We start from the raw sequence: 72,089 nt of genomic DNA on the forward strand, positions 1-72,089 counted from the left end.
TAAATTAACTTCGATAACATCAACACCACTCCATGTAGCCTGATACATCTCAGTTGTCAAGAACAACCTAATAAGTCCCCAACCGGGAGTTTTGTTATCTCGGTACAATTTCACCAGTCTTGTTATCAGCCAAGCTGCGACACAAACCTTTTCCCCAGATTTCCCTCAAGACCACCACAATCACAGAGTGAAATCTGTCCTGATTGTAGCAATCCTTCTATTGGAATACTGTAAAGTAGCAACTCTGTGTACAGTTGATACTCGTCAGTAAAATTGAGGTTTTGAAGAATATATAGTTTGAAAATAAATGAAAACCTTAATCAGTGTTATGCATTAAACAGTTATGAACCTACTGAAATGGTTTTATTTAACTAAAAATAAAACTACACTAGCCGACCTGTTCGAAGCATTCGCACTGAATCCTTCTCTAATCCCACTTATTGAGGTACACAACATAGTTAATTCAGCGTAGTATGTGCATCGTTGATTAAAGCATTGGGTTCTTACTTCAGGAATAGATGTGGGCTTACATTTGTGATAATAACGGACCATTGCCTAGCATGATAGTTTCAGCCAACATCTTTTTGATAAGGTAGGTGCCCAAGTAATCTACTGTACAACCCAATCTTGGACCATGCTTATGTTTCTCATCAATATGATAATAGAGTTCTTTTTAGCATGGGTTTATGAGCTTACGAACCTAAAGGCCCTAATGAATTGAAAAAAAAAAAAACTCGAATGGATACAACAGAGCATTCTACGTCCCTTGGTAAAGAACCGAATCAAAACTGAAATGAAGGCTTCATCGTAAATAAACAAATATAAAAGCTACAAAATACATGTGGTACTTACTTTTGAGTTGTTCTTTTTTAGACTTCTTTAAAGTTAATAATTTTATTAACGGGGTTACCAATTTATCGTAGAGAGCACAGACTAAGTATGTTGGTCGTCATGGATGAAGTTAAAACAAAACATATGGATTTGAGAAATAAGTTTTCTTTTGATTAATTTAATTCACATGTTTCAGCTGATCGAATAACGCAATTAAACATTTCAAGTTTAAATTACTTGCAGAATGATAAATGGATAGTTTTTACGATAAACTACTGAAAAATAAGTGATTTGTATACTATTATCGTGCAGTGGGTAATGACATCTTTAAATGATACCTCATTTGTCAAGAACTTAGGAACTATGGTCTACCGACGAAAAACACTTTAGAAATTATAATATACCTATACAGATTGTCAAGAATAGATTTACAGACTATTCTTGTTCTACAGGCTTCTTCTATTTTATTGTTAAGAATTATATTAGGCCTATTAATTATGTACAGAAATCGATCTTTTTTACGAGTTCCATAACAATTTCAAATGAAAAATCCCAAGTGGGATTTAATTAATCCGCAAATAATAATTTTCTATAACGGATAAAATAAATTAATCATTTACATTTGTTTACTGTACCGGTAATCTGTCTAGATTTATTATGTCACGTTAATAGCTTCTTCACTGTAGGGGAATTCTCTAAAACCGAGTGGTAAAAGAGATTGTCAACACATAGAAAGATCAAATAAATTCCTACCCTGATTGTACCCTTGGCTATGTTAGTCCATAGACTTTCCTATCATTGCATTTCCTATCGCCTATTTCATAGATGAAACATAATTTTATGTTACTGGTAGTTAGTCTATGGTTTACGCTTGTACTTAGTGCTTAAGATGAATAAACATTTTTTAATCTTAATACAAGTAAATAATAAATATAAATCATAGACTAACCAAGTGTAATAGAAATGAAAGTAATTACCTGAACAGAACAAGGATTAAACACCCCACAACAAGGAACAAGGATTTAACAAGGATTAAAGTAAATTAAAGTATTAAATTGTACTAATTAAAATTTACTAAAGTAATGTCTTTGAACATGTTAGGAATTGTGTACAAACAGTTATTTAACAAAAACATAAATAACATATGATTTAACAATTTAAACATAAGTAAAGAAGGAAAGGCAGAGTATTAAATATTACAACATTCTCCCCTCCTTAGGAATGAAAGTAGTCCTTCAAATAGACAGGAAGCTTCCGAGGTCTATTGCTTCTTCTAATGGGCTCATTGTTATTTTTTAAACTATTGTCTCTACTACTGGATTCGGGTAGTTGGACATTAGGGCCAAAATCTTGTGAAATAGGAGCATCAGTAGTAGTTTCGTCAATCTCGTCCACAGTAGATCTTTATTTTCAATGTCTTTCTCATGAGCTTCACTCACCTCGCCGAAAGGAGCTAAATGGCGTGTTGAAACAGTAGTTTCTCTTCCATCTGGATATCTGATATGGGCGTATTCGGGATTTCCTTCTAGAGTGTCACTTCTTCTACTAAAGTGTCAAATTTTGAAGACCGGTTGAATTTACGTAGAAGAACGGTGCCTGGTGTTAAAAGCCAAGATGGAGTTGATAGGCCATTAGCAGAACGTCTTGAAAAACCAAACATTCTTTCGTGAGGGGTGGTATTTGTAGCCGTACACAACAGTGAACGAATAGAGTGTAGAGCATTCGTTAAGACTTCTTCCCATCGAGTAATGGGTAAACCAAGATCTTTGAGAGCTAGTTGAACAGTTTTCCAAATAGTACCATTATAGCGTTCAACTTGTCCATTTCCTCTAGGATTGTATGGTGTCGTCCTGCTGGTTGCAATGCCCAAGGTCATGAGCCACGTTTTCAATTCTTGTGACATGAATCCTGAGCCTCTATCAGAATGAATGAACGATGGAGCACCGAAAACACCAAACAGTTGTTGAAGGCATGAAATAACTGAAGATGATGAAGTATCACGACAAGGAAAAACAAACGGGAAACGTGAATACTCATCTATCAAAGTCAGCATATACTTATTTTGAGAACGAGATGGAAGTGGTCCCTTGAAATCAATATTAAGCCGCTCAAAAGGGGCTGAGGCTTTGATGAGAGTGCCATGGTGTTATGGAAGTTTGGCTTGACTTCAGCACAGGTACGACATGTAGATGTTATTCGACGCACGTCTTCTACGGAGTAAGGAAGATTCTTGGTACGTTTCCAGTGGCTAAGTCTTGAAACTCCAGGGTGACAAACATCATCCAGCCCTCCTTCTCTCCATCGCCTCAACATCACTAGCCTCGCCGTCTTCTTCTTCCTCTACCTCTTCCAAATTCTCTCAATACCTTTTCCACCCTCTTGCGTGGATGTCTCTGATACTCTTTCTGTATACTTCCACTCCAATGGTCCACTTTCTTCGCTCTCCGAGGCTGTGACGCTTTTCCACTAACAACAAGTTGCTAAAAGGAGTTTTGCATACTTACGTGTTTTAAAGTAAGCTACAATTGCGAATCCGATGACGATAACTATAATGATGAACATTTTAAAATCTTATCTGATTTTCGCAAATGTAATCGATGTTTCTTTAGTTACCCAGCCGATTATTAATGTTTTAGACAACACTATATATTATAATGTTAAGCTAAGATTTTGATTTTTGTTGTATACATATAAGGTCCAGAGTAAAAAATACCCCCACCGCAGCAATCCTGCCAACTAATCGAATTTCCATTTGCCTGAATTATTGATTTTCAATTAAATATATTTAAATATAACAATTTTTAACGAGTGCCTAGGTTTGTTGCTACAGGAGAGCCAATAAAGACTAGTAACTTATGGAGAGAGATAAGTTTTGCATCAGTGGAAGTTACAGTAGAAGATACAGAACTGACTCTAGATAGAGCATCAGCTGCATGATTGTCTTTTCCCGGACGATACACTATGTTATATGAATAGCACGATAGATCTAGTCTCCACCTTGTAATCTTCTCATTCTTGATCTTACTCCTATCTTTTAAATCAAACATGAATGCAACAGATCGTTGGTCAGTGATGAGTCGAAAGTGTCTGCCTAACAAGAAGTGTTTCCAATGTCTCACAGCCTCAACTATTAGCCCAGTCAATAAAGGGATTGTGTCGGAAGTAATTAGTGAAAGGCAGATTTTTGGCCCATCGACTATTACCATTTAGACAAGTGTTCAGCCAAAAGTCCCCGCCCCTACCCCTCTTGCTTCCCCCCCTGTGCCCCCCTAAACATATTAAGTGTAAGGGTTTCATAAATCACGTTTTTCTCGATTGTTAAACGACATATTGAATTGCAATTAGTTTTAGTGTCTTTCTTATAAAATTTCCTACAATAATGTTCAGTTAACTTTCGTCGTAGCTGTTACCTTTTGTTCATTATTTGTATACAAAAGTAAAAATTTATATATTTTTGAACATATAATTTTATTTTTGTTCCCTTAACTTTTTCCGCTGACGTTTTATGGAAATATGCTTAAAACAAAAGTTGTAGCTGCTTTCATTAGCTTTAAAATGATGTATAATAGTACTTACTTTAATAAAAATCCTGCAAGGTTCAGCCGGTGTAATGGAGTATGCGTACTCAATCAGTGAGCCAAGTTGGGCTGGCGTGGCGTTGCAATACTATCATTGTTGTAATATGGAGAGTGTTTTTTTTTTTTTTTTTTTTACTTAAGGTATACTAATGCATTATCTCCATTCCCTACCGCAGCAAACCTGCGACTAAGCAAATTTTCATTTACCTGGCTGGATATTTACTCAAACATTCCCTTAAAATCGTCAGAATTATTTCCTGATCAGATTATTTTCATGAATACTGTACTTAGGTTTGCTGCTACAGCCAAGGTATTGAAGAGTGTTCTTTTATCGATATGTTGATAGCTTTTTATGAAATAAATAAATCTAATTAAATATATCTATAAACAAGCAGACGACAACAGTTTTTTTATCGTCCAAAAGAATAAAATGGGAATTTTAAAACTTAATTTTTACGAATTATCTCCGTAATCGTTAGGCGTTTAACGTTGCTCCAATATACAAAATTATTTATTTTTTTAAGCTCTACAAAATGGTTTGGAAAGAAATTGTAATATTTTGTGGTTTTAGGGGGGAAATGGGAATAACCCCATGAAAACCTTTATAAAACCCTATTCCCATAGTCTGATCATGCTGGTTCACAAACTCGTTCGAATGAACGTAAATTGATATATTTGTACCAAATTTCATCAAATCAGATCATTTTTGTTTGAGTTATCACGCTAACTGACTCGTGTGTATATATATATAAGTGATTTTATATATATATATGGATATATGATTTTAAGTTTTAAATTTTAATTATGAATTTTAACGGCGGAGGGTGTTTTCGGCCTCTGAGGACTTCAAAATGGAAAACTAAATTGGGGCCGGGTCTTGGTCTTACCATGAGACCTACGGTAATAGTTTATTCCCTATGATGAATTTGCTAAAAGAACAACCGAAACAAAACCCATGTACAGTTAATAGAATTTATTTCTATCCTTTGTAATTTAAAAGCATAAAATCATTTTATATGTACGTAATAATTTTATAGGATGTTATTTTTGAACAAAATATTTGCATTATCATGATTTGAAGTTAAGAATTACTCATACATCGAATTCAAAATTTCCCCTTAAAACTTCTTTCCCCCCATATCTTATATTTTCAACACTGGGGTAAGACGACTCCTCATACACTCAGTTTTTAATTTCTTGTCTTATCAAAGCCGCAGCTGTAGAAACAATTCTCTTATAATCTTATCACCGTTATGCCTTTTTTTAAAGAGTACCAAGTTTCAGAGAAAATATTGTCCACCCTATCTCTTAAACAAACTATGGAGGATTTATTTTTATGTTTGTAGTCTAATAAGAAGTCTTTCACCAAGTGATTAAGTAATAATGTTTTGAAGTACTTCGTTTCATAAACCTGGTCTCTGCCTGATATATTTTTCATCAATTGCAAAAGGTTAGGAATACTATGCTGGCAATCATCATTTTCCTCAATGAAATCGCAAACTTTCACCTACACACGTATCGGTGTGAATGTGTTGTTTCAAAAACCTAGCATAACAAGGTAAACAAATCCTTCAAGCCTAGACCTAACCTAATCAGCCCAATCATTTTTCTTATTTTCAATACATTTACTTATAGTTTGTTTAGTAGTTAAATTACAGTATGAACTCAATCGACTGCTTTCCTATTGTTTTTTGTGTCTTAAAATTAAAAAAAAAATCGAGAGAATACAATAATTGGTAGAAACGTCTTGCACGAGTGCGGTAACGGATCAGCTATGGAGCGCCACATAAAAATAGTACGTACACGGTCCCTTCACGGTTAATATCTGGTATTACATAACCATAAAGTACACGTTTCAATATATCATTTTAAAGCTGATAGCAGTTACAATTTTGTTTGAAAAATGCTTTCATAAAATGACGGTGTTAAAAGTTTTGCAAAAAAATAAAATTACGATTAAATAAATATTTATCTTTACATTATTCTACGGATAACAAACAAACGGTAACAGTTACGACGAGATTTAACTGGGCATGATTGTAGGAAATGTTATTACAAAGGGAATAAAACAATTGCAATTCGATGTAAGTTACATTTTTAATTTCCAGATTTTTGTTTAAAGATAACATCTTTTAAAAATACTACATACCTAAAAAAATAACTACATGTTTTTTAAAATGATAAACTAAATAAAATTTTTAAATGAATAAAAAATAACTTTAAATGTTATTAACTTTACATGGGGGTTTCGATTGTTTTTTTCTAGGATAATACAATAGTGTATCTTAATTTAAAAACAAATTCTCCACATTATAACAATGATAGTATTTCGCGCCAGCCCCACCTAGACCAAACCCACTGATTGAGTACACATACTGCATTACACTGGCAGAATCTTGCAGAATTTTCATTAAAGTAAGTAGTGTTATACTTATACATAATATTGATGCTAATGAAAGCAGCTACAACTTTGTCTACAGCATATTTTCATGAAACGTCAGCGAAAAAAGTTAAGGTGACAAAAGTTAAATTATATGTTCAAAATATATAAATCTTTACATTTTTATAAAAATAACGAACAAAAGGTAACAGCTACAACGACAGTTAACTGAACAGGATTGTAGAAAATTTTATAACAAAGACAATAAAACTAATTGCAATTCAATATGTCGTTTAACAATCGAAAAAAACGTGATTTACGTAACCGTTACACTTTATATGTTTAGGAGGGCACAGGGGGGGAAGCAAGGGGGGTAGGGGCGGGGACTTTTGTCTAAACTCTTGTCTAAATGGTAGTAGTCGATGGGCAAAAAATCAGCTTTTTACTAATTTCCCCTCCCTAAAAACACAGGTTGACTTGACTAACTATACTCGCGGATCCGCGCCGCGAGCGCTCTTGCGCCCGACGCCGCCTCCCGTTTTCGGACTGATTCTGTCAACTGGCTGCAATTAAAATACGTAAAACCTATATCACTTTAAAGATTGAGAAAAACGCTAACTTTTTATATAAAACACTTTTCTCTATCTCGTCTCATTCCAATACAAATCAACTTAACACACGAAGGTTGAAATTTAAAATTGAAAAAATTTACATTCAAACTTAAATTACAAGAAAACTACTGAATATATCGATTACACTCTTATAACGTTTTTTGTAGAGAATATTTCAAGGATTAAAATGGCGAAACAAAATTTATTCTATTGCTGTTTGTTTCTGAGATATTGATAAATTGATAAAAGATTACACAAATAGACTTAAAAGGGTGTAGGGGGGAAAGCAAGAGGGGGAGGGGCGGGGACTTTTTAGAAAATGTTCCTTATATGATCTACTAACATCCATGAAGAAATCAGCCTTTCAATAATTACTTCCGACAAAGCACTATTTTGACCCTTTATTGACTGGGCTATATGGCATAAGCCTCCTTTTCGACAGAGGAATGGCGTTTCTCTGAGTCTGACAGAGTTCGGGAGAAGAATTCTACCGGTCGATTTTGTTGACTAAGAGTGGCGGCTATTGTAGTATCTGAGGCATCTGTCTCCACGCAAAATGGAACTTCATTATCAATACAGTCCAGAGATGTTTTCTCTGTATCATGTTTGAGATTCTGGAACGATGAAAGTGCTTCTTCAGATAACGGAAAAGAACCTAGTTTTAGGAGCTTAATCTTTTCGGAAAAGCAGGGTATGAACTTGGAGTAGTGAGAGGACATGCCTAAGGCTCTCTTTAAAGAAGCAGTATCAGTGGGTGGGGGAAACTCTATAAGTGACTGAAATCTCTTCGGATCAGGTCTAATAACAAAATCACTGATGGAGTGACCTAGTAGGGTGATATTGCGTAGAGAAAATGAGCTTTTCTCATGGTTCATAGTTAAGTTGTATTTAGAAACTGTTTGCATAAATCTTTTTAGGTTTTCATCATGTTCAGTTTGAGTGCGACCACAAATTGTTATGTCGTCTAGGTAAGCAAATGTATCTTTCAATTTTTCTTTTCTTATAATGTGATCCAAGGTTCTTTGAAAAGCAGCAACACCGATAGTTGTACCAAAAGGGATTCTGGTAAACTGGTAGAGTTCCCCAGCAGCCTCAAAAGCAGTGTATAGTCGGTCTTTTTCAGGAATAGGGACTTGATGATAGGCACTTCTCAAATTTATCGTACTAAAGTCTTTGTAACGAGCAACTTTAGAGATTATTTCATTAATGGAAGGGATTGGGTAGGCATCCAATTCTGTGAAGCGGTTTATTGTTCTAGAATAATCAATGACCATCCTTTTCTTGTGATTTTGTGAAAAAGTAACGAGCACTTGGGCACGCCATCGTGAATTGCTCTTTTCAATGATTCCATCATTTAACAGCTTATTCACTTCTGCTTCAATGAACTGAGAATCGTTGAGTGAATGGCGAATGGATTTGACAGCTATAGGTTTACAATCAGAAGTCAGGTTGGTAAATAGATTAGCAGGTTCAACATTTGCAGCAGTAAGAGCGCTTACAACTAAATTGTAATAGAAATGAAAGTAATTACCTGAACAGAACAAGGCTTTAATTTACTAAAGATTGACACTACTTTGAACATGTTAGGAGTTGTGTACAAACAGTCATTTAGCAAAAACATAAATAACATATGATTTAACAATTTAAACATAAGTAAAGAAGGAAAGGCAGAGTATTAAATATTACAACAGTTGCACCGCGTGCGTCTCAGCATATGCCTGGCCTGATAGTTGGATAGTTATTTACTTCTGATTAAAACAGTTATGATTATAAAGTTTAAAAAGTCTTGAATTTGAAGGAGTTTTATAGAATAAATCTCTTATTTCTATAGTGTTTTTAGGAGATTTAGAAAACTCATCAATGGAAGCAGCCTTAAAAAGAGTTCAAACTTTATAAACATTTAATAAAAATTATACGAATGAATAATTTTTGTTCGGCCGCTTAGAGAACGACCTGCGCGCTAATGCTAAACCAATGGTGGAGGAGGTCGCTTTCTAAACGGCCGAACTTTTTTTATAGTATTTGGTTCAAATGATCGATACAAATGATTAACCATGAAACAAATGGATAAATCTTAAACTGCATATTTCATTGTTAAATCTACATCGTGGTTACATATTCCCAGCCAGGGAATTACGTGAAAACAAACAAGTAAATTAAACAAACCCCAAAGAAGTTGGGCGGAGATAGCGGTGGCGCCAAGGTTTACTACTCAAAGGTCAGACTTTTGTTTTAGTCGCCGGAATTGATTGATTTCCCATCTTTAATACAGCGACTGTAAAGTGTGCTCTAATTTATCAGTTCAAAACCCCTAGATTATATGTTCATAATGTAATATATCTAAAAAGTGCCTGGTTGTGTAATAATTGTATATTTTGTGTGCGATTATCCATAAAATTTAAAAATATATGTATAACACTCATTAGTTGACCATTCATTAAAACATAACTTTTATTCGGTTTAACCAAGACAAAATTGACTACATTTTTTGATTTTTGTAATTCTTGTAAAACAATTGTTCGTTCCATGTTTAATTCATATCTCGGAAAAAAAACTACTTAGTTCAAATGATTATATTAAGAAGATGCTTTGATTTATTCTGAGAAAGATATTGCACAAGTACAAAAAAACAGAAAATTTTATATTAACATTACATTGAATTTTAAAAATATTATGAAATAAGTCTAAACCATCCTACTTCTTTAATCAATGAAATATTCTATATAATGAGGAAAATCTGACGAAAATTATAAAATGATCAAATGAACAGATCAAGCAGTAATCAGTTCATTAGGGAAGTAAATTTACCGGAGATTTCACTTCATTTACGTTGTGTGAAAGGAAACTTGCCCTGTCAAGTGTATCCACTGGAAATAATTATATCTTGTTAATTATCAAGTAAGGATAATTCTTTTATAACTCTACTTTACAAAACGGATTCCTGACAAAAACTCATATAACTTAAAATAAAACATTTCATGTAGTTTAAATACTAAACAAAAAATCACTGAAAAGAAACGAGGTCAGGAAACAAATTTTTGATGTGAATTACGTAAATATTTTATGACATTTAAAAGACAAAGAGAAAAAAATCATGGTAAAATTTAAAATATTTATGAATTCGGAAGGTGAAGAAATAATCAGGGTACGTTAACAAAAAGTTAAATTCTATTAGTTTTCCTATAGAAAAGGGGTTACTCATGTGGAATTATATTTTTCACTGCAAAGTTATTTTTGACTTTAAAACCTCTAATAATTAACAACAATTAAAAAGGAAAATTTGCTATAAATGTTTTTTGAGCGTACCTATCCTTTTTTCTTTGAAAAAATAAAATTAATTACCTTCATTTTACTTACAAATCCAAAGAATATTTTATCATCAAGTCAACCACGCATCTTAAGGGAGAAGATATGAAAACGTGGCAGGAAATTGAGTTCTGACTCGACGAAAAGGAATATTTACGTGATATCTTTAGTTCAACACCTCATTTGACTCACAAATAACAAACCTTTTCATTTCGGCTTTATTTAAAATATACCTTGTATATTTACTATGACTGAATGTGAAAATCAAGATTGTATTAAGATGTATAACCTTTTTAACTGTGTCACTGCTACATTTATTTATACTAAAGATAAGCAAAATTAAAGTAAATACAAATCTTTCAAGTGATTTTTTTAGACCATTACGTTATAAAATGAATTAAAATAGTTTGAAGAATTGTTTTGGTAAAAATAGTTTTCAGCAATCGTCTTGTAAGGATTCGAAAACTTGACTAAAATGAAATAATTACACTTAGTCGTACTCGACCATTTGTAGTGATTTATTTCTGAATGGCGGTTAAAAACAAAAACTGACTTTTGACTAACTATTTTGAAGGGAAAGTTTGTACAGATTTATTATAAAATAATGTCAATGTCAAAGAGGATTTCCACTTCATTAAATTGGATGGACAACGTAATTTCCGGTCCTGCTTGTAATCTTCAATAATCAAATACCACTAATGCACCGTTGATGATGAGGGCTACAGTTGGCTCTCGCACATGCATTGGAAACTTAATACTGTTAATCTTAGGCCGAACAATCATGTAGTGCAGTTTGCTGTTAAATAGATAACATGACAAATATTTTATATTTTACCAACCTATTGTTCTGAATTACTCAATAATCCACTAAATATTTCTAATTACGTAAAATTATAAATCTTAGTTGTTTCCGTTGTATCCAAGAAAAATTTAACTTCAATATCTATTATACTAATTCCGTAAGGAATTTCTTGTGCACAGCAAAACTCTTTTATTTATGAACCGATTTTTATGATTAAGGTGTCAAATTAAAGGGAATTCTCTGTAGAAGTCATTGAATAACCTTTGTCACGCTCAGTTCAATGTGCTTTGCCTCATTGGACTTTAAAGTTTTCATGTATTTTAAATGTACAAGTCAAAATTTGTTAAGATTGCCTAACATATGATTGATTTATTTCTTAAAAGTAAACATCTGTCTTCATAAAAATAGCCTGTTTCCCTTAAGTCATTTTAATATTTACTTTTTCTGTTTACCTATCAGTTTACTTTCAAATACAATGATAACTTATGAGATGGGATAGTTTATTTATGCAGTTTCATTCATAGGGAGTAAAAACCAGTCTATTTCATTATGTGATAGTTTTTTATTTTCAGATAAAGGCGTGTTTAACGTTTTCATATATATTTTTATGTGTTGTGTTTTCCAATTTTTAATTTTGATTATCATAAAAATTCTACCTAGAAGAAACCATCCCGTGTTTGCGATTAGGCGACGTATTAACAACAGAGATGGTATGATAATAAATTGTGAAAAGTTATCTATGCTGGTTTTTGAAGTTCAAAGAAATGTTATGTGACCGCTTGATTTTTTTTTAATATTGCACAGACAGATGCTGTCACAAAACAGACTATTTTGACTTAGGAGATCTTAGCGTACAGTACAAAACAGATTTATATTGCCAATAAAATTAAATGAGCCAAGTCTCAGTCAGGAATAAAATCCAATAGTAACGAAGCTAAATATTTGTAAAATAATATTATGGGATGAAGCTTCTATGTCCAATGCTTTATCGTCAGTAGAATGATTACTGCGAGATATCGCCAGAAGAGAAGGCCAAGCAAAGCCTTTTGGTGGAAAGGTTTTGGAGGTAATTTCCGGCAATGAGCTACCATAGTCTCTTGTGCGAGTCGCTGTGAAATGGTAGAAAATTCAATAATCATATCACCTTTATGGTCAATGTTAAAAGATATTTCACTTGCTAAAAACATAAGAGCAAATCCAATGGAATCAATATTTGCTGAATATCTTTTACGAATAAGGAATGGCCAAGAGATATACCTCAATGGTCTTTGTGAGACATTGATAAGTCTTCCACCACAATGTATTGCGGAGAAAAATATCAATGACGAAATCTTCAGTGAAGGATTCTGTGAAAATGCTTAAAAAAAGACAAAATTCATGCAATAATTTAACCAAAGAATGAACATGGTGACCAAATTAATAATAAAATAGCTAAGCAACTAAATAATGACAGTAACGTTTACTACTGAGTGGACACTTTGATTCAAGAAGAGGAAGACCGGTTACATGTCCTTGATGAATTTCTCCACACTTTAGCACCAAGTGGGTATGTCTCACAAAAAAGTTATGTTTATAAAACGGTGAAATTGTAATTTTACCAAGAAATTTAAATCTATAAAAAAGGACAGGTTAATGGAACCAGAATAATGGTGAAAGAGAATCATGACAAAGTCTTAAATATGAAAATGATTACTGGAAGTTCGGCTGGAAACGAGTATTATTATTCCAATTAAGTTTAGAATCGTCAGAGGGAAATTTTTTTCTGAAATTCAAACATCTGCAGTTCCAATGCCGAATTGCTTTTGCCATGACCATCACAAAAATTCAAGGACAGACACTTGAAAAAGTTGGTCTTATCTGCCATAGCCCTGCTTTGGGCATTGTACGTACCACGCTTTCGATTAGGTAACTAAAAATAATGGTGAAAAAACAACGAAACCAAGATCTTCTGGTTAAAGACGTTATTAGAGTGTTTGCAAAAAAATCTTATGGAAAGAGTCACCTTCAACATGTCAAAAGTAAGATGTAAATTTTAACTGTTCTGTCAGGCAGTATTGTGTACTCTGTTAAAACCTTTATTTAAACAGTAGCCTATTTTGATCTATTATTTAGTGACAAGATAAAATTGTATTTAAATTATTAAAATGACATTGAATTGTTTTTAATATTATTAACTGGAAACAACTAGTTAGTGTATAATACTGGTAAGTAGAAAATAGTGACAAAATATTTTATTTGAAGATTATTACGTGCCCATATCACTAATACAAAATCACATTGTGACCACAAATTATATAAAATAACGTACCGTCTCTGGGGACATAAAAATTCGTTCCTCAGGCTATAAATATTAAGAACGGTTCTTTCAAGAGGCAGCAGCTGTTCCACAGGTAAGCGATTTTCAAGGAGCTTTTCTCGATGGATGGAAAGTATATATTTTCTTTGAAACTGTTCAATGAGCTGTACATTTTCTTACATTTAGTGTACAGTTACCGCAAAATAAAAATAACATTTATCTACAATAAGAAAGAAAATTCATTTTAAAAAGGTAAAAATATATTTATTTACAAAAATACTATTGTTTTGCACGATATATTGACGTTATGGGATGACCGTGCGCTTTCAGCTCTGGTATGTTGTTCCGAAATATAATTTTGAGTTGAGAATTTTGAGTTGCGACCGTTCCTACGCACAGGGTCTTCCTCCACCGTGAGCCCTGTAGGACATTATCATAGACACCACACTAGTTCTGGACACCACTTACGTGATTCTTCTCTACGATATTATCAAAGAATGCTAACAGTTTAGGCCTTTCTTTTAAATTTAAATTAGAACGTTTCTTTTACTTTTAAGTTTCTGATTTGAAATTGTTGAAATGATTAGCTGATGTTATTAACATCTGTTTGCGCATTTACTTTTGTTTGTATTTTGATGTTCATTCGTTCGTAGCTTTACGGCAGTTTATTGATATGATATCCTTTTCTCACTAATTCTATAAATTTTGTGGCCTTAAAGATATTATTATAATATCCATTTTTGTAGATCAAACTTCTTCCATCATATTTCTCATCAAAAAACAAATTTAAATTTAACATAAAACTGTATAAAACATATCAAATCAGATGAGAATCAAATAAACAACATATTATGATAGTTTCACAAATGCAGACTTCAGGACATATCCTAAAGTCGTCTGAGTTCCTGTGTATGGATCTCCTGGTAGGATTGGTAGGTCTTGGTTGAGGTCTGTGTGGGGTTGGAAGAATGTGTCTGTAGTTCCACAAATGCAGACTTCAGGACATCTCCCTGAAGTCCTCTGAGTTCCTGTGTATGAATTTCTTGGTAGGATTTTTAGTTCTTGGTTAAGGTCTGTGTGCGGTTGAAGAATGTGTCTGTAGTTTCACAAATGCAGACTTCAGGACATCTCCCTGAAGTCCTCTGAGTTCCTGTGTATGAATTTCTTGGTAGGATTTTTAGTTCTTGGTTAAGGTCTGTGTGCGGTTGAAGAATGTGTCTGTAGTTTCACAAATGCAGACTTCAGGACATCTCCCTAAAGTCCTCTGAGTTTCTGTGTATGAATCTCTTGGTAGGAATGTTAGGTCTTGGTTGAGGTCTGTATGGGGTTGAAGAATGTGTCTGTAGTTTCACAAATGCAGACTTCAGGACATCTCCCTGAAGTCCTCTGAGTTCCTGTGTATGAATCTCTTTATAGGAATGTTAGGTCTTGGTTAAGGTCTGTGTGGGGTTGAAGAATGTGTCTGTAGTTTCACAAATGCAGACTTGAGGACATCTCCCTGAAGTCCTCTGAGTTCCTGTGTATGAATCTCCTGGTAGGATTGGTAGGTCTTGGTTGAGGTCTGTGTGGGGTTGGAAGAATGTGTCTGTAGTTTCACAAATGCAGACTTCAGGACATCTCCCTGAAGTCCTCTGAGTTCCTGTGTATGAATTTCTTGGTAGGATTTTTAGTTTTTGGTTAAGGTCTGTGTGCGGTTGAAGAATGTGTCTGTAGTTTCACAAATGCAGACTTCAGGACATCTCCCTGAAGTCCTCTGAGTTCCTGTGTATGAATTTCTTGGTAGGATTTTTAGTTCTTGGTTAAGGTCTGTGTGCGGTTGAAGAATGTGTCTGTAGTTTCACAAATGCAGACTTCAGGACATCTCCCTAAAGTCCTCTGAGTTTCTGTGTATGAATCTCTTGGTAGGAATGTTAGGTCTTGGTTGAGGTCTGTATGGGGTTGAAGAATGTGTCTGTAGTTTCACAAATGCAGACTTCAGGACATCTCCCTGAAGTCCTCTGAGTTCCTGTGTATGAATCTCTTGATAGGAATGTTAGGTCTTGGTTAAGGTCTGTGTGGGGTTGAAGAATGTGTCTGTAGTTTCACAAATGCAGACTTGAGGACATCTCCCTGAAGTCCTCTGAGTTCCTGTGTATGAATCTCTTGGTAGGATTGGTAGGTCTTGGTTAAGGTCTGTGTGGGGTTGAAGAATGTGTCTGTAGTTTCACAAATGCAGACTTCAGGACATCTCCCTGAAGTCCTCTGAGTTCCTTTACGAATCTCTTGGTAGGATTGGTAGGTCTTGGTTAAGGATTGTGTGGGGTTGAAAGAATGTGTCTGTAGGTTGGATCTGGGGGAAGACCGCTGTCTTAGTGTGGTTGAATAATGTGTCAGTGTATTAGGATTTTCTTTTTCACAATTCTCTCTATCAGGATTTTCTTTTTCTCTAGGGGAGAACATTGGGAATACCAATTTTGAATTCCTGATATATCTTCCTCCCTTTTTTTGTTCCAACGTGATATTTCTATTTTCTCCAACTTCCCTATTTCTATTTTCTCTTCAGAACGATACCCAAACTGAAGTGTTTTCTGTGTATTCCTTGGCCTAAATCACTCTATGTCTTTTGTGGAATTGTTTTCCCTCTTTACTATTTTCTTCCATTTGTCTAGGTCTATATCGATAGTGTTTTGGAGTGGCTATGTGTGATTTTTATACCACTTTCTGCTTGACCATTGCATTGCTGATGGTCTTGTGAACTAGTATTCTGATTAAAATTATTCCCACTTTCCGACAGAAATTGCACACCCGAGTCTGATCTAATTGATCTGTTGTTCATCTATTGGGTCGTCGAACAGTTTCCTGTACACAAAAAAAACTGTTGTTCAGTATACTTTAGACACATCGATATACTTAAAATAGCAATCTATGAGAATTATGTGTTTATAAATTCAATTTATATGTTGGTCTTCTTACATTAATATCTGAGTCTGAAATCGTAATGTAAACATATATGTTGTACACTCTGTTGTATTACAATGTTATTAAATTCATTGGTACTTTTCCGCTGCCACCATCTTGAACCCTTAAAGATACTCAATTAATAACCATTTTTGTTGAGCAAACTTCTTCCATTGTACTTCACATCAAAGCCCAAACTTAAATTGTAACAACCAAATAGACAACTTGAAGGTTGCACAAATATAGACTCCAGGACAAATTATTCTTTTCCAATAATTAACACACAATATTAAAACATGGCCTAGTCGTCTTATAAACCTAGCATTTCCCCTAATGTAACTCTAATGTGGCTAATGTTCTTATCATCCCAAACCATCAGAAATTATTAATCTCCTTTCTTCTTTTCTAAAAATAACGATCACTCTACTCAAACCTCTATTAACTTACACAATGAGTGGAGCTTACTCAAAGAACTTCTCAAACGCATAACAGTATAAAGAGTAACATAGAACACACCAAGATCAATCTCTAAAAATACAAATGCATAAACATTCAATACAATGTTATTTATAAACAATAATCATCCTACTTCACAACCAGGTCATCAGTCATGGTGTAAGGAAAACATAGGTGTGCTATTCCCGTCATATTCTGACGTCAACCGGATTGCAAACAAAATATCACCTGTTTTGCCACATAAGTACATTGACTATACTTAGTCCATGGCGTATATTTGGTTCGATTGGATTGTTATTGTTTTTATAATGTTTTGCTAAATGGTAAAATGGGATTTGCAATCTGGGTGACGTCAGCATATGGCGGTAATAGCACACCTATGTTTTTTTTTCTGTCCACCTTGACTAGTGTAACCTGTGAACAGATACGATTGGAACTAAAAGGGAGAGTAATAGTTGTGATAATAGCATATGTTGTTGTTAACATATATTTGCTTGTTTACATTTAAATATAATCATAATCCAATCCGCATGATAAATTACAAAATGTCGAGGAACAACTTTCATTCCACACACATTTTACACCTGCCTCACGAAATGATTGTCAAAATTATGGAAAATCTTCCTTACGAAGAAATTGACAAAGCTCGCCAAACTTGCTCCACGTTTGACGATGCTGGGAAGTTTGTAAAGTCTATGGCTGTACACAGAATGTGTGAAATGGCCAAATCAGCAGTGAAGAAATTTCAACAGAGACTTAAGAACGTGGATGAGAATCGCGCCATAGCTTTGAGAATTGAAGCTTCTGTGATGTTTATTTGGAGATTCTTTCAAGTTTTAGACGCAGCTACTTTACCCCTGTTTCTGGACAACACTTTGCCTCCTATCTCAGAAATATCCTGGCTGCTTTTATACCTTGACACGAAAACATTTGTACAGTTAGTCAACGAAAAAGATTTTAACGAAAGCCGTCGTCTTAGAAAGCTTTGTACTGATCTTTCTGTTTATATGGACTCCATTCTGGGACGTATCAACACTACCAATGTAGACTCTATGTTTCGCTGCGTCTCTCAATTGTTGATGACTCTACCACACTTGTCGTACTCCATAGTTACTACAAGTCACGGTGTCCATTGTGTTGTAGAATTTGACAATCTCACTGCAAAATTCAACGGAATGAGAAACAAACTTTGCGAATCAGCTGTTGTACTTACTATTCTAGCTGCACTTAATTTGCACAGAAGACTGCGAAGGTATATCAGTCAAGGCAGTGTGTTTACCTTTAGAGAGGCTAGACGTGGTGACACTATAGCTGTGAGTCGAATAGAGTTGAAGATTAAGTGCGCAGATGCTGGTGTGATGTCTCTTAAAGAGATTTGTCTGTTAGAGCCAATAGACTTTCAGTTTGTTATGCACTCGACCCTTCTCTCAAAAGCGTCAAACCATGATGTTAAGAAGACCAATGAGTATATATTTACCGCTTCCAAGTACTGTGTGAAATAGTTGCCTATGGATAATGTGAGTCTTGCTTTGTGTTCGTAATCGTTTATTTTTGAGGATGTAATGTTATAATTAGAATAGTATTCAGACTATTTCCTATTTAAAATAAAGTAATCTGTTGGAGTGAAAAGAAAAACAAATTATAACATGTTACATTGTAGTAATCTTAACGTTCAATTATATTACTCTTGTTATAAAACTGTTATATGCCTTGGGTCGTGATACTATCAGGAAGGGCTTTACTACTCATATATCTTGGCTAACCGGCTTTAAATGGACCCTAATTTATACTCTGTTAATACAAGTGTGAAGTATAACTTCATTTTTTCATAGATTTTTAGAGATAAAAATTTTGAAATCGAGAAAGGTTCTCGTACACAATCTGATGTATTATTGTCAACAAAGCACCGCGGTCTTCTGGGAGTTTTCTTATCTTGGTGTAGTTTTCCATTTCCCGGTCTTGTTATCAATCGTACCAATCCACACTCGGAGACAAATATTTTCCCTAGAATTCCCACAAGAGTTGCACAATCAGAACAATCTTTGCTAAGCAACATTTTGTAGATACAGAGTGTATGCAGTCAATGGTACAACTATAGACTTAAGAGTTGCATTTACACAGCATTATCAATGTAAACAATAATGATTGTAAACAAACAGTTGAAAATAGTTCTCAAACTTATATCTATTCCGATAAAAGAAGTTTTCGTCACTAGGAGCGAAAGTGACTCTTTTTGGTTCGAGCGACTCGCTTGGAAATACTTAATGTACCAAAAAGACACTTTCGCTCTGTGTGATAAACAACTATTTTCATCGTACTGTGGAAATCACTTATCGTTACAAAACTATACCACATAATTAGAAATTATACAAAGTCGTCATCAATGTTTACATTTCTATTGTTTACAAACATAGCTTTAAAGCAGCATATCGTGTGCTTAGCAGCACTTTCGTAATGCACTGATACAATTTTAATGTAAGCGAACCGAAAAATTTACCTAATGTTTTCTCTATTTCCTATTTGAAGTTACCCAAAAACGATGAATTTGTGGACGGTTTAGAGAACTAAAAACCGCTACTTTCCGAACAGTGTGATGAAAAATTAATTTAAACCGTCATAAGTAGGCCAACTGTAGAACCTTCTGTAATTTTTTTATTTACCGGAAGATCAATTTTTCATAAGCAGACCGGACAATGAATTTAGTGTCAATTTATCTTGTAATAATAGTAACTTATTTATTCATCGCGTTTTTACTTTTCCAAATCTAAAATGTATTAAAACGTTATATTTTTAAATTATGAATAAAAATTTTTGTTCTTCGAACAAATAAAGCACGACCTAAACAAGATAAATCGCAGTACCAGTTAAAAAGGTTTATTATAATTATTTAAGAAATACTCGATTCCAGCTTTTCCAATGTGTGACTTAGAATACGCTCAACATATTTCAATCGAAGTATAAATCTTTCTCCAAATGATCTGATCAATTTGACAATTCAAATATTGACTATAGAACTCAGAGTTTTCAATACAAATCCAATTTCCCTCCCTTTCCGTCAAATGGAAAATCAAACAAGCTTCACACCTTGTATTTTAGACGCTTGCTTACAAATCTTAAATACAAACGTCCACTATGTATTTAAGATTTGTGAATTGAAATGCCATAGAAGAAGTGATTATTATTAATTTAAAGAGAATACCATGCATACTAATTAAAGCCGTAAATTAATTATTTATAGGATAATAGTAACTGTAGAGAAAAATATAATGTGTAACACGAGTGCAAACTGCCACTAGTTTGAAAAACAACTATTTCTTACCACTTCATGGAAATGATCACATTGTTACACAAACAGTGCGCATAGTAGCTTTTTTCCGCACTAGAGCGGAATTGACTATTGTCGCTTGCTAAATCAGATGATTTAACAGTTGGTGTTTCTAAATATACACTAACAACTGGTAAGCAAATAACATAACCTAAATTACATATTATATACAACTAAAACGTAAATCTTTGTGTGATGATGAGTATTAGAGATAATCTTGTATGTATTACGTGCACAGTCATTGCGAAATGTATGGCCGCACTCATCAATTGGGTACTTTGCGCTTAATGTACAATTGGCTATGTAAGAAAATAAAACTAGTGAACCTTCTTCCTCCACTTAAACTTGAAGTTTGGGGTAGGGCCTTAAAGCGTTATGGGGTATTCATAATAATTCCACTCAATGATCAATCGAATACTTTTACAAAAACAGTCAAAGCTTGTAATGATGAATCAAATAAAATATGTTATTTGAGTAACCAAATTATTTTTACGTCCCAACTTTAACGTACGCTTACGGTTGAAACCAGATAAATCAGACATGTTAAGGGGTGCTACAATTCAGCCCTGATGCTAAGGATGTTTAGCTTCCCCTCGGCGCTCCTAACCCTCCGTAAATGTCTTTAACGGAAACCATTTCTCATATTATCCTCCTGCCTCTTAGGGCAATTTCGTAAACGATATTTTAAACGAATATGGGTTAGCTTAAGCTTTATTTCATCACGTGTGTTGATAAAATAGTGTGTGACTTCTTGACAATTCAACCTCAATCAAACATTTCTCTTATGCTCATTGAAAAATTATTTAGGACTATGTTATGGCATGTTTGTAACTAGTTAAGTTACGTGTAAAAAAGATTAACTGTAAAATTTGTTGCTATCTTTCTCCGCAAAATGCAAATGAACTGAGCAGACAATTATTTCTGTGCACCACTGGCATACATTAATTTGATAGTTACAGCAATGTCTTTAGACATTTTTCTCCTGTATAAAGACACGTTTTGTTGTGATCAATCAAACTTTCAAGATATAATATAGTTTTTATGTGTATGGTTTACTACAGTACTTCCCAGTTAAATAAATGTAGTCAACAAACATAATTAATCGTGGTACACTTGTACCCTCGCTATACTGAACTTATGAATAGTGCAAATTTATTTTTACTTGTAGGATTTTTAAAAGGTAGAAGAATCTTTTTCTTTCTATTTTTTCTATATTAAAATTAAATAGTCTTGAACATTATATCTATCAAACTTCTCAAAAATGGTTCAGTAGGTTTTAAAAACATGAAAATTTTGATTTAGGCATTTTTTCTGCTTTTAAAAGATTGCTTTTAAAACGAGAATTTTTATTCAATTCATAATTTAAAGCATAATTGTAATTAAAATAAATCAAGGCATGTGGTTAGTTTGGAATTTTCCACAAAACTTAACTAAATTTAGAACAAAGATCAAAAACTTACCCAAAATAAGGTGTAAGCACTAATATTTACTCAAAACTATTTTTCACTCAAACTCACTGTTGAAAAAACTGTAAAGGACTGCAGCACGTGGCAGACGGCCTTGTATACCTTGGTTTGAACAAATCTTGACAAGAAATGAAGTATTTGATTGGTTGTTGAGCCTTCTTTTGTCGATTACATAGTTCGCTCAGCAAAACAGAAACTTACTGTACGGTACACAAGTACACATTCAAGCCGTATTTTGTTACATAATTATTGTGCAGATAAGTTTAAATAAATGTTACATACCAATTTGGGTGAAGTCCATTGATCGCCGATTGAGATGTCTAAAATTTGGAAGTACATTTACCCATTTTGTATTACTCCAATAATTATGCCACTCTATTTTCACCGTAACTTCACTTACTATGCAAAAGCTTATGAGCTCCAATAATTTTGTAGAATAAAAAATGGAAGCTCTTCAACAAAAAGCAGGGAAATATTTCCCACCTTCGACTCGAAACTCAATTTCCTGTTTAAGTCAAATTCCCGTCCCAAAAGATATGCAGAATCGTCTTAAAGATAAATTATTTCTGAAACTCAGGAGTGAATCTTGATTTACATTTTATTCTTTCATCTGATATTTTTTTCATTCCTTTTCTTCCATAAGTCGTACTGTAGGTTTTGGCATGTGGTTTAAATATAACTGAAGCATCCTCTTGTACTATATTTGAACAACTATTAAAGACTCGAAGTGTTTTAGTGTACCTAAGTTTAACCGGCTTATTCTTCTTCATAGATCTCTACAATGTTTTGATGGCGTTTGACATTTTTTTACTCAAACCGAAGGCAAATCAGGGACACTACGAACATGTTTTATACACATACCTTTTAATTGCAACGTAGTAAATTTTTATGTGGTTCAATACAGCAACAACATTATGTGGCAACATTGTTTGAGTAAATCGTAACCGTAATCGTAACACCGTTGGACCGATTGCCACTAAACTTGGTATGTACCAAGTAAGTGGCATGTAACCTATTCCATGATATTCTACACGTATGTACGTGTAGAATATCATGGAATAGGTTTGACACCACCAATTTCGTGATCCGTCCAATCGGCTCCGCCCCAGTGGCTCTAGAGTTTCCCCATGTTAAGCTTATGAGTACTTATATTTAAATGGATTTAAAGAATCTTAACAGCTGGTTCAACTAAATAGCATTAAAAAGTTAGTAGGTTTACCAAAAGGGTGCAGCACTATTATTTTTTTTTATTTATGACAACAGCTAATTTGCAGGCAAAAGGTGAATGAGCGTAGCGAACGAACTTCAACCTAGGAGTGAGTTAGCGTAGCGAACGAGCTAAACCTAGGAGTGAGTTAGCGTAGCGAACGAGCTAAACCTGAAGGCAAGTGAGCGCAGCGAACGAGCTCCAACCTAAAGGCGAAAAAGCGTAGCAAACGAACTTCAACCAGATTGAGCCATGCAAACGAGCTCATCTTGAAAATGAATGAGCATTTGACATAAAACCACATTTGGACAGGACGACGTCTGTCGGGCCAGCTAGTATCGTATATAACTAAATGAATGTGGTAACGTTTAAACCAAGAGGTTTATGAGCTAACATTCAAACAATGATAACTACAATGTAACGAATGGCATATCATTGTAAAGAAAGTACATAGGAGGAGGAAAGATACCTGAACAGGCAAGCTCTTGAATAAAACAACTTACTACTGTTCTTATGGAAAATCTTCGATACATTTTTATATGGAATCATAGCTTATCGTACTCGTTGTCATAAAAATGGAACATTTTTGCTTTGACAAAATTGAGATTTCGTAATTTATGAATACACCCGATTATTTAACTGGATTCATCAAAGATGATATAATATATCAGCTATGCTCTTACTTGCACTAGATTCCCTCATATTTAATTATAGGCTATTGACGTTTTGTCCATAACTCTTTCAACAGCACAGATAATTCGTTACTGATAATATGTTAAAGTTTATATTATAATACGGTTATTTTTTACTAACCTTACATTTTACCAGTGGAAAGAGCTGGTCTAGTGATAGAGCACGAAACATCGGTCACTGGTACCCCGAGTTCAAATCCAACCAAATCACCAATTGATTTTATATAAGTAGGAATGCATCAACTCCTAGATTTAGCCTGAAATAATGGGATAAAAAATCCCGGGCTCGTGTCTAGCGTCCTAGGACAAAAAATATCTTTTCTATCATGTATTAATTTTCATTTGAAATGGCAATTCTGTGTCAAACGTTTGCATATAATGAAATAAAGGTATTTTGACTTATGGATACAATTATTAATCGAAACCAGCTATTAATCGCTACTGATACGATTAAACGAGTCTCACAATGAAAATTGCTCGTGTCAATACTTATTTCTTCGCCATGAAACTGAGATTATTTCCATTATCCAAAGTATCCCTTACTCCCCAGGGAGTTTAAGTCAGCTGTTGTAAACTTCGATAGTAAGCATCGCATATGTCAATATAATATATCGATTGATTTAATCGGATGTAGCTTATGAATTGTTACCTTCTTGTCAAAAGTTCGACATATCGATGGCATAATGCGCTTCAACACAACAGTATTAGACGAAATAATTAAATCACTTACTTAATAGTAATGAAATAAAGGAAATTTGTTGATACATTTAGCATTTGAAACAACCCATTATCCACAAGTTGTACAATTAACTAGTCCTACAATTATGATACAATGCAAGCGACGGGTGTCAATACTTATTTCATCGCCATCAAACCGAGTTTATTTCCATTTCAACCGAAAAGTCGGTTCTCCATTCCCGTTGGACGTTAGGTGATGGATGAGAGAGTTTGGGAAGGTGTCCCCAGACGCTATTAAACAAATTTGATCCGCGCGGCGCCGTCAGGGGCCTCTCGTTCGTTCCATACGGTTTAAAGCCTTTTAGTTTTATCTGTTTTGCATCACCTGAAGGGAATATTGATACATCGCTTTCCACCCTTTCAATACAAATTAAATACAACTGATGATGTTGTTATCATAATTGGTTTTCAATATTGAGAAGAACGTGTGTTGTTTCGGATGAGTATTAATTGTTGTGATTGCTTTTAAAGTTGGCTGATTCACAGGCTATATTGTGATACAAAATGAACATCCGAATTGTGTTTTGAAGTCTTATATTGTCCAAAAAGGTTTGTGCGTTGGGTTTGACACTTCAAAAGTGCGATAGTTGGGAAAAAGTGTTTTATATGTAATCCATATTACTAGTACCACTAGAGCTGGCCCGTGGTCGAAAGCTCGACCAAAAGTATGTATTGTGCAAACTTCTCTATTTTCTACGCTGTAAATAAAACATGTGATTGCAATTTTTTCAATTTGTTTTGATTTTCTGTTTATATTTTGAATTTTACCAACATGTACTTATTTTGTTACCAACATGGCAACCCATAAGGCCAATGTTAATTTTTTTTTCAAATTCATTTTCGTGCTTATTTTTTGAGCCTATTTTAATTTATAAAGGGATTCTGCACATCTACAGGAAAAGTATCTTTCAATTGGTACCAAACGCGTGTAATTCGGTCCAGTAATATGGTCAGACTAGTTGTAATAAGTTTTGCAAAACTTTCTTAGTACATAAGATTAGAGATGTTTTAACTACAAAACAAGCTCTTATGAACTTCATCCCCGATCAGATGCCATGTTGGATAATTATTATAGAGTTGTATTGTTATTAGGAGTTGTTATTAGGAGTTGATTGCTCAACTTGATGTTTTCGCAAGTACAAAGAGTATTTAATATTTTAGAAGAATGTGGTGAAAGTAAATTGGTTTTATGCCAAGAAAGGTTGCAATTAAACTTCCATGTGTTAGGAACCGAATAAATGTAAAATAATAACCAAAGAGATTGACATCCCACAATCAGTACTTTAGGAGGCTACCTCTACAAATTAAAGTTAGCAAAAATGAACTATTTGTTGGATTATCCAAAATTTTTGGACTCCGGATCCGAAGAAAAAACGTAGACCTACAATACATAGGTTATCATGCTTGCAAAGACATCATGTTTATTTTCATTTACAATAAATTCCGAATAACACTTAAACTCAAAGAAAACATTAAAGCTTGTTTTATCATTAAACAGTGTTGATTCAATTTGGCTTGCGCAAAAAAAAACAACAATATAAGGAAAAACTAATCTTAAAATAATGATTTTTGAATGACATTTTAAATGTACAAATTAAATATTAATTAACCCTTCAGAAAAGAGTAAATAGTTAGATGGCTAAGAATTATATTATTCTACAAAAGTTCGAAAATCTTAAACAAAAAGTCCAACTTAAACAGCTCAAATGCAATTTTACAGCACCATCAATTGAAACTAATTAAAATAAAAAAATTTTTACATTTAGTACCAACATGAATATAAGTGATGAGGTAATAATTATTCCTTTGTTACTCGTCTGGTTAAGTGATAAGCTCTCCGTGTATATTGCTGCTGAGAGGGACGATGTTTACAAGGACAATATGCACGTCTCGGTGAGATGTATGAAGGTCGTTACTCAAGACATTGTAAACTCTCTCACGTTATATCCATGTTGTCCTTACAGATTATCACATCACTCGTGAGCTTAGTTATACTACGTACTAAAGTCTGACAAGTGGTAAATAATATTAATCAATTTATTTACACTTTTTTTACCAATTAGAAAGTAATCTACGTTTCAGCCTATTGATAAGGAAAGGTGATAGATTTGAACTTCTAATTTATAGACTAATTTCGGTATAATTATTGTGAAATATTTTCTATGAAGGGTATTACTCGATCCTAGAGCCATACAAAAAAAGGTTATAGGAAATTATAAAAATATACTAATTCAACTAATACATAAAATAACCTAAAGCCTAAATTTAAACCACCAAACAGAACCCCTTACACAAAAACCCTTAGGTCAAAGCCACAAACCCAGTCCTACACTCATAACCCTCGACATTTAACCATACATTCTTAATTTGCAAACGTGAACCTTTCAGGTAAAATCCCCAATCCTACACTCCTAATTCTGAACCACTAACCCTCAATTCTAAAAACCCAACCTTAAAACTACAACTATTAACACTAATCTCCCCTAAATTTCTTTAAAACAATATCCCTCAACCCCCAAACTCTAACCTCAAAATTGTAACCCACAAATTCTAACCTTAAAATCATAAACCCCTAAAACCCTAACCTCAAAATAAAACCCTCAAAATCATAACTCCCATACCTTCCAGCCTTTAACCCTAAACCTCTAACCCTATAATCCTAAACTCCAACCATCAACACCTCAACCCGAGCCCCACAATGTTAAAACTCTTCAATGCTTTCCTACGACCTTACAGCTCATTCCATTGGTGACTCATCCCCCAACATAACGCTATAGCGAAGTTTGATATACACAGGTGATCCACCAAACACACCTGCAGCTCTGGGAAGGTTGAGTGGTCTTATCACAGACCACGCTTATCACTAGTGATAAGAAGAAGGTGCGGCTGCACAAGTGTGTCAGTGAAATTGGTGATAGAGTGCAAGTGCCATGGCGTCCGCGGATAAGCTAGAGAAGAGCATCAGCACCATCAAATACTTCCTGTTTTGTCTGGATGTCGTCACTTTTGTAAGTTTATTAGTTTACTGTCGCAAAAGTAGTATACTTAACCTTATACTGTGTGATTTGGACATAAATACATAAATACTTTAGTTTAAATTGCGACCATACGAAGAATACATTTTTTCAGTCTCTCTTGAGCTCAGGTTCATCAGTGGTTCTTCTCTTACTCTTAGAATAATTTAATACTTTTCAATGAAATGGCGACCATACAAAGTAGGTATTTTAAGCCAAATATGAGTAGAGATGAGTGTAGGATGAGTGGCACGATCTAGTAGTCTTGTTAGTGTCTAAGGCCGTCACGATACTTTGACACAGCTGTTAATTAATAGCCCATACAGCTAATGGCAACTAAGGGACCTAGAGATTATAGTGGAACCCGAATCACATTTTTGCCTTGTAATTTACTAATTGGTCCTATTATCAGGATATTACTGCGGATAGTCGTAGTACTCACTTGTGCGGACGTTAATACACACAAGGAAGCATCGCATCCACAGTGCATGCCTATACATATCCACAGTGCATGCCTATACATATCCACAGTGCATGCCTATAAATATCCACAATTCGTAACCTCCTAGTAGCTAGATTACAGGACGATGCCAATGCCCCAATCATTTTTTTGCAAAGTTAAATCTGTGCTATATTACTATGTTTTTTATGTTCTTGTTGAACTATATCGAAAATATGAACTGTGTACGCTTAGTTTATATAGGTAAAACCATTATAGCCCCCGAATCCTCACCTCAAAATCATAACCCCCAAACCTTTAGCCTTTCAACCATAAATACTTACTTACAACCCCTTAATGTACAACTATAAACCTTTAAAGTTCATTCCATTTTGTCTCATTCCTTCCATTTACAGCAAAATAATGAAATTATAAGTAAAATATTTATAAATATTAATTGTAATAACTATAAATACTTTTAAAATTAAACAATAATTAAAACCTTTCCTAGTTTGCCTAATTTAGACGATTCCCTGGCTAATACATCATGAAATTGTATTGTAATATGTAATAAATATGATCAAAGTAATATACAAAATGCTCTTTTGTTATATTCAAATAAACTTCGTTTACACAACTGTTCTAAACTTGTATGAGAATTTTCAACCAGCAATAATTTCGTTTTATAGCTGATTAAGCTTGCTCCATATAAGGGTAATTGGATTAAATCAGACATAAGTATTTTATTTGACACTAAGTAATAAATAACATGTATAATGCATTTGCTACGACCATACATTTGCATGGTCGCCATTTCAAAGTTAAGTATTAAAGTAGAGACAAAAGTTAGGATGCAATTACTTCTAAAAATCGTGGTTTATTATATTTAAGCTATCCTGAGATCCAATAGACAAGGGATTGAGCAACAAGATTGTATCTTAACCCAGGCTTTGCTGGAAAGAATCTGTTTCACTTACAATTAAACAGTGTTTTATAATTTTTAGTAAAAAGAAAAAAATACTTATAATAAAGACTTAACTAGATGCAATATAAGATGTCTAATGAAGTAATTTCATGCTGGACATGTTAAAAATGTATGATAGTTCATCTTCAGCATTCATTAATTTGAAACAAAAATTCGATTTCACGATGTTTGTAGTTAGTTCTACTAATTTCGATCGGTCTCAATACCCGTAACTCGTACGTACACTTACCAAAGCTGTCTAATACTTACCGAAGCACCATTTAAATCTCTTAAATACTTGTGTGCAAATATCCGACAATCGAAAGATGTGATTTTTAGTTAAATGTGAATGTTGCTGAAGATTAAGTGTCATAGTAGACAGTCATAGTTCAAATATTTGATTTAAAACTCGATTAAAGTTTATGTTTGAAACAATATTAAAAACTAAACATGAAAATCGAAATTTATAAATAGCTAGTGATATCTATAGAATTTATGACTCTACTAACATGTTCTGGGAATCTCTCCTTGATGTTACAACTTGTATGATTCATACTATGTTTATCATCAATGACACACTAAACAATGACTCATACAAATTCGTTTACAAAAGCAGTCGTTATCGGCAACTCACCGTTGTTTTTAATATATAAATACATTTTTACTTTGTAAAATATAATCTAAATCACAAAGCAGACTCTCTGTATCATTTCTTTTTCGTCCGTCCCACTTAACTTTTGGGATTGAGGAGTCATTTAAAAGCTTATTATCTATCGCAGTGGAGTATTGTAATTATAATGTCAAATTCCCTTTAGAGCTTGATCCCCTAGGCTTTTGTTTTTTGCTTAAGGGCGTTTTTAAGGTCACATGATGGTTTTTAATTTTAATTTTAATTTAACAGCTAATAATCAGTTTATTTTCTAACCACAGACAAATTGTAAACAACATACGGAACTGATTAGAAAATTGTAATTTAAATTAGCTTCTTTTATTGTTAATCTTAGTCGTTATCTATTGAGGTCGTTAAAACACTATTTATGGTATGGAACTACAACCGACATAATTTAACTACTGAAAATTAGTGATTGATTTATTTATCTAATAGTTCTCTTAAAACACGTTATGTTTTCTTTCAATACTTATTTACGTAGTATACAATCCTAATCCCTCTCGTTTACTTAAATTACCAGTTTATTTTAATTTCAGATTCATCATGCCATTAATGAAAATAGTGCCTTACCACATGTCCAATTCAGATTGTTTTAGAGTTTCAGACTCTAGTGTTTTCAACGAGTAACAATGTTCTTTGTCCAGTGCAAGTCATGACGTATGTTTGCGTTAGAAGCGCGCGCGTGTGTGTGCGTATGTGTACGTAGTGTTACTGTAGAGTGCGTGGATATTACGTCACGCACCGAGATAACTGTTTATTGCACACAGTTTCACCATCTCAGTTCACACTTTACGACAGAACTGAGCCTACTTTAATCAACGCTGTGTCTCTTATTTTCCCCAGCGTACGTTACCTCAACAGCTGTGTTTTATTTCAACGTTCTTCCATTGTGACATTTTCAGGTGTAAAATATATAAAACTTAATAGTTTAATACGTGAAACTTGTTCAAACAACTAAAGATTAGCTATAATTTATAGACAAATGAAATTACCATAAGCCAAGAGAGTTTTTTCCTATGTCATAAGTGCTTTCTTAGGAATCAAAATGTTGATAGCTCTATAGATAGGTTATTTTTAGTATTAAATTATATTTCAACCATGTTTGTTTGGGAAATATCTTTTAAACTACACTTTTAGTTCATCTTTAAGAAGTTTCAATGCTATGTATTGACGAAGTCTGACAAGTATGTTTAACTTAAAATGTCAACGTTATGTGTGTAAATATAGCTACAAACAATTTTTCACTACTCCAAACCATTTTTAAGAATCGAACTGAAAATATATAAAACTGCCACACAAAAAATAAACTTATTTACGTTATTTAGTCAGAAATATAACAGATTTTGTCAAAGTAATCAAGTAATTTTTAATTCAACCTATTGAAGCTTCATTTTTGTGATGTTTGTATATTTAATACAGAAACGAGTTATGCGTTTTATAAACTAGAAATCACAATAGTTTATACCGAACGTTCTTCAGCAATCTACCTAAGTTTTGAAATATTTTATTTTAGGTAACTATTTTAAGTAGCAATAATTATTACTTCTTCCACCTAATCGGATGGTTAATTTATATTACGCTTGGCAACTTATCTGTGAATATATATTACCATAGACAAAAATAATAAAAAGACTGTTATTAGCATAGGTCCTGGCGTCCACCACTTCGAGCGCCACGTAGTTACGTAGCGTGTACACCGTAACTACACAGCACTCCCATCGGTGGACGCCAGAACCTATGCTAACCGCAGCACGTCTGACGGTCTAATTAATTCTTGTTGTCTATATAATTACTCAATATTTAAGTAATAAATACTACAAATCATATTAAATACTTTCACCTAACCCCTTGCTTATTAATACAAAAGCAATACGAATTCCTCGTTTAAGCTGACCTGATTGTGGGCTGACTCACTTATGTGTTGACAGAGTTTGAAGATAACAGCGAGAGCTGATAACAGATAATACAGTATGTTACAGCTAGGATGTCTACTTCAGGTGTCTTTGGTTTAGTTTAACTCTATCGTTTACACGGCAAAACTCGAAATACTATAGCGTAGTGTTTGTTAGAGCCAGTAAACGTATTAAGTAAAACTTGTTATACATAGCTACGCCACGAGAAGAGACAACAGAAGAAATTATGAAGTTTTTTACCCCTTAGTTTCACCATTAGAAATACTTCATTATAGATTTTAGTTTTTATGGATTTTTTGAAGGCGATCGTAAAGTTTTTCTGGTTTTGTTAGGTGCTTTGTTCGTTAATACAAATTTTTTTCTCATTTGAGGAAGTTAAAATATTTTTTTGCAACTTTTATTATTTTGTTTTTATAACCTAAAAAGGAATCATTTGAAGAACCTATCTATAAATAATTAAAAGGTTTTAACACTTAAAGCAAATACTATACTACATCGTATGAACATCGTACAGTTAATTTTTATGGTGTAACATAGAAAACAAGAATCGAAAGATTAATTCAGGAAAAAAAGTTAGAAACTGCTATAAATACCAGACACATGTAACAGCTGGCACATATTTAACATTGCTTACATTTGTGTTTGTGTTTTGGCATTGTGTAAAACTGTGTATTGTTTTGTATCTATTTTAGTCATATATAATGTATGTATTTCTTTACAAAGTTTTATTAAAATAAAATATGCATATTGTATAGCCTCTTAATATAAAACTTTAGCCGCTGTCTTAGTTATAACATAATTAAGCCTTGAACAAGACTTTTAGACACTTATAAAATTTCACAATAAAAACAAAGTGGTGTTCGTCCAGCGGAAAAGGTCCTTAGTAAAATTTGCATTGTAAATTACAATTTTATACGATACCCAACGAGGTACGGCAAGTAGAGCAATGTCAATGATTAAATCTACATCGAGCACTAACACCCTGTATTAACTGACAGTATAATATTTAAATAAAAACTAACATACTTTTTTGATTAAAATTTTTTTTTACAATCTATCTTCTATACACTTAATACAATCCCAATAAGGGCTCTGCTACATCCTTTTTCCAGCCGTACTAGCACAGAATTTTAAGATTGAGGTGTCATTTTAAGTTTATGACCTAGCGGAGAGACGGATGGTTACTTAAAAGTAGTTTTATTTAGGGCTTTACCCCCTTGACTCATTTCTAGAGTTTGCTTTTATAGTTCCAATTTGCATTTAAAGGGTTTAAACTTGAATTGTAATTTAACAGCAGTTGAAAGTTAAACCACCGTGAAATTTAAACAAGAGACAAAACATTCTATGAAAATTATTTTTAAATATTCTACTTTTATATCCTTGTAACCTGATTGATTTAGGTAAATATCTCTTAAGGTGTAGATTTATCAATCAAAATTATTAAATTAGTAGTTTTATTCACCGTTTAACTGTCTTGCAGTAAAGGACACGATCTTTGAAAATTAAAAGGGTATTGCTTTATTTGTTTTACCGTAAGTTTTAAACCACCTCTTACACCCCCTCGTTTTTCATATACTACATCTGTACTGATATAAATAGCTCGAACCTATTTCGATAAATTCACTACTTGAATCTCAACTGGAGTTTAATCACTAACTTGATCTGCAACGCTCTAATACGATCAAGACAAACTCCTGACCGAAGTCTCGGCTGCAATGCCAGTAAACACTTGTGTGTTAGGTTCCTGTGAGGCTTGGGCTAACTATGTTAGACACTTTGACATTTGACAGAACCTCCTATGTTAACTGGATCAATCAACACACTTTCTGAGAACATTCCCAGCATTCACCAAGATCCATTTACCTCTTGGGAGGATGGTGTTAAGCTGTATCAGTTGAACTTTCTAGAACTCTTGACATACTGACCTATCAATATATAATAGTTTCTACATCTATCATTCAAAATTCAAAATTAAACTTCCCACAAACATTCAGCATGTACTTGCAGTACTTTACCTCTCTCAGTTTAAGGACGCTCTTTAATTATGAATTAATTCAATTGAAAACCACCTAGAAATACTAATGACATGGACTGACCCTCCAACAACCAAATAAACAACATCCAATATTTAATATTCAACATCCCTAAGACATCATTCAGCTTGGTTCATTTACCTCTCTCAGATCTAGGACAAAAAACATCCAGTATTCAACATTTAACATCCCAATTCAAAATTTATTGATTCCTTTACATCTAAATAGATATACGTTCATAAATAAATCAACTGCTTGTGCTATCTGATAGTTATCTGATATGCAGGGTATCCCGGAACTCTCCGCATTTTTACTGGGTAAGAAACATATCTAGATATCGTATTTAAAAATGTCTTAGTTACTCACACAGCTGTCATTTTGTTCACTAAATGATAAAAAAGGTTAATCATATGAAATTGAAACTAAAAGTAAAAACAAAAATTTTCATAATTGTTTTGTATTTTTGTCAAGTTGTCATGCATCTTTTTGCATAATTTCAATTTCGTAAGTTAAACAATTCTTTTGAAAAATTATAATAAGTGAAGAAACCGAAATAGTGGCTGTGTGAGTAACTAAGGACTTCCGGACAATATAAATATGATATTTAGATATGTTCCTTACTTAGGAACAATGCCCTAAAACAATAGAGAGTTCCGGGACAATCTGTAGTTACTCTCAAGACCAGGGTCTACACTTTCAATATTTGTAGCTATGCAGGTACTTATTAAAGAGATCGCCCATCACCTAATAGATCACAACACCAGCAATCCAGTTATTCCGATAATAAAATGTCGGATTCGCACAACGACACAACTATTGATAACGACGTGGAAATAGTTGTAGTATTACCAAAAGGTTTTAAGCTTGATGTCAAAGAATAATTCACCATCGCCAGAGCTAAAAACACTCGACCCATGTAATATCCTAAATGTTCAGATCTTATCTCAAAAATCCTTTCGGGCTCCGCCCCAGTGGCTCTGTAATTCCCCACGTTAACCTTATGAGTATTCATATTTAAAGGGAATTAAAGAATTTAGTCAGCTGTTTCAACTAAAAAAGTTGGTTCTATGATATGGAAAAACATTAAAAAATTATAAGATTTACCGACAGGGTGCAGCACTATTTTTTTGCATTTATGAAAACAGCTAATTTGAACTAAGCAGCAACAAAAAACTGTGATTCGCAATGAGAACTGTCAAAGTAGGATTGTTTACAGTTATGTTTATGTTTTTCATGTCATGAATAATTTATGATATTTGGCAAATTGTTATAATTTATTTTTATCTATTGTTTAGGTAAAGTGGTAGAACATTATGGCTATGGTAGATGTGTAGTACTATAGAATACTGTAAATTTAAAAAAAGCAAATTTTATCAAACTGTGTCCTCCCTTATTGCAAACGCAAAGCTTGAGTATAACTGCAATAAGCATTTTATACTTATATTACAACCCCGTACGAAGGACGGGCACTCTGCTAGTTTGATACATATATTCAAGTTACTAATCAAAAAAATATAAAATAAAAGCACAAAACAAAGTTAAATACAGGTGGCACTGGGGAGAAGAAGAAACATAATTATTCAGTCAGTATTATGTCAGAGGCAGCGATAGAGTGCTGGACAGCCTGTACAGTTTTAATTAGTTTTATCAAGTTTTATTCAATTTTAACTATTTTATAAACATGACAAGTTTTAATTGTTGTGATCGTGGCACATTTTTTAATGGATTTATGGACATACCGCGATGTATTAGTACATTGATGATGTGGTTGCACACAAATGACCTGATGAAGTTCTAAGAGACGAATACTTGGATAAGGTAATCTTTTTTCAATTCAAATCTAATCAAAATATTCTTTATTTGTTATTTTATTAATAAATTACAATGGTGACATACAATAATATAACTTAAAATTAGTACATGGATTTTTGTGGCTTAGTATATGGATGGACTGTGCAATTGTAAGAAACTGTGTTTAAGTTCTTGCTATGAAAAGTTTCTATTTTTATTTTATATATTTGACTATTTTATTCCATCTATATTATTTTGTTTGAGCTCAGTAATACTTTAAAGTGTTGTTGGTGGTCACTATAACCATCATTCTAATGTCTATATAGCTGCAGTAATAGATTATGAAGCTAAAAGTAGTCGATACTTCTTGAGAGATAATGTATATGAAGTCTTATATCAACAAAGCTCAGTAATACTGTAGAGTGATAGTATTTGGTAACATATGTCCTCCATTCTAGTGTATATAGCTGCTGTAATAGATTATGAAATGCAAGGTGAGGCAGTGAAAGCAACCAAATTTTCACATTGTATGAATAAACTGTTATATTTTCATAGTATACAATGTGGTATGGAGTTGTGAACTCTTAGAAATTTGAAAAATATTGATTATGTGCGAAAAGGAGACTGTTAAGAGCACATTTTAACATTGTTATTTCTCCTTTGGAGTGTTGTTGTTTATTTTTAGTATATTTCTACAGTAGTATTTTTTGCGTTTTTAAAGTAAACAGTCATTATATTATATTAGATCAATATTATTTTACATTAATGTTCAAGGGCTTTCAAAGTCACACCAAAATATTTGCTGGAAATGAAGTAAATGTATCCAGGAAATTCAATAATTACAAAAAACATTATGGACCAAGTCCATAATGGATTTGTCTACTCAAACAATTTAAAGTTGTTCAATAATATTATTGAAACATACAGACTGTCCCAAAAGTCCCGGACCGGTTTAATATTTTCTAAACGACAACAGATAAATCAACAAGATTTGGTACATCAACATCACACCTAAAAATCTACTTTTTTATGGAAATATAAATTTTCTGTCACATCATGGGGACGTCCCGCAAGGAGTCAGAAGGAAATCTTAAATAGAAGCATAGGTTGACATGTACATCAAATTAAAGGTCTTTACTAGCAGAATATAATGCTGCAAATTTGAACTCAAACGGACAACCAAGTCAAGAGTAACAGTGGTTCAAAGATTCATTTAATTTGCATTTGGGGGCACAGCCCTAGGAGTCAGAAAAATTTTTTAACGTAAGCATAGGTCGATATGCACATAAAATTAAAGGTCTTCACTAGTAGATTACAATGCCGTAAATTCAAGCTCAAAAGAACGCCTGAGTAAAAAATGGCAGTCGTTCAAAGATTCAAAATGGCAGGTTCAAGAAATCTTTGAACGGCCACCATTTTGTAACGGGTAATCCTTTCGAGGCGCGGTTTCCGGCATTGAACTCTGCTAGCTAAGCCCTTTAAACTGATGTGCATATTGACCTATGCTCCTATTTAAGATTTCCTTCTGACTCCTCGTGGGACGTCCCCATGATATGACAGAAAATTGATAGTTCCTTAAAAAAGTAGATTTTTAAGTGTAGTGTTGATGTGCAAAATTTTATTGATTTATCTGTTGTCGTTTAGGAAATATTAAACCGGTCCGGGACTTTTGGGACAGTCTGTATATTTTACAACGAGATTGTACAAATTACACAATTGAGTTAAAATAACCTGAGATAAGCGTTTGATACGTATACAAAATAACTGTAAAGGATTTTTTAATCATAGATTTTTTGTATCATAGATTAATCATATTTCCGTAGTAGATTTCTAATTTTTATGGAACAGCTGGAAAATTTTAATACTAGTTCCGTCCGGTGTTAAAATCTTTCCTGGCTCCTAAATAGTAAATCAAAATTGACCATTGCAAATAAATTATTACTATACAAAGTAATCCTGAAGCCAATTTGGACTTATGGAATCCAACTGTGGGGAACGTCCAGTATGTCGAACATAAACATCATCCAACGATTCCAGTCAAAAGTTTTAAGGTTCATCCTGCAAGCCCCGTGGTACGTTAATAACAATATCCTTCACAAGGACAGTAGGATTCCGACGGTTGAAGAGGAAATAACCAAATTTAGTACAAAATATCTAAAGAAGCTTGAAAATCACCCCAATCACCTGGCTCTAAACCTTTTGGACAACAGTACCAGTATATACAGGCTGAAAAGGATTCATGTCTTGGACCTAAGCTCACGTTCTGTTTGAACAATTTAATTTTCCCCTGTTTATTTACTTATTTATTTTTTCGTTGAAATTTTGTTAAGTTAGATCTGCCAATGGACAGAGACTAACTAACGTTTTATAAATAATTGTTATTGTATTTGCTGAATGTTCAAAAAATGAACAGATTGTAAATACAATTGTGATAAAAAAAGAAAAAAAAACTTCAGATTTACAAAAGAATGAGAAGTCTACTTGAGATGTTAGTCTATGGTGGTATTAAAAATGTACTATTCATAAATTGGGCGTTATTATTGCCTCACTCTGTACAGTACGTACAAGTCCTCTTCAGAGATGTGTCATGTGAACTCCTAGAGCCTCTACAGTAATATTGTTGAGTGATAGTTGAGGTTGTAGGTAACCCTCCATCCATCATCCCTGTGTACATATTGCATCGGTGATGGATGGAAGAGGGTAACCGAAGGGAGATTGAATGTTACAAGGAAATATTGCGCGGTAAAAATAGCTCCTCCTTCCACAAGATTCACAGGCCTTACATATAGATATTTAAAAATTGATTTAAAATTGGTGATAACTGAATAGTATGATGAGGAAACGTTATACAACCTCATTAGTACTCGGTAAATTATATTTTTAACGTAACCTCAAATTACAAATACTATGAGACACTGTTTAAGAAAAAAGCTTATACAGGGTGCGTCAAAATAACCTGAAGTTTTTTAAAACTAATTAACAAAATACATTTGTATATACTAAATAATGTTATATTTTACACACTACTATGCCATTTTCATGTATGCACATTATATCACTTAGGTGATGACCTTATCCTAAACGCATGCTTCCCATATTTTCGTGCATATTTGCAGCACCTGACGATTAGAAGCAATCTCTTCCCGGATACACTGCTTGAGTTCAGGAATGGTTTGAAATTTCTAAACAAACACTTTGCTTCTTAAGTATTCCCACAGCCAACAGTCACGCGAAATTAAGTCTGAAATTAAGGTCCTGATGAAACCATGTGTTGGTCATGTCTATCCCTCCTAACCTCTGTCTTCTTTTCTATAATGTCGATCAGCTTATATAAATTGTTACATAGTTATTTAAGAGGTTTAGTGTTCCTGGGAATTTATTGTAAATAAGACTGAACAAGGTGTTTTCGCTAGAGTATGTATGTATGTCTATGTTTTTTGTTTAAGATCCGGTTTCCTTACATTTTTTACTAGTCTACAAACAGTTGATTTATTAGGTACTGGAATCACACATAGAAACTTAATGTCAAACATTTCTTGCCATAAAATCCTATACTTTTAATGTTTTATTCTACAATACATAATCTTTAGCAATGTGTACCAACTGATCGACATCGAAGTAAAGAAAAACAAGGATACCATCATATCTTATTCTTCCAAATCTTATTCTTCAACAGTTAAGTATAATTATAATTATCTTATTCTTAAGCTTCCAAAATTCGTATTTTTTACAATACATTCCTAGTAACACTAAACCTCATACACAACTAAGCAAAAATGAAATCAGCTGATTAGCAATAAAATAAAGAAACGAGTATACCAACACTTAAGCTTGTATTGCCGTTAAAAAAAGTGTTTCACGGTACTTAAAAATTATGGTTGCGTTTAAAAAAAAATAAATGTATTACTGTACATTCAAAAAGTTACGACTAAAACACTTCAAAATAATGACAAAAGAATTAAACCAAATTCATTCAGTTATGATAGCATTCACCGTGGAGAGGGCTAAAGCTCTAATCAAGAGCCAAGGAAGACATTGAGCTTAAGTATCTAATATCCGAGGGCTAACGTCAGTTAAGAGGCGATTACAGAAGGTGATTTTAGGATTTTGGAACCTCCAATCTTGCAAAACTCATTATAATACTTACATTGCACGTAACAATCGGCTTATCTTCAAGTAGGACCAGTTACAATTACGGTGAAATTTAACTTTGGAAAGTGTTATTGCAGCGTCTTAGAGCCGTTATAACTGGGTATTGAAGATGATTACAGTAATGTAATAGGGTTTTTGGTAATTGCATGAGCTGAATGTATTCTTTCTTAGGACCGTTTAAACCACATTATTACTGTGCTGTATAGCTTTTTTTAGTTTGATAAGTATTTAAATGGGTGAAAAGAACTGGATAGCATAGTTGCTTTTCTCATTAATTGATGCTTTAATTTGGAAATCATAATTTCTATGCAATGCTCTTTTTCGTCCAAACAATAAAAAACCAAAATAAGAGATATTTATGGCTCTACTTGAAAATAATTGTTTCAGTGAATTCCCCAACAGAAGTATCCAAATACTTAGTCAATATGGTGAGACAACAATGAATTAGCGTTTGTTTACGTGTAAAATTAAATTAAGTGTTTGTGTTCCTTTCCATTTATTGTGGTTGTGTCACAAATGTAAAATCAGTGTATTTTCTTTAAAAAATATAATAAGAAAACAAAGGTTTGCTTTGAGCGTTGATAGTCTTTGACGAAAATAGTTTTTTGTTGATTGAACAACTCTTCAATTAGAGATAACTTAAATGCTGTTTTGTTTCTCAAATTTAAATCTCCTTTAGTAATGGTGTGTTCTTCATGTGTGTACATGTTACACGGTTTTAAAGCTGCCATACATTCCCATAAAACCAATGCTGTTTGAAGATAAATACACAACCTGGATGTATCTGGGTTGTCTCTAGTTGATTGGCCCTAAAATTTTACAACATTGAGAAATCGGTGTTTTAGGTGCTGGTATGTGACGTTTATTCCGTAAAAGATGATACAGAATAATTGCTTTTTGGTTTTAATGGCAAGGAAAATTTGGGACCCTTTATGAGGTTCCGCAAGAAATGACAACCAGATCTAATCTGTGTAGGTCTAATTCTTAAATGAGTACAGTATTTTAAAAGTTTGGAAAGACTAGAGACTGAATAATTCATTAAGCATATCTCAGTTCATTAAGCTATCTATGTATATTATGTTTTTTTTATAAGAAAATTTTAATAAAAACACATTTTTTAATGTTCCTAATTAATATTAGATAAAACCCCCATTACATTTGAATTTATCATTAAAGAACCAGCAATATTTGTACCTTTTAATTTCTGTTTAGTAAATGGCTCAAAATATGTATAATAATGGCTGAAGAGTACCAAAACAATCCGAAACTTACCAAACTTTGAGAGTCGCAAGTTTACTCTATTGCCACAATCAAACTATAACTTTGACCGCCTCTAACTATCCATGCGAGTACTAACTAGGATAGTCTCTTGACCACAAGATGGAAGACAGTTTATTTTATCTGTCTCTACTCACTTATTCATAGTTATACTTAAATTATACATTTAATCACATTCTGGGACACTCAATTTCTTGGCTAAAAAACTTTTTTTTATTTTATCAACCCATTCTAAAGATCCATTTAACATCAAATCTTTTGATGGAAGAACACAGGCTATTATAAACAAGCTTTTTACATAGACGTTTTGATCAAATAAGTACATTTATTATGCCTTACTCCTGACATAATTTAACAAGATTGGATTAAAATTTTACAATTTATGTCTAAAGAAAATCCAAAAAAACTCTTTATGATAAAAAAATATCATTAGGTTTATCTTATTTTATCACGTTTAAGAAAGCACATATGAATAATTCTACAACACGGATTACTATGCATTAAATAGCGAAAATTGCATTGAATAAAGACAACCCTAAGAGGCCTAATGAGAATAAAAGCAGATTTTGGTATCTCTGACTAAGAATTGTATATTCGAGAAAGGTCTCATTGATCTGTGAGTTAGACCAATGAATCATTTCATCAATCTCGAGTCCCGGAGGTTAAGGATGTCTCATCAAGTCCTTGGGCCAACAATTTACCCACAAATACCTCGGGAGTGCAACCCTTTAACAACCAAATAGAAAATACCTACTGTGACTTATGGATGTCACAACATCCTGATCCATACATGTCCATTATCTATCGGCTAGACCTGCCAACAATTGTTCTTCTCCCAGGATGCTAAATGTGGAAGATATCGAGTCGATTATCATGTTAGTTGTTTCGTATATTGTCGCCCATAATATTAGTGAAGATTACGTCAATAATATATCTTGGCGCTGTCACACTACCAATATGAAGTTTCGTTAGTGGTGTTTCGAACAGAAGGGGTGTGTTCACCCTTAAAATGACTGTGTTTGGTCTCTTGTTGTAGCTGTGGTGGAAAAATTAATTCTTAGTCATCATATGTTAACTAAACATATACATGATATACTGGCATCTCTACATAATCATGGTCAAGACGTTTTGGCCATCAGTCGAAAATGCCAAAAATTGGCCACCTCCCAGGATGATAACTGTGGATGAAATCGAGTCCATGGTGATGACAAAAAGTGATTCTCAAAATTCACAAGCAAAAGAGACAGCTCTAGTCCACGTCCCGAATCCACCATCCCTTGAAGACGAAAACACAAGACCTGTCCACCATAATGTGAATTTTCCAGGTGTCAAATGCGAGGCGATACCTCGAGACACACAGCCAGCCTATCATGCTGTTCATCACCCATATGCCCCTACACCCAGAGCATGCAGCCTCATCTGATGCCCAACCAGCCCAGGGGTTCATAGCGTAAAGCCACACAACATCCAAAACCACCCATTGATGAGAACAACAGGTGGTAGGAATCAAGTCCAGTGTAAACCAATACGGTTTTTTTATGTTCAGGTCATTACCGCCAGAAAAATTACCCATCTGCTGGTAGACTGAAAAATAATAGTCGTCTTTGATGGCTGCAGATTCCTTAGCAGTAGCATTTGGATTGATGCAAACCTTAACTTGTCTTAAGGTCTCATCGGGTCCACCCCTCTATCTGCAGGCTGATATGCAAGCATTCGTCCATACTGATGGGGTACTTTGTATTGTGAAGTAAACTTATTTGTTGATGTTGCCTTGGGAAGGGCATCTTCCAGTCGGAATTCCGTGGTGGTTTACACTGGACTTGATTCCTACCACCAGTTGTTCTCATCAATGGGTGGTTTTGGATGTTGTGTGGCTGTGCGCTATGGCCCTGTGAACCCCTGGGCTGGTTGGGCATTAAATGTGGCTGCATGACCTGGGTGTAGGGTCACATGGGTGATGAACAGCATGATAGGCTGACTATGTGTGTCAAGGTATCGCCTCGTCTCTGACACCTGCAAAATTCACATTATGGCGTATAGATCTAGTGTCCTCCCCTTTAAGGGATGGTGGATTCGGAACATGGACTAATGCTGTTTCTTTTGCTTGTGAATTTTGAGAATCACTTTTTGTCATCATCATGGATTCGATTTCATTCACAGTTATTATCCTTGGAGGTGGCCAATTTTTGGCATTTTCGACTGATGGCTAAAACGTCTTGACCATGATTATGTAGAGATGTTAGTATATCATGTATACGTTTAGTTAATATATGATGTCTAAGAATTTATTTTTTCACCACAACTACAACTAGAGACCGAACACAGTCATTTCAAGGGTGAACACACCCCTTCCATTTGGAACCCCACTGAGGTAACTATAGATTGTTAGTGTGACAGCGCCAAGAAATATTATTGACGTTATCTACATTCACATAATGGGCGACAATATACAAAACAACAGACATAATCATGGACTCGATATATTCCTTATTTAACATCCTGGGAGGAGAACAATTGTTGGCAGGTCTGGCCGATGGATAATGGACATGTATGGGTCAGGATGTTATGTCATCCATAAGTCACAGTAGGTATTTTCTATTTGGTTGTTTTAAAGTTTTGCACTCCCTAGGTATTTGTGGATGAATTGTTGGACTAATGACTAGAAGAGACAGCTTAACTTCTGGGACTCGAGATTAAATGACCCATTGATACTACCTCTCAGTTCAATTAGACCTTCGTTGAATACACGATTCACAGTTAGTGGTGCCAACGTCTCTTCTTTCCACTACTTTTATTCTCATTAGGCGTCTTAGGGTTTTCTATATTCATTGCAAATATTTCGTGAGTGTCATCCCAATCACAAGTTTCGCTATTTATACATGGTAATCCGTGTCGCCAAATTCCTCAAATGTGCTGACCTCGAACTTGTTAAAATTGAAGAAGGAAATAAACCCTAGGATTGTTTTAAAATTATAATGAGTTGGGGGATTTTCCCCAGACATAAATAGAGACAGATTGTAAAATTGTATTCTAACCTTGTAAAATTATGTTAGGGGTAAGGAAAAGTAAACATACGCATTTGATCCAAAAGTCGATGTAAAAACTCTAATTTATTACAGCCTGAGTTTTTCCTCTAATGCACTACTACCATTTAATTTGTATGTAACAATACTAGATTGTGGGTTAAGGTTTTTCTTTGATTCTAATCTAACATAACCTAACCAATAATAACTTAACTTATATAGGCTTACCTCCGTCAGTAGTCCAAAATTGTGTCTTATTTCAACTAATGTTGTTCAAAGCTTACATGTTTCGTTGCACTGCAACATTGTCGGAGCTTTATGTCAAAAACATCAAATAATTTAAACATAGAACAAAACACGGAACACAGAACATTTAAACACGAAATAACACAATAGCGCTATCATGACACGGCACGGTAGTGGTTGTAGGTAGACTGGACACGGGTTAAGTAACTTCGTCCCGTCCTTCTCTGTTATCAGCTCGGTAGTCAGCTGTTCCAGATGAGATAACAGTGTTGAAGAGGGAGTGGGACTTGAATTGTAGTTTATCATTGAGGATGTATTCCTTGTGTTCTTCGTGTACGTTCATTTTATATATCTCATACTCCTCAAGTGTGTCCAACTTATTACCCTTCCCGCAAAAATGTAAAACTTCCACGCCGGTCTTAATATTTTATGTTATCTAATATTGTACACGAATTGCATAAGAACTATTATCCAGTATCATTGTAGGAACTTATTAAATTAAATTTGTTTACACTATTTTAAATATTAAAAAGTATAAGTGCTATGCGTAATTAACACGCCTAATATACTTTCAGCCTCTATTCTTCCCGACTTTTTTACAATACTGTACTAATGTGAGAATCAGACCTAGACAGATTATATTATGTTGCCATACCTTGCGGTATCCTAAAAACAGATCCTCGATTTCCCTAGCCATTGAAACACTTGAAAACTCTTTAATCTCAATGGAAGGATTTCGACACAATTTTAGGTTCAATCTAATAAAGAACCCCAGAAACATCCATATCATGTATTTATCCCCAAACAATATTCGTTTCGTGGCAATGAATTTTAGCTTAAAAGCCTTATCTTGTACCAAACACAAACCTAAATTGAACAAAATTTTTAAAAGAGATTTAACTTTAACATAAACAAAACAGCGTTTAAATTAGAAGTAAGTCTACGTAAATACGTCAAAGACAGAGCAAACATTTTGTTTTCTCATTACTTTGTTGAAAGAAAATACACTACTCTTATATTTTGTAACATAACCACAGTAACATGTAAACAAAAAGGTAATTCATTGTTGTCTACTATTTTTTCTAACAAATTTAGATAATTCTGTATTGGGGAATCCGCTGAAACAATTATTTTCACGTAGAGCTTTAAATGTCTCTTAGTTATTTTGGTTTTTAATTGTTTACACCAAAAAGCATTACATAGAAATTAAACATACAAGAGGTGATGAGTAAAAGGGATCAAACATTTGAAAACCAGTGTCAACAAGTCAGTGAGGGAGGTCATCGAATGTTTGTCAGCTCCCATATCAGACGCTACGATTCCGATGCCTCCTATTGTTACCAACATACAAGAGGTGATGAGAAAAAGGGATCAAACATTTGAAAACCAGTGTCAACAAGTCAGTGAGGGAGATCATCGAATGTTTGTCAGCTCCCATATAAGACGCTACGATTCCGATGCCCCCTATTGTTACCAACATACAAGAGGTGATGAGTAAAAGGGACAAAACATTTGAAAACTAGTGTCAACAAGTCAGTGAGGGAGATCATCGAATGTTTGTCAGCTCCCATATCAGACGCTACGATTCCGATGCCCCCTATTGTTACCAACATACAAGAGGTGATGAGTAAAAGGGACAAAACATTTGAAAACTAGTGTCAAAAAGTAACTGTCTTTACTTGACCTTCTTTAGGAATGTAGATAAATAGAACCTTAAATATATAAAAATATATATTTTCATTCAAAACAAATTTTTATAAAGGTTTATAAAAATATAAATTGAATAGAAATAGTGTTTTGGTAACTTGATCCATAAAGATTTCTGAGTTAAGGTAACCACTATTTTCTAATTTCCAGCCTTCAGAGGTGTTGTGAACTGCATTTTAGCACCTACCAAAATTCAAGGGCTCTAAAAGCCCCTAAGGGATCAAACCTTAGGTTTGCTATAGGTTGTTTTGAACTATAATTCTCCGCTTCAATAAGTAAGATTACTTTCTTTGCTTTGGAGCATCTGGCTTCAGCAGTAAACACCGTTGAATTACACATATTGAACGGATTTCATAGTCTGTTGAAATAGGTATTATAAAGAACTACTGTATTTAAAATGCCCCCGCCACAGCAAACCTGCAGTCTAAGCGAATTTCCATTCTGACAAACATTCGATGACCTCCCTCACTGACTTGTTGACACTGGTTTTCAAATGTTTGATCCCTTTTTCTCATCATCTCTTGTATGTTGGTAACAATATGAGGAATCGGAATTGTAGCGTCTGATATGGGAACTGACAAACATTCGATGACCTCCCTCACTGACTTGTTGACACTGGTTTTCAAATGTTTGATCCCTTTTTCTCATCATCTCTTGTATGTTGGTAACAATAGGAGGAATCGGAATTGTAGCGTCTGATATGGGAGCTGACAAACATTCGATGACCTCCCTCACTGACTTGTTGACACTGGTTTTCAAATGTTTGATCCCTTTTTCTCATCATCTCTTGTATGTTGGTAACAATAGGAGGAATCGGAATTGTAGCGTCTGATATGGGAGCTGACAAACATTCGATGACCTTCCTCACTGACTTGTTGACACTGGTTTTCAAATGTTTGATCCCTTTTTCTCATCAACTCTTGTATGTTGGTATCCATTGGAGGCACCGGAATTGTAGCGTCTGATATGGGAGCTGAAAAACATTCGATGACCTCCCTCACTGACTTGTTGACACTGGTTTTCAAATGTTTGATCCCTTTTTCTCATCACCCCTTGTATGTTGGTAACAATAGGAGGCATCGGAATTGTAGCGTCTGATATGGGAGCTGACAAACATTCGATGACCTCCCTCACTGACTTGTTGACACTGGTTTTCAAATGTTTGATCCCTTTTTCTCATCATCTCTTGTATGTTGGTAACAATAGGAGGAATCGGAATTGTAGCGTCTGATATGGGAGCTGACAAACATTCGATGACCTCCCTCACCTGTACTTTCTTGTCGCAGTCTGGTACTAACTGTTCCAAATCTCCGAGCGAATCCTGAATTTATGGTTACATTTACTCAGAATACATTAGTAAAACACACTACCTACCATTTTTAAATACAGTAGTTCTTTTGAATTCCTATAGCAACAGACTATGAAAGCCATTCAATATGTGTACCTACTACAACAGTGTCTACTGCTGAAGCCAGTTGCTCTTAGGCAAAGAAACTTATATTTCTCATTGAATCGGAGAATTATAGTTCAAAACAACCTATGGCAAACCTAAGGTTTGATCCGTGATGGGGTTTCAGAGCCCTTGAATTTTGGTAGGTGCTAAAATGCAGTTTATTTAAGTTTGTGATCCTTACAGTTTCTGTTCTAATATTCGTGCAGTATTTAATATGTTTGACTAGCTGTGTGAAATTGTGAGATCAAAATTCTTTTTTAAGTTAGTTCCTTATTTATATTTTTAAACTTTGTAGGTTTGTTTTTGTTACATTGATGCTATGAGTCAATATTTACTTTTACATCTCGCACCTCATATTTTTGAAAGCCCGCGTAGTAGAGTCCTAAGTCAATATCGAAGCGGGAATAGTTCTATATGTACCCTCGGAGCTGTAGCTTTACTTTTGTCCAAATTGAGCCCAGTCGGTTCATTAGTTTTTTAGCTTATCTTACACAAACACTCACAGACAGACACCACCTCTTCTTTATAATAGTTTTGACTATTTATAAAAATCAATGATAATAGTAAGAAAATATTGATAGATATATGCAAGATATACAATGTATATATATAGATATATTGAAGATATACAAGCTATAAATATTCAACAGGCTTAATGAGATTTTCAGGCCCTAAGCTTCTCAAACTTTTTACAATATTTTACTCATGTCAGACACAGTAACCTACACAGATTAGATCCGGATGTCAAATCTTATATCCTCGTAGCAGATCCTTGATTTTCCTGGCCATTAAAACTCATGAGGAACAATTCAGAACCATCTTTTAAGAAATAAACGTCACACACACACTTAAAAACACCTTTTCTTCAATGGAAGGGTTTCATCAACTTTTAGGGTAAATCAACTAGGGACAACCCAGAAACAACTAGTTCTCCATCATTATAGACAACCTCATCATATTACATACTGTTGATCATATTACTGTTTATGTCCACATGGTCTAGGACTGACTGTGTTTGGTCTGTCATTGTGGCTGTGGTGGGAAGATTAGTTTTCCAACATCATGGACTACCTCATCATATTACATACTGTTGATCATATTACTGTTGATGTCCACAGGGTCTAGGACTGACTGTGTTTGGTCTCTCATTGTGGCTGTGGTGGGAAGATGAGTTTTCCAACATCATAGACTACCTCATCATATTACATACTGTTGATCATATTACTGTTGATGTCCACAGGGTCTAGGACTGACTGTGTTTGGTCTCTCATTGTGGCTGTGGTGGGAAGATGAGTTCTCTGACATCATAGACTACCTGGACATCTACCTGATATACTGGGGACTCTATCTCATCATGTTGAAGGCTGTTTTAGTAATCTTCGTATCTTTCTTCGCCTGTGCCAGTGCACTATTGGAGAATACGGTATTCCTTTTCATCGTAAGTGGTGTTATTTGAAAATATGTGTGTGTGTTTGTGTGTCGGTGTGTTAAAAACATGAATTGTGGTACATTATGTGTGTATTTTATTAGGTAACTTTTGGATTATCATCTAAGATTTCAATCCATGTGTGTCGCCCTTGAGCTGTTGGACATAATGTATGACTAAATTACTTACGTAATTCCCGTCACAGCTCAATAAAATATGTCTTTTCAGGACATGTTTCGGTGTTAAAACACCATCGCCAGCTTCAGGTACATAATGTAGAGTTGATCAGTAGTTAACATCGTCAGAAGATAAACACTGTACGAACACGAATAAATATATAAAACAATTAAACATTTAAAAAACAGGCCTGTTCTAACGCAAGACCGACCGCACAGGTAGCAAGGGACAGACTAGACCAGCTTATGCTTATCAGTTGTGTGAGAGAGAAAGAGATATTGGGCAAGGATCAGCTGTTGTAGGATGGACGGAGTTAACACCGAAACATGTCCTGAATAGACATATTTTATTGAACTGTGATGGGAATCACAGACAATTTAGTCTTACATTATCATCTAAGGCAAAAAAAAATATTTGTTGTATGAATTCAAAAAATTCTATTTCTATAAATTTCGTTACGATTTTTTAATTATCTTATTTATAGCTTAAAACTACGTTCTATTTACTTTGAAATTTGTGAAAATAGTAATATATTAAATATAGGGCCTATAATATATTTAGTAAGTAAGCAGTAATGGATACTTAATATTTTACAAGTGGAACTTTCAGTATATAAAATATCTACAATAATCACATCCAAAACCTCTCAGTTATTTTCGTTAATAAATATTTTCCCGCGATTTCAACAGCTTTTAAAGAGTACGGTGTTATATCCAGCAATATTGTTTAAGCTTATAAAAGCGTGTGGGTGAACATTAAGCTAATCGTTCGCTCCAGGGCACAGGTGTCCTTTTACACCGCGTTTGTGAGCTTTTACCGGGACTCTAAATTTTACATTGCACCACGACGTTTATAGCTTAATACCTTCAATGCTGTAGAGTGCAGCCAAATTGAGCCTTGCTTAGGGAAGGACAAAATATTTAGTTTTTCTTTATTGTTTTGTTGTTTACTGTCAGAAGTTTCAACCCTCATTCAAATCATGTGTCGTTAATATAAATTAGACACTTAGTTTCAATTTATATCCTTTCAGTAACTGACGCTTTTCTGTTAAAACTTTATAAATTCAAATATTTCCAATTTTGAAATATTTTATTGGTTAAATGTATTTGATACTTTAAAAGTATATAAATTTAAATATTTCAAATTTTGCAATATTTTATTGGTTAAATATATTTGATACTTTAAATGTATATAAATTCAAATATTTCCAATTTTGCAATATTTTATTGGTTAAATGTATTTGATACTTTAAATGTATATAAATTCAAATATTTCCAATTTTGCAATATTTTGTTGGTTAAATGTATTTGATTCTTAGATAAAGATACCTTTGCAACGATTTCTATGTAAAGAAGATATCACGGATACTTATTTTATCACTTACAACTCCCGGACACATGAAACCAAGGACAGCTTCCTCTTGTAGCTTACGATTGATGCAAACGAAACAATTATCATGATACAATAAAATGCATAATTAAATATATAGTTACACCACTAAATTTATTGTATGGATTTTTGTTTGATTGTGATAAGTTTCTTGTTTCATAAGGCCAGGCGCACACAGACGATTTTGAGTCGCGCAACAGTTGCCCGACTAATCGGGGGACTGTTGCGCGACTCACTCGGAGGCTCTGAAGTCTAGCGACAGTTGAGCTGGAGTGCGCACACAGGCAACTTTTTAGTCGTGAATCTATTCTTGAGACGTGTTGGAAATACATTCGTTCTGTTAAATTACTATCAAAGCAATATTAAAATTCAGAAGGCAGCTTATAATGACTTATTTATAGCCATACTGTAGAGCACATACTTTCTATGAATACAATGCGCTCTATGGCTATAGCTGATACCATTTAACTGATTTTATTTGATTGATTTTGTTACAGAACAGCATAGCCCAGTTGGTTTTGTTCGTGCTTGGGCTGCTCGGAGCCGCGGTATTGTTAACTTTTACATCTGTAGGCTCTGCTACACAGTCTACCATCAACTCTTCTATGGTCAATCTCATCACTTACTACCCACAGAACGACTGGGCCAATGGAAGGCTTAGTTTTATTCAGGAAAATGTAAGTACTATTTTCTTCACCTGGTGTGTGAAGAAAAGTAATGTTTTCGTCTTCGAGTTTGTGTAATGGGTGGATATATCAGTTTTGGGCCAACCTGAACACAAAAATGGTATTTGAAGTTATGTCTGTGTGGGGATTTGTACGTACATACCCCACCTGTGGTCCGAGTTTGATAAAATTTTGTAAATGAGTCTACGGTATCTTCATGTTGTTTAAAAAAAAATTGGAAATTTCAAATTTTAATAGTGGTTACCTTATAAAAACCAATAAAATAATGGAAAACTTAGAAGAGGCTCTACCACCAAAACAGCTCGAATTATTTTGATGATTTGTTTTGGTCTTCTACCCAAAAAATATTGTATACCCAATAATGTAAAACTACTTTTAAAAAGTTATTGCAACTATCGAGATTTTACCCATTAGAGCCTTACCTATTAGAAGTGGTTGTTAATAAGCTAATAAAGTTAGCAGGAGAAAAAATATGTGTCGTTTTGGTGACACAATTTTATTACATATTAGTTTTCAATACACTAAGTTGATAAATAGGCAAACTTTAAGGTCATTAGATAAGCTATTGTTGCACATATTTACGCTATTCAACCCACTTTAATGCGTATAAAAATTATGTACTTAATGTTATAGGAGGCAGCCTGTAAATAGCGCATTTTAAAAGGGCTCAAAACATGTTTCCGAAGCAAAATAAATTCAATGCAAAACATTTTTACCTTTTACCAAAGCTTATCTTTGTTTAAGTAGTTGGGTTACCTAATGAAACTACTAATTTACAATAACTAATTTTATTTTATTTTACACCGTAAAGAGTAATTTATTTATAAATCAGGTTATAATCAAAAAAAGTAGCAAACAAAATCTTGGTTTGAAAACTGTTGCGTCTCTTGTTTACAATCTGACTGGTTAAACATTAAAACTATACAATTCACATTTGTTTAAATGTTATTATTAAAGTTCAACAGAATCTCTGAATCTTTGAAAGTGAGCCCTAGATATAAATTGAACGCAAGGGGGTGAATTTCTAAAGGAAATTGCCTTTTCGCTTATCATTCGTCCCTTTGCTGCATTATAAGCTTTGAAATGACACCTCAATCGTAAAAATATGTTAAGTAGGATGGTGGATAAAGGTATATATACAGAGAAACCCGTTATTGTAATAATAAGTAGGTAGATACATTTTAATCATTTATGTAATCAAGCTGCTTCCTATTGAAAAACGTATTTCATGGGCAAACATTGAGTGTAACTGCAGTTTATAAAATACTGTATCAAGACTGCAAAGCAGTAAGGCAATGCCAGACACATTGACATAACCGCAGTGCGCGATAAAGTTAACCTACTTGTGTCTCTGGCGTTTCCTGAATTCAGTTAATTTTATTGTGATTTATTGTTTGCCTAGTGGGTTACGAGATCAAATCTCTTGTTTTCGTATAAATTTTCTCTAATGTATCCAACGCAAGTGTTGTATTTCAAACTTTGTAACCTCTTTACGCTCTTTGGAGTAATACCAAACAAAACTAATGTGTTAAGATTGATAACGATATTTTGAGACCAACAATTTGTCTGGAATCAATAGTTACCTTACAATATTCAACCCGGATAAGGGTACATATTGTATGTTTTTCCCTATAACTTTGTGACGGTGCAATTTTGTTAAGGGGCAAACCTTACACTAATCGGTTTTGGATAGCTCACTTTTATGAGAATAATAGGGTTAGTAATAATAACTATAGTTTTAAATTAGAACGTTTGGGCTCAGATGTTGGTAAATAGCCCCAAAAAATTCAATAGTGTTCACTATTCAGTGTTCAATTAAACACATTCATAATAGCCCATATAATTTAGGGTGACCAAAGGGAACAAATTTGAATGGTTGGTTTTAGGTCTTAGAGTGAAACCGATTGTAAATAACTTAAATTTTGGACTTCCGCAGAGGAACCGTAATAAAAAACTGGAAAATCTTTAACTAATTTGGTTAAAACATTGTTCACCTTAGAATTAAATCCACGATATTTAAAGTTTAATCAAATAAGATATTCGACCTCCAGAGACTTTTTCGCCCTGGAATAACCTAACGTCAGACTATTTCTGTTGTCTTGCTTGTGCCATATTTATAGGGGTCGCGACACTAGCGCAGCGAGGTGGCCATTCGGAGAACTTACGACCCCACCACAGCTGAATGACTATTAGCCGCTTTTGCGCGGCCATTTTTAAATTATTTGAAATGGTAATTTTTCTTATCTCTTAATATTCTTACTATTGCATTTTTCTACATGTAATTGCCTTTAGCTGGTCAATACTCATCACAAATCTATAAGGGATTATTTTTATTCTATGTTTTAGCCTACCACTTCCACTATCTCACAATCTTCAAGTGATCAATATGGATGTCAAATCTGTAAGGCAATATTTTCAATTTATGTTTTCGCCCATCTATTTCTCTGTGTAACTATCATCAGCTGATGCATGTGCATGGCAAATCTATTAGGTAGAATGTTTAATCTATGTTCTCACCTATGACTTCCTCGCTGTACCCAGGTTGGCTGCTGTGGAGGCTCTGGTGGCCCCAACGACTACGTCAACCGCTGGAAGCCCCTACCCACTGAATGCCGAGACTCCGTCACTGGGAACGCCTTCTTCTACGGATGTGCTGAAGAGGTCACATGGTATCTAGAGGGCCGCTGCTATTGGATCACCGGACTTACCTTGGTCCTCTGCTTTTTCCATGTAATTAAAATTCACTTATGCTTTTTCTTCCTGTTTGTGTAATTTGGTTTTAAGTAGGGTTTAAGCTACCTTGCTTGGTAGATTTTCCCTTTTTAGTAGTATACTGCAACAGTTCCCGAATTCTAGATTCAGTCATCAGGTGTAACAAAATCATTAGGGCACGAAGAAAGGTAATTTGAACTATTAAGCTTAAATATAGCTGTCCAGAGGCTACTACGCCAAGGATTTTATTTTATCCGTTTGCCGTCTGGTTATCCTTTACTTCCCACCCAATGCTTCATCACTTCTTACCTCTCTATTTTCATCATAATCTCCTTTCTTGTTGGTACAATTTACTTCTTCATATGTTCATTATAATTATTTCTAATAATTATTGCTTGACCCATTCTCCTACTGGTTCTCTTTTACCTCATTCCACGGTTTCTTTTTTACTCATGTCTGTATTTTCATCAATTTTGGATGCTTTTCAAAATTAACTCAAATTAATTCTCCTCCCTCCTTTTCTTACTCTCATCTCTTTCTTTTAAAAACTTTACATACTTTTATTTTCCAGTTTTCTTTGTCAAAATCATACCAAGGTTTTCATACTGTCATAAAATCTTTTCCCCTTCTTTCACCACGTTTCTTAGTGTTCAACCTTTTTGTCAACTCTGTGTCGAAGGCTATTACTCACTTCTTCCTCTTCATACAAATTCTTATACCTGTATATTTGTGTTTCTTATTTTCTAGTAAGTCTCCTTTTTATTCTCTTCTTCCCATCGTTCGCCAAGCCATTCTCTCCGTTTTTCTTATTCGTCTTCTCATGTATTCTACTCCTCCTTCCATTTCTTATTCACCTCTATCATGTGTTGCTATTCCCACCCATACGCTTTATTCTCTTATTTTATTATTTTCATTTCCATATTTTAAAATTCTTCAGTTCACACACTGACTTTCTTCATTTGTCATACCATCTATTGTTTGAATAAATCAATAAACAATAGCCCAATGATAAATGACGACCAAGTCCAGACACAACTTGAGTAGGACGTAAATTCGGTCCATACAATCATCCATAGTATGACTGGTGTTTAGCATAACCATATGCCAGCATTTCAAATGGAAATTTGCTTTGTTCTATCAATGAACCTTTGAAGACTGACCACAGCATAGATCAGCTGTTTACATTGTTGTATTGTTGTCTCGACACTGTAGTAGAGTTATTGATTACCTTCCCATAAGAACAATTACGGTGTAGGTTTCGCACATGAATGGGTTCTTGAATTAGGTCTCACACAATCAATGCGGAAAAGACTTTTTTCCTTACATAATGTGTACTGCTATCGATCATGAATAGTTAAGTTCACATAAACTATCCATAAACTTCAAGGATTATTGTTATGAAATACCATGTTTTGTTGTTTTTTAACCCCATTTTCATGTTACAGGTAATCAACTCTGTTCTAAGTTTTATCCTCCTCCAATCAATAAGGAAGGAAGAAGAAGAATCTGGTGGAAGATATAATTAAAATATTTCAATGCATTGAAATATCATATTATAACATAATAACTAAATTAGCACTCTTAAGACATTCGAGAACTGCCAATTTCTAAGTACCATGACCATATTTACTGTAAAGAACGTATTTTCCGCCACGAATTCTGTAAACAATCTTTTTCACTTACAAAACAGTTGCATGTTTTTGTGTGTAACCTATTTGTTTAGTATTAAGGTATATTTAGTTTGTATTAGCTGTGTTGTTTGTTATGATTTTGTACGTAAGTTAACTTAAATAAATAAAATTATGTATACAAATTCATGTGTAATTAATTGTACGCGTTATTCTAAACCTGGCCAAATATTTTACTTCAAAAATTATTAATCAGTATAAGTGTAAATATATTATTTTAAGTGTTATTTGGCGTAATTTTGTGCTTTCAGGTAATTTTATAATACGTACTATGCTGATCAATAAGTTATTTAATAATCTATTGGAATTTTTAAAATATTTTTATGCAACCCTGGTCCTGCTGGGGAAACAATAAGCTTAGTATTTAGTGTTTATTTAATCTTTGTTAGTTTAGTTGGTATTTACTGAACATTATACTACAATGGTAGTGCGTTAGGCTGTTAGTTCTCTCTGTTAATTCGTTGCTAGTTTGCCGTTTGTATTATTAGTCACAATTAATATTGACTGATTTTAGCGAATTTCCCTATAGGGAAGTAGCTATTACCGTAGGTCTCATGGTAAGACTTAGGCCCGGGACCGATATACTTTTTCATTTTGATGTCCCCAGAGGCCAAAAACACCATTCGTTAAAATTGTTATATATGTATATATATATATATATATATATATATATATAGATTTATATATATATATATGTGTCCGTGAACACGATAACTTGAGTAATTTTTATCCGATTTTGATGAAATTTGGTTTGAGGGTGTAAGGCAGGATAAACTTGAATGAGTTCGCGATCCAGCATGATCGGACCATGGGAACAGGGTTTTATGGGGGGTTTTATGGGGTAAAAATTGGTTTTTCTCACTTTTGACCCTCAAAACACAAAATTTCCCAATTTTTCTCTAAACCCTCTTAAAGAACTTAAAAAAACAAACAATTCAGTATATCAAAGTGTTTCTGTACGGTTATTGGTTACGGAGAAAACTAAAGAAATGGTAAATTTAAAATTCCCATGTTATTCTTATGGAGAATATTGTAAAATGTTGTAGTCTGCTTGTTTATGGATATATTTTGATCAAACTTGGCAAATTTATTTATTTTATAGTAAGCTATCAATATTTTACTAAAAACACTCTTTATTAGTTTCCTTGTAGCAGCAAACCTAGGTACTCGTTAAACCTAATGTTATTTAAATAGATCAATTGAAAATCAATTCAGCCAAATGGAAATTCGCTTAGACGGCAGGTTTGCTGCGGCGGGGGTATTTATTATCTTGTTAGTCACCATTAGCTCGCAAGTGTGACTACCGTTACGACACTGTCTATAGATTACAACGCATAATAGTAGTCTTTAATATTAGGCAGAAAAGATCTAGAAAAATCTTTTACTACTTAGCGGATTGCTTACTTGAAAAACATGTCTAAGCTCTATACGCCCTAAATATTTGGATCATTGAAATAATTAACTATGGATGCATTTTCATGTATGATTACTAATACGACACTATGAGCACAAAAAAGTGTGGAAAGTCCTTTATTATCTAAATATAAATCCACTAGGAACGATATAACAATTTTAAAATAATAACCTATTTCACTACTAGTGTCGAAAGTGGGATTTTCCTTTGCGAGTTTCAATTTTATGTTTAAGGCAAGCCGAACGCAGAAACACCTCAATTTACGTACGAGGCAAAACCGAGTACTGGAGTAATTGGAGCAATTGTCTCAAAATCACATTTAGTACATTTTTTGAACGATACTTTTCATCTCATTGCAAAAATACACAGATATTAAATGACCTCTGCAAAACTGAAATTATATTGTTTTCTAACTAACATTTTGTAATATGAAAACAATGGGATCCAATAGTCAATGGTGATAGCAAACCTATTTAGCATAAAAATGAGAATGAAATCTGAGTGTGCATAGGAAAATGGCTCATTTGGTTCTCGTAATAAAAAAACTATTACACTAGTGTACATTGGCATACAGTATTAACGTCTACAACAGTTATAATAACTGTAATTATTTCTCCTTTATTACTGTTTACGAGGAATCAAATGTAATGTCACACAGTTCAATAAAAGGTTGAACGTATGTTAAAACCGTCCCTGGACATCGGGAGATCATACTATTAAATCGAGTAAAATAGGTTTCGATTCCGTTATTGGTAACTGTAGCGTGGAATTGGAAGTGTGTATTAGGTGGAAATTGAGGTGATTGGATTTCTGTCACGTGCTGAACGTTAAGGGGGCATCAACCGCTGACCACTGGTCCTTACGACGGTCATTGAGAGTGGCTATACCTATACAATCTCTGAGGATATTAGTGGCTATACAGTATACAACCTCTGAGAATATTAGTGGCTATACAACCTCAGAGTATATTAGTGGCTATACATTATACAACCTCTGAAAATATGAGTGGCTATACAATCTCTGAGAATATTAGTAGCTGTACAATCTCCGAGAATATTAGTGGCTGCATATTATACAACCCCTGAGAATATTAGTGGCTGCACATTATACAACCCCTGAGAATATTAGTGGCTATACATTATACAACCTCTGAGAATATTAGTGGCTATACATTAAACGACCTCTGAGAAAATTAGTGGCCACACATACAATATCTGAAAGTATTATTAGCTGTACATTATACAACCTCTGAGAATATTAGTGGCTATACCATTTACAACCTCTGAGAATATTAGTGACTATACATTATACAACCTCTGAGAATATTAGTGACTATACATTGTACAACCTCTGAGAATATTAGTGGCTGTACATTATACAACCTCTGAGAAAATTAGTGGCCACACATACAATATCTGAAAGTATTATTAGCTGTACATTATACAACCTCTGAGAATATTAGTGGCTATACCATATACAACCTCTGAGAATATTAGTGACTATACATTATACAACCTCTGATAATATTAGTGGCTGTACATTATACAACCTCTGAGAAAATTAGTGGCCACACATTATACAATATCTGAAAGTATTATTAGCTGTACATTATACAACCTCTGAGAATATTAGTGGCTATATATAACCTCTGAGAATATTAGTGGCTATACATTGTACAATATCTGAAAGTATTATTAGCTGTACATTATACAACCTCTGAGAATATTAGTGGCTATATATAACCTCTGAGAATATTAGTGGCCACACATTATACAATATCTGAAAGTATTATTAGCTGTACATTATACAACCTCTGAGAATATTAGTGGCTATATATAACCTCTGAGAATATTAGTGGCTGTACATTATACAACCTCTGAGAATATTAGTGGCTATATATAACCTCTGAGAATATTATTGGTTGTACATTATACAACCTCTGAGAAAATTAGTGGCTATACCATATACAACTTCTGAGAATATTAGTGGCTATACAATCTCTGATAAGCTTTCAGAGGCTTGAACATCCCTGGAGACACTTTTGTATAGTCAATTTCTAGGGTGTAAAATTAGTTTTTAAAATTATGTTATTTAATTTGTTTACGCTTTAGATTCCTATCTAACTGCAAATGTGATATAAGAAATAGTATTATTCATTTTACGTACGGCCGTTTAAACTAGTCTTTTCAATTCAGTTCTTAGAATTGATTGAAATTTGAATTGATCACTATACAATGAGTCATGGTTGGGACAATGTGTCTTTGCATCACGATCAGTGGCAATGAGAGGTTTTTACGGAAACATAACCTACATTAGACGTTATGAGTAGTGATTGTTAATAATTAAAATCCATCGTATGTAAAGTAGTGTAAGCAACCCGCGTAAATAGCCTTTATGTGAACTACTATAAATAAACAGAGTTCAATCATTTGTCCAAAGTTTATTTCTTCTGAGCAGAATGTTAATCGCTTGTAATTAAAATCCCAAGGCACAGCGTTCTTTTCATTGTGTCAAAACCTTGTTAATATTTACCACTTACAATAAGAGAAGTAAAGGGAATGCTGTTGGATTAGGAAATGTACAAGTATTTAAATTTTAAGGAAATGAGACACATCTTGTTAACTTGAGCAAGAAAAAACAATGCATATAATAAATACAGTCACCATATTTTATCAAACTATACCCATAAAAAGTAAAATAAAATGGTTGAGATATTCTCCATAAGAAAGGCTCACTCTTTAAGAGCTATTTGACTCTAACCCTCTCAATAAAGAATATTGCTCACTAAAAAACCTGGTTCATCTCGAAAAAACTTTAGGAGTTGTGAAATTGAGAAGTTCATCAGAATACAGTGATGCAAATCCTAGCAACATCTGACGCTCCTTGTTTTGCTCCGTTCCAGCGTCGGCGTCACCCGTTACCTGCATAATTAACGCGGATCTAAAGTTTATTTTCACTTAGTTACAGTAAAAAATATTGTTTTTATCTTCCGTTTATGATTATTAATTTATTTTCGTAAGTCTTTGTACCTTTGGACGTTGTATTTTGTAAGTTTTTAGTGAGTATGATGGAATTATTAGATATGAGGTAAAACATGTCAATGTCATTGATATTGAGGTGGGAACATGCATCACTTTTTGTATCTTTCCGACAAAATAAATGAGGAAATCAAGTTTGTTGTACCTTTTAATTTTATATTTAATCAAAAACATTGTAATACATCTGTATTCTAACACATAAGAGCTTTTAAAACTTAATGTCGTGTTATTAATACTAGAAGTCGTCCCGTGGTCGAAAGCTCGACCAGAAATGTGAATTGTGCGAACTTCACTAATTTCACCCCACGCTGAAAAAAGATAATTTGATGGAATTTCTTTAATTTGTTTTAATTTTCTGTTTATATTTCGTTGTTATTTCGTCATCAGCATATCAAGGCGCATGTATATTTGTTTTAAATTTTTAATTAAATTTTTGTGCTAATTTTTGAGCCCATTATAATTTATAAAAGGATTCTGCGCATCTACAGTCAAATATACTTTATTTCTAACAGTATGCGTAGATTGTCTGTCCCTTCGATGCTTAGAAAACAGGTTTTCAAAAAACATGCTTGCCTATTAATATCCAGGATTTTTAAAAATTATTTTCTATTAAAAATGTTTATCACGGAATAATTTTTCTTGTTCAAATGAACTAAATTTCTAATATCTAACTAAAAGATAAACATTTTCTATATTTTGTTTTTGTCTGGACAAACCTTAAAGTTGAACTTGCATTTTGTATCAGATGTTTCCAACGATAAACTTTCTCTATTGCACATCAAAAGTAAATTTTGATTGCCACATTTATTAAAATTATGTTTCTATTTCTGTTTTTACAATGTATTAAACTAACTAGGTAAAAAATACAAGGACTGTAAAAGATATTAGAAAGTCATCTTAGAACAATTTAGAATTTTAATGTTAACTAACCGTCTGAGCTGGGAATGTTTTGCAAGCAAGGCAAGTTTCTTATCACTCAGTACAGATCTCGTTTTGATGAAATGCAATAATTATGTAAATGTAAGCGGCAACTAAGGCCCTTATTAGACGAGGCAGCCAAGTTGCGCAGCCAGCCGGGCAGCCAGTCGGCCAGCCAGTCACTGGGCATTGGTTCTTATGGAGCTTATTACACGAGGGCAGCCAGTTGCGCAGCCACTGTTTGGCTGCCGGCTGGTTGCCGAGCCCGGCGACCGCACAGGCAACCACTGGCTGCTCGGTCTGGTCGCGCTCCTGTGTAGCTTACGGATCTTATTACACTGGGCAGCCAGTCGCCCGCTGCCACACATTAGTAGTAGTGGAAATACACCAGTTCACTCGTGGAAGTGCGTTCATCTCATTATCATCTGCGCAAAGTTCGTCAAAAAGGGTGTAATATAATAATTTTTCTGTTCTTGATGAAAGAATAGGATGTATATGCATTCTCCTCTTCCTTCGTCTTCTCTTTTTCATGAGTAGCAGAAGAAGCAAATATTCATCCCGCATTCTGACAGCGTCTCTCCCCAACAGAACTGTTCCACCAACACTGTTCCACTATCAACAAGAGACTGGCCTGGTTGGTAATTTTGTGGCTTCTCTATTGGCTGCTCTACTGGCTGCTGTAATGGTAGCTACGCTAGGCAGCCAGACAGGCGACTGGCTGCCCGGCTGGTTGCGCAACTTGGCTGCCTCGTCTAATAAGAGCCTAAAGGCATGCCGAGGCCAACGTCTTGACAGCAAACTCTAACCATTAATTTGGTTATGCTTAATTTCAGGATTTAAAAGTTTTATATTTTATCAAAATTAAATTAAAATGCAGATTATACGACCTATTGAATGGTAGAAAAAGGTTTAGATTTATTCTTGTGTGATCTAATGCAAAAGATCGTTTCAATTATGCGATTCTAATCTGTCTGTAAAACTTGAAGACATTTTAAGAACTATTGAATAGTTAACAATCTTTTTATTGTATGAGATAATGATTCAAAATTCATAAATGCAAGTTTTTGAAAAATGTAGGTTTTTGATGGATAAGATATACGCTAAGAAGATTAGATAAAAATGATAACTTATAAAAAAATATTTTACATCATAAGCGTACAATTAGGTTTCACAAGATACGATGTTTTAGAGAAAAGATACTTGATTTTGAACTATAATACACATACAATTTCCAAAATGTACGCAATAATTATTTAAAGTTAAAAGAATTCATATTTTTATCAAAATTACATCAAAGTGCATTTCCTATATATTTTGGAAGCTCTCCTGTATCTATTTCTACGATAAAAGATAAAAAGAATTGTTTATACACGAATATAAAAATAAACATTCATTTATATTATTAGAGAAAATATTTTAACAATATTAGGGTACAATAAATCTCCAAACAATAGCAAATTAAAATAATAACTATAAACATAATTTATTTTACTCTTTCAAATATTATTTACGTGCGTTATGGACGACCAAAAGAAGTTAACCTTTTGTAGGGGACGACCAACGAAAGTTAACTTTCCATAATTGATTTGTATTTCTGCAAAAACATGCCATTAAAAGTAGTGTCTGCTTTATCCTATGTTGTGAATGAATGCCAGCGGAAGTATTCTGAGTGTAAACCTTTTCCAGTTCAATGTTCAGCTCTGACGTGATGATTCATTCATGAGTTGGACGTCACGTCGCACTTTTACAATCTCCGACTCCGAATTTTCCAAATATTTTCCATTTTCATTTTTATTTATTTTTATTAAACACGGTTTATTGCTGGCGGAAATGTCGTGTAATGTTTTGGAAAAGTTAAATACATTATTTCTTCAGTTTCAGCTTGTTATTAGATTTTAATTTTCTTGAATTAATAACATTTTCTACATCTAACTCAATAACTTATTTTAACCATTTGAAATAAGTTTATAAACCTGATCAAATAAGAGTTTTCTATATTATAACCCTTTTCCAGCCGTTTTTACGGCCTACGGGTTTTTACGGAACCTAACAGATGTTTAAGTTTGAGGTGTCATTTAAAAGCTTATGATCTTGAAAGCAGTGTTGGGAAGTAGCGTGCTACAAGTAGCGACGCTACAGTAGCGCGCTACTTTTTTTGTAGCGTTAGCTGTAGCTACGCTACTTTTAAGATTTTGTAGCTTTAGCTGTAGCTAGCTACATTTTTAAAGTAGTTGTAGCGGAATTTTAGCTACTTTTCTCGCTACATTAACATCGTTTGAGATAGTGATTTTTATCATAACCTCAACCTTACGTGAAACAACCTCTTTCAAACTGAGATTTTAAAAAAAAATTAGGCCTACTTTCTTGGCTTCACACAGCTGGTTGCAGGTTGCAGCCGTTTCATTCCCTATAACAACGTTGTGTGGACATGGAGGCCATTAAATGAGTGTTATACACATTTTTGGCTCTCATTTCCAATTTACTACTCTATGATTACTGTCAGATAAAATATAATCGCTAGATGCAGACGACGTTTAAACGTTACCGGTGACAAGAGAAGCTATCGAATGCTTGCAAGTGATTGACAGGGAAATTAGTAATAAATTTAGTTTCTTTATTATATCGTTAGTGTTTCAACTTGGGTTTTAATGGAAACCAACTCTAAACCTTAAAATAATGCGAAAGCTGGTCTATCAACCTTTGCTTCAGCTGTTGATTGTGGTTCATCAGCACAAGCCCTTCCTTGGTTAGATTACGAAGATTATTCAAAGGTTTACTAAATTAACAAAGAGGAAATTACCTGATGAGATTTAAGATATGCCTAGACTACATGATAATTGTGACGAAAAAATCTCCATATAACATGAAACTTACATTGAAAAACAGCTCTTGTATAGGACTATTCATAGGCTATGCTATGGTTTAAGACGAATACCGAATACCAAGCTCCAAGTTCAATCATTAGGAATATATCTGTTTAGTCCTTACAAGAACAAGCCTAATATAGCCAACTTGTTACATAGCCAAGGCCTACATGTTATTTTTACTTTACAAATTTCAACGTGTTTAAATTAAAAGCCGATTTCAGAATAAGTTGCTGAATGCTGTTTTCTGTACCAACTAGGTTGAAGCACAATTTGCCCTATGCATAATGACAATAAAGGACGATTTCTTGACATTGAAATAGTTATTTGTGCAACTAGTGAGAAAAGTGAGCAATTGACTCACTCGAGAGAAATCCTTACTCACGAGCCGTAGGCGAGTGAGGAATGGTTTCTCGAGTGAGGCAATTGTACTTTGAACTCGAGTTGCACATTATACTTTTCCTACAGTTACCATAAAACAAAAACATTTGTAAAGAAACATGAAGAAACATAACCTATTTTTACACAGAAGTGAACTTTTAATATAACATTTAATGTGAAGTGACAAATACAACAGTACAACAGCTGACCAGCTGATTTACAGCCAGTGCTGCCAACGTATTTCGCGCGCATACGACCTTGTCTGCATGTTACGCGCTCACTATTTCGTTCCTCCACGTTGCAAATCTGGAGTGAGACAAAGTAATTAGAGTGAGACAATGTTAACATTGTCTCACTGGTGAGCGAATTGGCCACTTTGCTTTCTCAAATCAGTGAGAGAACATGTACATTGTTAGGTAACTGTAGGAAAAGTGTTATTCATAGAACAAGTAACTTATCACTATGGTTAAAAGTTGTTATAGCAATGTCGTTTTTCACATTAAAAGTAAAGAAAGGCAATAAACCCAATTTCAGTAGGCTAGGCTCTGTAACACAAAAAAGTATTTTTAAATAATCGTTTTACAATTTATTGGTCTTAATTGTTGATATAAGACATCTATAAATGGATCTATATTAAAGAAATAAAATGAGCTTTTAAAATATTGTTTGGTTGTATGGCCTTTGAACTTAATGAAATTTACATATAAGATGCTTAAAAATAATGCAATATTTTAAAATAAGTACTAAATATGATATGGGACACCCAACTATTTGGTTCTGTTGTTGTAATGGTAGGATTATAATGCCAACAAATTAAATACAATCTAGGAATAATTTGTTTTCCAAGTAGTGTTAGATACAATGCTGACATTTTTTTTTTATGTTTGTTCAATAAAAAATGTAGTTGCAATTAATTTTACATTCACCTAATGTGCGTGGAATAAAAAGTAACATCTTTGGAAAAGTAGCTAAAATTGTAGCTGTAGCTACATTTCATTGTAGCTGTAGTTGTAGCTAGCTACTTTTTCGGAACTGTAGCTGTAGCTGTAGCTAAGCTACTTTTTTGGAAATGTAGCAGTAGTTGTAGCTAGCTACATTTCAAAAGTAGCTTCCCCAACACTGCTTGAAAGTGCATGAACCGTGTATCCTTTAGTTCAATTTTAGTCAGATTGTTAATAAAAGACTTAACATTTTTTAATGCTTTTGAAAAGGCTTTTATTGTTAATTATAACCTGATTTGTGTAGGTATATATCTCTTTATGGTGTAGATGTACAATCGAAAAATATAATTTATGGTTAATATAGTTTGTTAAAGAATATCACATTGTTAGTTATACCTTGAACAACTTTAGAATCTTATTAAAACGCACAATAATTTATGCACCCCGTCTTATTATTACAAAGTTAATAGTGAAAACTCCTACTCAGTATTCTGGTAACAAATAACATCATAAGATAAATACAAATTGAAATAACGATTAGTATGCTTTTAAGTATAATTCTTGTTAGCTGATACCTTACTGCTACAGCGAGTTAGACAATCCTATTCTATATTGTTAGCTAACGCCAGCGACATCCCATAGTACAGTAATACCCCTTTGACATCCAGGACAATATGTGCTTAACACTTACTGCAAAGCCGTATTAATTATTGTAGCTAGCTATTAATTAACATAGCACCTTAACAACGTCCAAACTAATCTTAAATGTAGGAGGAGGCGTAAGCATATTTATTATGAACTTGCTCAATAATGCTGGGCAATGTCTTAAGATAAGGGATCGTCGGATATCTGTCTTTAATCTTTTGCATACCTATTGAGATTTGTACAAATTTGGTTGAGCAAAGGTGTTGTCTAAGGTTTATTTTATTTGTTTTAATATTAATTTAAATTTATGTAGAGTGAGTGAACCAGTGAATTACCGAAGATTCCACTTGCTTTACAGCTACAGAGTAAAGATTAAATGACTTGTCTTTATTTTCCTGTGTTTTCGTATTATAAACGTAATTTATTGTTTACTGTGATCCTCGTATTAATTATTGTAGCTAGCTATTAATTAACATAGCACCTTAACAACGTCCAAACTAATCTTAAATTTAGGAGGAGGCGTAAGCATATTTATTATGAACTTGCTCAATAATGCTGGGCAATGTCTTAAGATAAGGGATCGTCGGATATCTGTCTTTAATCTTTTGCAAACCTATTGAGATTTGTACAAATTTGGTTGAGCAAAGGTGTTGTCTAAGGTTTATTTTATTTGTTTTAATATTAATTTAAATTTATGTAGAGTGAGTGAACCAGTGAATTACCGAAGATTCCACTTGCTTTACAGCTACAGAGTAAAGATTAAATGACTTGTCTTTATTTTCCTGTGTTTTCGTATTATAAACGTAATTTATTGTTTACTGTGACCCTTGGTTGGAATATATATTTGATCAAATCAAATAATTACCTTATCCAACCATAGTTGTTGAAACGAGAACTAGTTTGGTTTCTTTGAACTTTCTAAACCCATATAACACTATGTTAAAACTCGACCCATGTAAATTTTTAAATTATCAGACTTCTTTCCAGTCAAACATTTCATATATTTATCACATATATTGACAGGCTAAAAATCAAAGAAGTGCGAAATAAGAAGAACAAAATAAACTGAAATAGAGGTGGCACTGGAGAGAAGAAACATCATGATTCAGTCAGTTTTATTTAGTCAGTGGCAGTGATAAGGCAGTGCTGGTCAGTCTGTACAGTTTTATTAATTTATATTTAATTTTCATTATTTTATCAACATAACCAGTCTTAATTATTGTGGTTGTGGCCGTTCTTTAAAGAATCTAATGATATAAATATTAAGACATTGATGAAACAGTTGCAAAATGATCTGACGAAGTTCTAAGGAACGAAACTAGTCGTCATACCTACAACTGTAGTTTAATAAGGTAAGTTTTCATTTTATTTTATCAAAACATAATGTATTATGTTCAAACTAAATTCAAAACACCTTGTTTTAATAATCATGGCTGCTTATTAATAGCCAAAGATCAAAAGTTTTTTACCACTTTCAATGCCGTTTAATAAGTTCCAATCAATTAGAGCTACGCATATTTAATGATGGATTAATATAAAGTTATTGTAGTTATATGATCTAGACCCCTGGTCAAAAGGTGGTAGGGCTAAAAGCACAAACTTTTCTTTGATACTTAGATGTATATCTTTATTTACAGAATAAAACTATTAAATTTCACTTTCTCTATTGCGTAGGTTTTAAAGGATGTAGCTTACTATTTAAGAGAAATAATTGCCAGTTTCTCCTGACAATGAAAAAAAAATGCATCACAATAATTAGTTATTCAAAACACATAATCTACAACTACGTATTTACTCATCGATGTATATAGTCTAACACTATAAACTGTACATACATCTGTGTACTACAAACATTTATATACAAATTAGACTATACGAGTATACATTGATAATTTTGCCAAACAAGCTTCCTCTCGTCAAACATTGTTCGATATTCCAGACGGGTTTGACTATTTTGAATATTTCAGTGAAATAAAACGCGATGAAATGCAGATTCGATCAGCTACTGTCACCGGAAACCCCCCCACTCTACAGCAAACCTGCATAATTAACTCACTTACAGACTTCCGCTGCCTTTTTTGTCTCTTGGGAGATAAAACTGTTCTCGACAGAAAAAGTTAAATAAATTATGTATTTTGGAATTCCTGTTGTTCTGTCTCTAATAATTGTTTTATACCTGCATTCTCTTTTACTAATTACTTTTTATATCGTCGTTAAAATATAGTACATCACAAAGTTATATTTATAAATATTGATACATGTCTAAATTGTTTTTTTTATCCCGTGGTTTGGTTCTTACATGATACACTTTTCCATAGCATAAATTAAGATTTCCAATTCAATTCATTACCCCCTATTAAAATGTTTGCTCACGAGGTTCGTTAAATTTTGGTAAATAAACTGAAAACAGTATAAAACTGAATATTAGCACATTGTTTACTGTTAGAATATCTCTTCATACTATCTATTACCTGTCATTTGTACATAAATCATATGTTGTATAAATTGTTAATACTCTGTTTACATTTTATCAGTTCTTTGAAAAATATTGTGTATTAAACCATCTATTGAATTATATCTTTTTCATTGAAAAATCAATATTACTAACTGTCATTAACATTTACCATAATTTATTTATCCCCAAAATGTTTTATATCTAGTTTTACCATGAAACAACTGTAACAGTTATTAAAAGTCATTAGAAATTCACAACCTAACAACATAATAATACATTTAATTTAAAATTTATGAACCATTTCGACCTTTTAACTATTTTCTCAAGATTAACTACAAAGGATTAATCATCGTACTGTAGTAAAATATAATATTATAACTATATGATAAATTAAAAAAATGGCAATGACTACTACATGACTATCCTATTTTTATGAACTATTACTATTTTTATGGTAAATCGAGAAGTGGAATTTTATTTATACTGTTTATTTGTTCTGTTTCATTGGCAAACTTTGTTTAAGGCAGACGTGTTTATTTTGATTAATAAATTATTTTTACTACAATTACCTGACAAAGTGGGCTTCCTTGCACATATTACAGCACGCCAAGTAGTTAATTGCTGTATTTACTTTCTTTTGCCGCACTTTTTTTGCACTCAAGTATTATAACCAAACAACACAAAACATTGTGATTTTATTAGGCATGTAATACGTGTGTGCATGAAGATAAGTTGGTAACCCTTAAAGATACTACGATCAGCTGTTGCAGCGTTTTCCATTTCGATCAACGCTTGAATGTAACCTAACCTAATAACGTGTTGAATTGTTTTTTAAAAACTAAGTATTTCTATGCTTCATAGCAACTGTAGGAACACTATAATGTTTAACGCGAGTGCAAAGTTTTTAACATTGAAATGAAAAACAACTACTTGATCACTTGAAGTTATACTGTATTTATACAACATCTTTCTTGCAGCAGTATAACGACAAATATTTCATCTTTTAATTTGAGATGGAACTCTCGCAAAGCGTTGTTTTAAGATGCAAATACAGGTTTGTAAGAACATTGAGTCGAGATAAAATGTAATAAAGTCAGTCTCGACTGTGAGTTAGTTACCGACAGCAGCTGTCTAAAATGTAAATCACTCTTTTGGCAACAACGTTACAATCCTTGTAGCCGCTTGAACAGTTCACTAGGATTTTTTTTATATTTTTTTTTTCGTTTATCTATAAATTGCCTAAATATGTTATAAACAAGATTAGGCAAAATAACGTGTATAATAATATATCAGAGTGTCAAGATTTGAATCCATTCAAAGTATATGGAGAAAGTAATTTTTTATCGATTTTGAGTTTTAGCTGGAATCCAAATAAAAAGTTAAATACCAGCTGTATTGTCGGTGGTCCGTTTTTTTAGTCTGCAACAAAAGTGTCGAACCTAAAGGTTCATTTTCAAGTGGTTGGAAATATCCCCTTTATCATTGGGGTTGTGAAATACATCTAACACTTACGCGAACACGAAAACATTTACAATAACATAAACATTGGTGGAAATGTCCATTTTGGGTCCTATGAACCCTAAAATGTAGTGTTTGATGCTATGTTTGTGTGTGTAGGTGTATGTATATGTACAGAGCTCATTTTGATGAATTTATTATGTGACTAGTAGTCCATAACATCTTCAGTTCTTTTTTATGTTTTAAACATTATTATCGAGTGTTATAAATGGTTACGCTATGGAATACCTTTGACTATTTTAATAGTCAATGGTAATATTTAGACTACGTGAAAGATCAGTGCATAAAGTCACTCCCTAAAAACCTAGTTCTTTTTACGGTTATAATTTTTATTTTATTTCACAAATCAGACAAATTATCATGTTGAAAAGATGACATGATTTAATTTCGTCACATCAATTTGCCACATTATATTCTTTAATTTTAAACATACATTGTACTGTATGCCATTTTCTTTCAAAAATAGTGTATAAAGAAAATATTAAATTGGAAATGAACATTTGCTAAACCACCAATTGTACGTATTAACAATGTAAAAATGTCAATTAATATGAGAATCCAAGAACTAAACTTCTAGAAAGTATTGACTCCTGTAGTGTAAATATTTACGGTATCTTTGGTGCATTTAAGTTTAACCAAGGTACACAATTTACAGTGGAATATCCCGGCCTAATGGGAGTGCGGTCAACCTCTTAGAGGGAATGTGTAATGAGTTACACTTACTCTCTCATTGCTGCAACTGACAAAACAATACTTAGAGGGTTGCAGAAGATATAGCTTAGCCGAAAACTAAAAGTGGCGTTGACCTGTATAGGTGTTCACAAAATACTGATTAACTAATTGTATGACTGTACAAGAAATCTTTATACTTAGTACAATAGGGGTTTTCTCAGTAAAATGCCCTTTTTCAGCCGTCCAACTTCTATTATGACAATTAATTTGTCATTTTATAGCTTACGATTTAGCAAAATGGCGAATGGTAACCATAAAGATTATTTCCTTAATGTCTTCGCTCGCCTAACATTAATTCTCTCTCATGTCTCTCATTAACCCGCAACTCATGTCTACGCACAGGCCCTGCCTATGTAGACCATTTCCATATAAGTTGATAAGGTTTTTTTTTCTTTGTGCCATTTATTTATAATATTATTGTGTAAGTTATTTTTAAGTCAAGGATTGTGTAATTTATCATGTAAAATACCGTGAACTGTATTTTTCAGTTGGGAAATAAACATTATTTCATTTCTCTAGAGTTACTTGCAAAGATACAATGATGCTGACAAACTTTATTTATAACAGTTTTAATGTGAATTTTACTTTATCAGCTGATCACTCATCTGAACAAAACCACTGTAAGATTCATAACATGAAATAAACAACTTAATAAAATGCACTATAAAAGGTTATTAAGGTAGGTAAATCCACTCATAAGGTGCAGGTTTAAAATAAAAATAAAATGGTTTGATTACCAATCAGTACATACGTATTTACCTAATATGTAGGCTATCGTGCTCACCTTATGTAAAGGTAATCTTTGAAAATTGCTTTATTCGTTTGGACTTGAAAACAAGTTTATAAAGTGCACAATTTTTCCACGGTTCCACTCTCTTATTTGAGATACCTACTGTTTTTAGATGTGAATTTAAGGTTAGCTTTGCTATTGATTAAGAGCAGCTGCTTTATTACGGTATTAAAAACCTGATTGGGAATAGTTAAGCCAAGTTATGAACAATAAAAAGGTGAGCCAGTGGTTTAATCGGTCTTCAGGTCCAATGCAGCAATTGGTGGGTTTTGATCCTGGTACCTGCCACTACTTTTTATCAGACAGATCACCCTTGCACTGTACCGACTTACCCCTTGCTTTGCTGAGTACGTTTCACATAGATCCACGAGTATGAGTAAATGCAAGTTATAAAGAGGACATCAACTACTTAGAAAAAATGTTGGTTAAAAATCGAACTCGTGACCTGATTAAAATGCGAGCACTACACTCAGCTAGAAATTGTAGTAAGGTAACATTAATGACTGCAGAAATAAATATATTTACCGAAAGGCAAATTCAATTGTCGCCTAAGCCTAGTAGAAATTAAAATTGCAAATAACAATCTTGAGCCCGTGTTCATCTGCATTGATGGTCAATGTCCATTCATGGGACGGGACCAGTCCAGCTCTTGTGTGCCTTTGTAATTGAATTCTTTTAGAATGGAATGTCCTCGAAAAAGTATTTCACCAAACTGCTAAATTTTATCATCATATTCTATAACCTATATATTAATAGGAAAGCATGTGTCTTTAAAACCTTTTTTCACAGCTTTTGCCCTCCACAATTAAAATAGGCTCAAAAATAAGCACAAAAACTTAATTTAAAATTTAAAAAAATTAACATGGGCCTTATGGGTTGCCATGCTGGTTACGAAAAAAATGAAAGAAATTCCAATCACAAGTTGTTTTACAGTGTGGGGTGAAAATAGTCTGCACATTACATATTTTTGGTCGAGTTTTCGACCACTAGACGACCTCTAGTTTCAT

At 33.6% G+C, this 72,089-nt stretch overlaps 1 protein-coding gene across 2 annotated transcripts; it reads left to right on the forward strand.

Moving 5' to 3' along the window:
- The first annotated feature begins 27,533 nt into the window (after positions 1-27,533).
- Positions 27,534-55,492, forward strand: LOC128987297 (tetraspanin-2A). Of its 2 annotated transcripts, none has more exons than XM_054408068.1 (5): positions 27,534-27,633; positions 48,549-48,731; positions 50,798-50,977; positions 53,528-53,716; positions 55,144-55,492. In XM_054408068.1, exons 1-5 carry the CDS (start codon positions 27,556-27,558, stop codon positions 55,222-55,224), a joined length of 711 nt encoding a protein of 236 aa, XP_054264043.1. In that variant the 5' UTR covers positions 27,534-27,555; the 3' UTR covers positions 55,225-55,492. The 2 variants fall into 2 exon arrangements, with proteins under 2 accessions (XP_054264043.1, XP_054264042.1); XM_054408067.1 differs by having other exon boundaries at positions 48,549-48,746; positions 55,144-55,489.
- The last annotated feature ends 16,597 nt before the right edge of the window (positions 55,493-72,089 follow it).

Source organism: Macrosteles quadrilineatus, unplaced genomic scaffold (assembly GCF_028750875.1).
Source record: "Macrosteles quadrilineatus isolate MER2022 unplaced genomic scaffold, UCM_ALF_1.0 Scaffold_2__2_contigs__length_208266976, whole genome shotgun sequence".
Lineage (NCBI taxonomy): Eukaryota > Metazoa > Arthropoda > Insecta > Hemiptera > Cicadellidae > Macrosteles > Macrosteles quadrilineatus.

Bases quoted from the DNA above. Each gene is read 5' to 3' on its own strand.
- LOC128987297 (XM_054408067.1), top strand. From the start codon at position 27,556: ATGGCGTCCGCGGATAAGCTAGAGAAGAGCATCAGCACCATCAAATAC. The intron at 27,634-48,548 runs GTAAGTTTATTA...TGATGTCCACAG, and splicing joins GTCTGGATGTCGTCACTTTT to GGTCTAGGACTGACTGTGTT. The intron at 53,717-55,143 runs GTAATTAAAATT...TTCATGTTACAG, and splicing joins TGGTCCTCTGCTTTTTCCAT to GTAATCAACTCTGTTCTAAG.